The 57431-nt window shown below is 33.1% G+C and overlaps 8 protein-coding genes and 1 long non-coding RNA gene across 23 annotated transcripts in view; 3 read left to right on the top strand and 6 right to left on the bottom strand.

Moving 5' to 3' along the window:
* The first annotated feature begins 4866 nt into the window (after positions 1-4866).
* LOC102668481 (uncharacterized) lies at positions 4867-5687 on the top strand. Its single transcript, XM_006591920.4, has 2 exons — positions 4867-5025; positions 5150-5687. Exons 1-2 carry the CDS (start codon positions 4965-4967, stop codon positions 5518-5520), a joined length of 432 nt encoding a protein of 143 aa, XP_006591983.1. The 5' UTR covers positions 4867-4964; the 3' UTR covers positions 5521-5687.
* Positions 5688-6974: 1287 nt separating this feature from the next.
* Positions 6975-10377, bottom strand: LOC100790587 (peptidyl-prolyl cis-trans isomerase FKBP42). The gene is made up of 8 exons (XM_003539756.5): positions 10262-10377; positions 10087-10127; positions 9790-9975; positions 9092-9181; positions 8766-8950; positions 8576-8698; positions 8300-8452; positions 6975-7580 (listed from the first exon to the last, which is right to left on the bottom strand). The coding sequence occupies exons 2-8, from the start codon at positions 10124-10126 to the stop codon at positions 7245-7247; spliced, it is 1113 nt and encodes a 370-aa protein (XP_003539804.1). The 5' UTR covers position 10127; positions 10262-10377; the 3' UTR covers positions 6975-7244.
* Positions 10378-12117: 1740 nt separating this feature from the next.
* Positions 12118-22221, bottom strand: LOC100816475 (protein SEMI-ROLLED LEAF 2). Its single transcript, XM_003540539.5, has 19 exons — positions 21742-22221; positions 21561-21635; positions 21152-21267; positions 20794-20908; positions 20533-20661; positions 20329-20376; positions 19836-19957; positions 19550-19746; positions 19158-19450; positions 18862-19011; positions 18241-18750; positions 17988-18134; positions 16208-16283; positions 14908-15035; positions 14521-14721; positions 14307-14444; positions 14083-14214; positions 12788-13024; positions 12118-12560 (listed from the first exon to the last, which is right to left on the bottom strand). The coding sequence occupies exons 1-19, from the start codon at positions 21874-21876 to the stop codon at positions 12396-12398; spliced, it is 3114 nt and encodes a 1037-aa protein (XP_003540587.1). The 5' UTR covers positions 21877-22221; the 3' UTR covers positions 12118-12395.
* Positions 22222-23648: 1427 nt separating this feature from the next.
* LOC121173179 (uncharacterized) lies at positions 23649-24481 on the bottom strand. The gene is made up of 2 exons (XR_005887523.1): positions 24363-24481; positions 23649-24252 (listed from the first exon to the last, which is right to left on the bottom strand). It is a non-coding gene; the product is annotated as an uncharacterized lncRNA (long non-coding RNA).
* LOC100815945 (cation/H(+) antiporter 28) lies at positions 24085-27649 on the top strand. The gene is made up of 4 exons (XM_003540538.5): positions 24085-24243; positions 24338-25333; positions 25916-26515; positions 26644-27649. The coding sequence occupies exons 1-4, from the start codon at positions 24085-24087 to the stop codon at positions 27250-27252; spliced, it is 2364 nt and encodes a 787-aa protein (XP_003540586.1). The 3' UTR covers positions 27253-27649.
* A 246-nt stretch (positions 27650-27895) lies between these two features.
* LOC100784219 (DNA-directed RNA polymerase II subunit RPB11-like) lies at positions 27896-30207 on the bottom strand. 2 transcript variants are annotated; one of them, NM_001253195.2, is made up of 5 exons: positions 30067-30147; positions 29884-29973; positions 29720-29798; positions 28861-28956; positions 27900-28132 (listed from the first exon to the last, which is right to left on the bottom strand). In NM_001253195.2, exons 1-5 carry the CDS (start codon positions 30117-30119, stop codon positions 28100-28102), a joined length of 351 nt encoding a protein of 116 aa, NP_001240124.1. In that variant the 5' UTR covers positions 30120-30147; the 3' UTR covers positions 27900-28099. The 2 variants fall into 2 exon arrangements, with proteins under 2 accessions (XP_040863008.1, NP_001240124.1); XM_041007074.1 differs by having other exon boundaries at positions 27896-28132; positions 29720-29973; positions 30067-30207.
* A 1137-nt stretch (positions 30208-31344) lies between these two features.
* LOC100815407 (uncharacterized) lies at positions 31345-38350 on the bottom strand. Of its 2 annotated transcripts, XM_006591919.4 has the most exons (13): positions 38089-38350; positions 37637-37958; positions 37058-37232; positions 36928-36977; positions 36002-36094; positions 35834-35922; positions 35204-35282; positions 34642-34724; positions 34041-34119; positions 33197-33920; positions 32775-32861; positions 32082-32664; positions 31345-31891 (listed from the first exon to the last, which is right to left on the bottom strand). In XM_006591919.4, exons 1-13 carry the CDS (start codon positions 38118-38120, stop codon positions 31750-31752), a joined length of 2538 nt encoding a protein of 845 aa, XP_006591982.1. In that variant the 5' UTR covers positions 38121-38350; the 3' UTR covers positions 31345-31749. The 2 variants fall into 2 exon arrangements, with proteins under 2 accessions (XP_006591982.1, XP_014619879.1); XM_014764393.3 differs by lacking the exon at positions 38089-38350 and having other exon boundaries at positions 37637-38085.
* Positions 38351-40353: 2003 nt separating this feature from the next.
* LOC100814877 (chromatin modification-related protein eaf-1) lies at positions 40354-51852 on the bottom strand. 13 transcript variants are annotated; one of them, XM_006591914.4, is made up of 10 exons: positions 51662-51852; positions 51474-51542; positions 50717-50929; positions 50410-50625; positions 47124-50333; positions 46739-46923; positions 46468-46613; positions 46331-46384; positions 44226-44309; positions 40354-40696 (listed from the first exon to the last, which is right to left on the bottom strand). In XM_006591914.4, exons 1-7 carry the CDS (start codon positions 51728-51730, stop codon positions 46532-46534), a joined length of 4044 nt encoding a protein of 1347 aa, XP_006591977.1. In that variant the 5' UTR covers positions 51731-51852; the 3' UTR covers positions 40354-40696; positions 44226-44309; positions 46331-46384; positions 46468-46531. The 13 variants fall into 13 exon arrangements, with proteins under 13 accessions (XP_006591977.1, XP_040863237.1, XP_040863234.1 ...); XM_041007303.1 differs by having other exon boundaries at positions 40354-40515; XM_041007300.1 differs by having other exon boundaries at positions 40354-40515; positions 40601-40696; positions 44226-46384; positions 51662-51851.
* A 5305-nt stretch (positions 51853-57157) lies between these two features.
* Positions 57158-57431, top strand: part of LOC102667353 (uncharacterized) — a 3804-nt gene continuing 3530 nt past the window's right edge. Inside the window, exon 1 of the mRNA XM_006591913.4 lies at positions 57158-57431. This exon is cut by the window's right edge and continues 28 nt beyond it. Coding sequence (XP_006591976.1) covers positions 57291-57431 — 141 coding nt within the window. The 5' untranslated portion in view covers positions 57158-57290.

Here is a 57431-nt window from a genome sequence, read left to right as displayed (position 1 = left end):
AATAATATGAGGAGTTGGTGCGTCTGAGTTGTTATTGGATCTGGATATTCTACAAGGGATTAATTTTTCATCACTTGGATAATTAGGGTTTGATTTTTTTTTAGAAAAAAGTGTTTATATTTAGTATTTAACTGTCTCTCTCAGATATGATTATATAAAAAAAATATATGAGGAAAAAAAAGTTATACACTATCACACTAATTTGTGTATACTAAGTTCCTTTTTTCTATAAAAAAAAAAGAGAGTTCTTTTTTTTTTTTGTTAACAACAGTTTACTCGGTGAAAACTTCTCCAGTGAATTATTTAAGATGAACGTGTCAAACATGTTACGGTTTAAATGATTTCATACTTAAAATCACAGTTATTTTAACGAAAGAATTGTTCCAAAAGACATTGCCAGAATAAATTAACATTATATTCCAAATTTGCTCGACGCTTTTAAATTTATATGCAAAAAAAGTATAATATGGGATGCTGGCTCTTCAGTAAATTGGAAGTTGCAATTAAACAACTTGGTAAAAGTTGCAAATTTTGGTTTTGTTAACCATAATTGTGTTTCAAAAGCTAACAATTAAGTTGGTGTTTAATAACTTTTCATTTATCAATGAAGTCAAACATAGAAATTAGTTAGGTAGCTATGGTAATGAACCTTGTGTTGAACACTCCACCACAATTTGAAAGTCACGCAGAAATTATTATTATTATAACTCAGTACTAATCCAACTATATTGATTACTTGAAACGCATTTCAAGAGCATTAAGACAATGGTTGGAACTAGATTAAAAGACCTAAACTCCTAAGTCGTAATGCTGCAATTAAACATGATTCTAAATAAGGATGGTAATTTTCCTGTTATATGAAGATTCTTGTAGGGGTTACCTTATTTTGGAGTCTTAAGTTTAGAAACGATTTTTTTAATCCTTTGAAGGAAATAGAATGGGAATTATTATTATTATTGTTTTCAGTAGATTTGAAGATAGAAAGGGGGATCCAGATCATACTTCTTATTCTCTCAAGTCTTTTTATACGTTGAAAATGACAAACCATTCTTAATAATAAATATATAAATGTGTTATTATATTTTCATGTAAATGACAGACCATTCACAGTATAACTTTAATATGGGTAAATGAGTCTTGAATTTGTTAAATGCCTTTATATTTTTTTTATTTATAATTATTTGGTCTTGTCGAAGATTAAGGGATAAAGATTCAAAAAACTTACCTCGAGTTAGGGATAGGAGAGAAGGGAAGTACTCCTTACCTCCCAATTTATACACATGCATATCATCCCTACGTCTATTTTGAAAAAAAAAAAAAAATATGTGTTTTCTAATTAAGATAATCCTATTTTAGATGAATATGATCACCATTGACAGAAAGTTGTCTTTAAATATTTAACTTAATTACATATACAATTTAAACATGAAACTTCTTATTAAACTAAAAAAATCATACATCAAATTAATTCATATGATTAATGATATATCTTTTCTTTTATGGTCGTTGTTCATTGATCATGAAAATAAATCATTTCATGTTAAATTTTGATATGACTTTGTTATTTTTGAGGGTATTATCAATTTGGTCTTTGAAATATTATTTTTAAAATAATAAAATTATGTAAATAATCTTCAAAGTGTTAGATATTGATTAATTTAGTTCATGAGATAATTAATTTTACTATCATTTAGGAAATAATTTAAAAGATTTTCAATACTTATATGTTATATCCTATATATCTTATATAAGGAAATATTGAATCACTCTAACAATAACTTTAAAAGACTTAATTACTCTTCAGTGTATTATACAGTGAACAAAGTTCTCACGTGATTTTGTAAGTTGTAACTTTTTTTTATTCCTCTTGATACTTTTTATTTTTATTTTGTCCCAAGATATTTTTTATATTAAAATGTGTAATAAATAATTTTATATAGTACTATCTCTTACTTTTAAGCAAATTAAATTGAACTTATATTTAACTAGTAACGCTATCAAAGTGGGAGAATATTGAACTTAATTAAATTATGTAAATTAACATTAGCGAATAATTAAATATCATTTAAATAATTATTTACCAATGCACTTTTTTCACTAAGTAGTTTTACACACAATTAGATAGTAGGCAATCTACTTTTCATAGAACAATCCTATTTCTCTTATCAATTGAAACAATGTGGACCTAGAGATGAATTTAGGACGCATTTTTAATCTCTCCTTTTATTGATAATTATTGTTCTATAATTTTGTATAGATGTGTAGATGTAGACTTGAACACGAGTTAATAGTTGAAAGTTTATTTACTGTAAAATAATTTTATATTATTATTTAATTTTATATTATTAATTATTTTAAGATAATTATTTTAAAAATTAATAAATTTATTATATATAATAAATTATGATTGAATAATTATGTAAAATTTTTTATAATAACAACGTGTAGTTATTATTTTCTTTGAATATTTTTCACATTGTTTTAAATATATCATAACAAACATTTGTGTTTATCTTATTAAAGAAAAAAATTTAAAATAAATAAAATAATTATTTATTTCAATTTAAATTTAAATTTCCTTTTTCTCCTTAATTTGTTTTATCTGAATACATGTATATAAGCATCGAATGTGAGATGAGATCATCCTAACCTTTTTTCATGTGGGGAAGGGAATCTTCAAAAACTGGAGACTATTAATTTTCAACGCAGTGACGCATTTCGTTGTATGCAGACTGCAACTTGTCGTCCTGTAGTGTGTTCTTATAAACTGAATCTCCATCTCCTACAATTAACAACAAAATATTACTATTCTTTTAATAATTATTAGCAGGGAAACACAGGGCAATCCCTGTCTAATTGTTCTTTTATGTTTTTTAAATACAAAAATTAGTGAGTAATTTGTGAAAATAATTATAAAAAGAAACAGTAACTTAAAAATATAATTATCTATATTATTATTAAAAAAAATGATATTTTAGTGTATTTTTTTATCATTTTGTTCTTAAAACTATCTTTTTTATTTTTTTATTCCTATAATTACTCTCTTCAATTAATCCACACCCCACTCACATCCAAAAAAAAACTATCCAATATTATTTTGATTTTATTATTTTATTATTTTTCAAAAAAATTAAAAACCTAATAAGAATAAAATGAATATAAAAATATACACACTAAAATACAAGGAATGCTGAATGTATTTGATTAAATTATTCATTTATCTTATAATAGTATTTTTTATTGTTTCTAATAAAACCTTATAAATAAATACATAACATATAAATTGCTTAAAGCTTTGAGTAACTTAAAATAAGGTAAATTTAATAAAATAGTAGTAGTAAGTAAAAGTTAGGCATGGATATGCATATTACTTAAATGGAATGATAGCGTGAAGGTGGCATCATTTGACTCTGTACATGCTTTTGACGTCACGTGATATGCTTTTGCTTTTCAAGTTGACGCTAATTTGACCATCTTTTATTCTCTGCGCACCGCTTCACATTTTATACGCTGACACTTAGGGGTGCCAAAATGAATTGCTATATATCAGTTTAAAGTGTCCCACTATTTTATTTTTCTTCAATTCACAGGTTGCTCTATTCATCTATTAAAATTAAAATAATAAATTATAAATATATATTAATTAATTTTATCTTTTATAAATAATAACGGCTTATTATAAAAAATTAAATATATTATCTTAAATTTTGAATAATAATTTATTTAAATAAAAAATAAATTAATTGAAAATTAATAGATATACTATAAAATATTAAAATAAATATTAAATTTTTTTAATAAAAAATGATTGATGAATTTATCTGTCTTGCTTTCCTCTTACTTATGATAACTTATGACGGATTCAATCCATTTTATCTCTCTACTTATATTTACCTACTCAATCAAAAATCAAAATTATTTATGATCAAATTGAGTGATAAATTAATAAAATATAAGTAACATGAGTTTAAATTATTATACACAAAACCATGAGGCAGCACTTGAAATAATTAGTGTGAAATTGTTTTAATTTAATCAAAAGTTTAATCATTCAATTTAACCCTTTGAGTTAACCTCATTAAGTATCCATTTTTTTTATGTAAAACTTTTAATAGCCATGAAATTCTCTTAACAGAAATAAACCAGCTCAATACCCTATCTTAATTTAACACACAAATCATTGAGTTTATTCGGGTCTAAGAACGGGTTAAGGTCTAAAAATAACCCAGTCCAGTCCGTTATTTGTTCATCACTAACTTTACTGGCCATTATATTTGCAGTGCATTTTATTTGTCTTTAATTGAAAAAATTGAGTCTATTATAAAAAATAATAATCTATTAACTTCTTTTGTTTATATTGTCCGGACTTGTGACAAAATTATTATTTTTTTCTAAATTTACGGGACAAGTGTAAGTGATAATATTACATATATATACTCATATGTTTAGCCTGACAATAAAAAATTGTTCTCAATTCAAATAAATATTAAGTTGAAATAATTTTATATAGCTTTTGAGTTAGATTAATTTTTTATTAAGTGTGACTGCTAACTTAAAAAATAAAGTATTCAAATATAAAATTCTTTTCTTTAAAATTATTTTTAACCAAAATTAATTTATTTTCAAATTAATTTTTACGAACATTCACTCAAATAATATATATTATTTTGAAGAACTTGCATTAAAATTGGTTTAACACCGAATCACGAGTTTTTCTTTTAGTCATAAAAATTAAAGACAAATATTTGCAATAATTCAAATACTATATTCAATCAATCCACAAAGTTAGATTCCGTTAGTCACTGAATTACGAGTTATATATGAGTAAAAAGATAGAAATTTTACAACTAAAATATAATTCTTTTTCTCTCCTTGTTGTTCCTCCTCCACACAATGCATGGGTCTACAGACTATGGCCCCTTATCCATTTGGCTGTGTTGAAGCAAAATATCTAAGTCTAATTAATGTGCATAATATTCTTCTTTGTTAGCGTGAAGAAAGAGACTACCAGTTATCGAGTGACAGGTTTATCTTCTTCTGCTTGGTAGCTTCAATTCCATCTACCTGCTTAGTGTTATTTATATTCCACACTGTCATCAATCAGTAAACAAAGTTAAATCTGATCCTTCATTCCCTTCTTCCATGGCAGCTCTCACTGTTGGCCACTGTTGCTGTAGCAAAAGGGTACCTTCATCTCATCATGAATTCACTAACAGAAGCAGATCACCCAGGATTTTTATTCTATCATCTTGCCATGGTAGAACACCAGATCCCAAAGAAAAGAAAGATGATCATAAGATGGGAGAAGGAAAGCTGAGCTTGTTGAAATGGAAAATGTTAAACGACATTGAGAAGGTAGGGAAGAGGGTGAAGCAGAATTTGAGTCCACAGCAAAAGCAAAAGGGTGATTGGAAAGACTTGTTGCTGATGAGTATATCGTTTGCAGTTTATGTGTACATATCCCAGATGCTAGTTTGTGCCTATTTTGCTTGGACCTCTATGCCCAAACCCATCTGGTAGCTAAGCTAGTTAATTACTTGTCATCTTCACTTGCCTTTCATTTGTAGAAAAAGATCATCATTATGATTATAAGAGAAGAATAAGATGTGTGTATTGGTCATGTATACTATACACGAGTGACAGTAATATGTATTCGTCAATGGTAATAGATGATGGCTGTTTTATTATTTTTACTTTGGTTATGATGTGATTATCTCTGTGATAAATTAATAGCCCTCTTCGTGATTCTCTATATGTGTTAGTTGGGAAAGAATCGTGATGACCGTGAGAGACTGCCTGTGAGTTTGTCCGTTCAACATGGAAAGGGCTGTGATGTGACGAAGAGAAAAAAAAAATGGCGTGAGAATGTTTTGTGAAAATAGAATTATTCAGGGCTTTAATAGATGTTTTTTCTAGGGATCAAAATTTGCTACAATTCTTTTTGAATTGCATGAATCGAAACCCTTAAAATAGGAGTATACTGTATTGAAATGTTAAGAGAAAAATTAATAAAAAAAATAATAGCCGATAGGTTAAGAATTGTAAACGGTGCAATTATTTATGAGCTCCAGAGGATCCATATCCTTTTTCTAGGTACTTGGAGGCTTGAGCTTGAAGTAGATTAAGATTGTGGATGCACACAAGAAAAGAATCACATTTATCTATTATGTTGGAGCAGTAGAACTAGTCTTTAAATAAATAATGTTAATTTTACTTTTTTACATTATTACACTATTGCATTGTAGGAGACATGGTTTCAATAAAACTAACGCAATTGTACACTTATAGGCAGCAAAGATTACTGTTAGACTGAATTTTCTTTCAAAGCTTTCCAATTAATGAAGTGTAAATTTTAAATAGAACAGAAAGTGATCCTTAAAAAATTAGTTGTCATTTACACGATGTCTCCGACAAATACGGCTGTTTTTTTATCTATTAAGAAACGGAGTCCTTGCACACTTTCCCTCATTAGTTGTCAGTGGATCATTCCTATGCTTGTCGCTTTGAATCTCTGCTTCTCTTGGCTGTTATACAATTTTCAACTAGGTTTATTGGTGACGAAATCAATGAAAGAGGGAATTATCTTTTATTTTTCCTTTTTCGTTTGGAAATTCAACGCAAGGCTTGTTACATGGCTATGAGTGTTAAATATGATCCAGATACATATCCATCTTGATCCTGTGCTTCATGAGAGAAAAAATATTCTCAACTAATTCAAAATTTAATCTGATAAAAAATTATTTTCACAAAGATCAAATTCAAATATTGTTCGACCAATTCAATCTTAACTTAATACATTAACCACATATGTCCCATCACTTAGTAAGTTCTTTAGGTATGAATAGAATACAAATAAGTTGTTAATTTTGAAATATCCATGCATTAGATCTACCCGATCATGAATTAATTCAAATTTCAAAGGCACACTACAAATCTTTTTGAAAATAACTATCTGATTTCAGCAACACTGATCATTTCCCATTTCAATTACTAGAGATTAAATTAAAGAACAAGTTCCTTCTAGACAAACTACCAAACTCTATTTGAAAGCAACATAAGCGATTGATAGCATTGTCAAAGATGACTCCTAAGAGAGAAATCAGCACTGCTTTTTCAACGTTTGATTGTTCCACAAGCAAAGCAAAATAGTAGAAGTATGATTATTTCCTCAGTAGCACAAGACGTGGCCTTTCGTAGGATGCACGTAAATAATTGTCAACTCAACTCAGCAATGGTCTTCTTGTTTAGTCAGATTTATGCCTTTGACGCTTGAAGAGCGTGACAAGGCCATAGAATACTGAAAGCAACCACTGCCAAATAAGTATGAGCCAATTTCTTGGCTTAGGAACTGGTTGAGGCCTTGGTCCAAATATTCCTTTATATATCTCTTTCTGCTTTTGGTAAACAGCCTTGTCATGTTCAGCAAGCAATCTCAATTCTTTAGCAATTGCTTTGTCTTGAGGGGCATATTTACTTGCCTTTAGAAAATCTTCCCTGGCAGTATCCGTTTGCCCAAGTGCTGCTCTAGCCTTACCTCGCCTAAATAATGCCTTCACATTGTTCTCATCCTCACCCAGTACCTGCAAGTTCCATCATAAAGTTAAACACAAGTGGATCACCAATGACTTGACTTTCATGGTTGTACTATAATGTGGAAAAGATTATTTCAATATCAGCCAGAAAATCATAGTTTCACATTGCATCATAAATTCACAATACAATTTAGTTAAAATGCTAAGATATTTGGCTTAATTTGTTTTCTAGATGAGATAACCCGTCCTATCCTATTGCATAACAAATATACTAAATGTGGTGCCCACAGTTACATGCTAAATTGGCAGCAAAAACAACTCCTTGTTGACAGTGGCTACGTATTTTCTTTGGCTGACAAAATATAACAAGACATTTAAAGTAGTGAATAGTGACAAAGTCCACATCTTCTGTCTAGACATGATCTGATTGGGTAATAAATCAAGCAAATAAACAAAAACTAGTGTGAAGTTTTCCTTCAATAAGATTAAAGGGAACCCTTATGACAAAAAAGCGTTAGCTGTCTTCAATGTCTCAGAGAGAATATTATGTTATGGCCTCACTAATGTCCGATGCTAAAGCAGCATATTATTAGAATATAATTGTAAGTTATAATTATATTCCATTCACAACCCAAAACTAAAGGAACTTGCAGAAAAGATAATTTTAACACTATTTAAAGGAACCTCAATAAGAGGTATAGCTACAAAAATTAAAACAAACAGAAAGCCTTTTATGCTGAATTGATCAGTTAAAGTCTGATACTCACAATGCTGCATTGTCCTATGGCTTCTTCGTAGCGGTTCAGCTTAATCAAACAGGCTGCCATGTTAAGATGGCATGGATTCTTTACTGCCAGAGCCATATCTCTATACTTCCCAAACAACTGGAACATGAAGTCATCTCCCATATATGCAATGGCCTGACAAGAACCAAGACAATCACAAATTTGTCAAATAACCCAAAATAAAAAGAGAAGATATTTCCATGGATTAAGAACAGCGAAGAATTATTAAGAAGAGCACAAGAAACATAAGTGTGTAACCATTTCATACTGTTGCATAGCCTCCTCTAGTTTTTCTTCCTGATACAAAGCATTTCCATCCATCTTTCTCCGGTCTGCTGCACCAATTCTTTCCTCCACAGTCATATCACTGCGAGCTTTCCCCTGTGAAATCAGGTGCTATAAGCATCTAACCAAGTCCACAGCCATCCATAATTTAATGGCAACTTACTTCTTTTGTTTCATCAAAGCCAATGAGCTCAACTTCATAAACTAAATCTGCCTTGGGTGGAACATTTGGAAAAGAGAAGCTTCCTTCCTCTCCATATCCTAATTCCCAGCCCACACGCACCAACGCACGCTCCCCAGCTTTCATGCTTGCCACACCAATGCCCAACCCAGTCATTTCTTTCTTTTCTGTTTACGAGAAATACATCAAAATCAAATAAACACTAACAAGCCTGGTAGAGCAGTTCACATGGTAGAAAGATATCCCACAAGTCCTCTTGATTAATGTCCAAAGAAACTCGATACTTTAAACTTCCATCAGGGACGTACCTTTTCCTAAGACCATCTCAATTGGCCGTTGCTCCTGCCATGTGTCTTCAAACTTGTGTTGTGATTTCTCAGCCCACGCCCTGTAATGGACTACAACCATATACACCCAGCAATCATGATTTTGATCCAACAAGAAAAAGAAAAGGCTACGCATGAAAGGGCCACTAAGAATAGTACAGTAGTAGATATTAGGAACTACTTCCAGATATAATTTTGGTCCTCCCAGCTTTTATCCCCACTCAGCCTCAACAAAGGATTTTTTTCTTATGTTGAAAAAACATTAGATGTCCAAACATTTTACATTTTCACATCAAACCATTCTCATATATTGCTTAAATTATAGCTTAAGTTGCTATACCTTACTAGACACAATAAAAGCCTTTCCAAGGAAAAAGAAAATACTGACATCACATAATTTGATAGTACTTTAGCATGTCTCAAATTCCCCTCCATTACAGCAATACTCAAATCTGGGGCTGTCTGACTTACCCCTCGAATTTATGGTGAAAGCACAAGTAGTTTAACAGGGATAGGTTCAATTGTGTTCAAATATTTTTTTTATACACACAATTGCAGCTTAAATTATGTAAGAGCGTTTTACAAGTAGGAAACATGCAACAAAACATCGTGGCATCATTGGATTTCACACTAAATTGCAAACATGACAGAGTGAGACTAAGATTGAGTGTGGTACTTACAGAAGCAAGTTGAATATTTGGAAGGTTTCTGGCCATGACCTTCCTTAATGATTTGTTTGCTGACCTTCTCATGAAGGACCTCAACTTCAGAATCAACTTTTGGGGGGTTACTACTGAATTCTGGTGCCGGTTCCCCCTTAACAAATGCTGAACTTTCAGTAATCACTTCATTTTCCTCTTCTTGACCTGCAACAATTAACAGTGCCACACACAAAAAAAAAAAAAGGTTTAAGCAAGCATATACTAAGGTGAAAGAAAGACCATTTTGTCTAACCCATAGAAGTGCATGCAAATTACCGAGCGATGATTGGGTTTGAGACTCTTGAACTTCCTCCATTCTGCAAAATTTTTGTTGCGTACACAATTTGAGGAGAGTGAGAAAAAACTAATTAGATTAGTATAGATTTTAAGAAGAACCAAACAGCAAGGGAGATGAAAATTGTGGAAGTGGAAAACGGTGAAACTCTCTTACGTTGACTGGATGGATCAGCTTTTGTTCGTATCGTGTGTCACTTGATCGGAGAAGATTCTAGAGAGAGAAAGAAAGGAAGAACATGACGGCTAAAATAGTGAAGCTGAAATTACAAAGTCAGTTTTTTATTTTATTTATTAACGTTGGTTACTTTAATTATTGAGCACTTGACTTTCCACAGAGTCCCCAAATATAACGAGATTAATTCTTAATTTGAGATTTAATCAAATTTAAATTCATTATTTTTCTCAAAAAAGTATATTTTATAAGGATTCAACTTATGTTTTTCTCATAAACTTAGTGTGTAGTAATCATTATTTTAGCAACAGGAATTATGTAAAATAAATATTACTAGTAATTTTTATATAATAACAAGCATTATAATTTGTAGTGTACAAGATGAATATTTATTTATATAATTGAAATTTATAAAAAAATAAAAATTAAATATATAAATTATATTATAATTAAAGTGTATGATAAACATTTTGAAATATATAAAGTAAAATTTAAATTTATAATGAATTAATTAAATTATAATATAATATTTTTAAATTAAAGTAAATGGAAAATTAAAAAAGTCAAGTATGATATGTAAAATAAAGATAAAATTAAGAAAAAGAGTAGTTTGGGATGATTAAGAAATATTTTTTTTATTAATTGCAAGAATAATATGTAAATACACAATCAAATTACACAAGAAAAGATATTGATAATGTTTATTTGAGAATAAAAAATGAAAGCCAAGGTATGCATGTTAATATATAATTTATAATCTAGTAACAGCAAATTTCAAAAAGTTTTTTTAAAGAAAAAAGTGATAAAGAAATATTTATTTCGATAAAATAAACTAATTTAAATAGTATGGATAAAAGTTTAAATTGCTAAATTATGCAGTCTTTTGCTGTTAGTTATACGTATAAAATGTCTATTCTTGAACATCCTCTTAATGGGGATTTGAAACTGTGTGCATTGGAAGTATCCTATTTCCTTGTTTTTTTTTTTCTGAAGGTGAAAATTTGAATAAAATAAAGAGAAATAGGATGAGTATCGAATTTGAAGTTGAAATTCAACTTTAGAATTATAATTAAGTTTCTTAATTTATAATATAAGGTACAGATCAGAATTTAATTCTTTATAAAAATTTAGTAAACAATATTTTTGAAACCACTAAAAGTTTATATGATACACTAATGTTTACATTAGACCATTCTAAATTCATATATAAAACAAATAAAAAGGGCAGACTGTATTTCAAACTCAAGCTAAAAAAATTACTTCAGTTACTCAAATGTGATATATTTTGCTCATATCTGAGACATATATATGTAAAAATACAGCATGTTTTTGCAAGTTCTTATCAACAGAGGATTTAGAACATATATATATATATTTTTAAAATTCTTATTGTGGTAACACGACAGTTTTTAAAGATAGCTATAAACAGAAGAAAATGCTTTGCCTTTCTTTTACATGAGTAGTATGTATGACTCACTATGATTCAAGTTCCCAACAACATGGATCCCTAGTGCTGAATTTCAATATTTTAATGAATTGTACCATCCCGTTTGTGTATGCTAGTTCTGCATGCTCTAACACTAAACCATGACATCCTGTCAACACTTCCTTTCAGGAGCAAAACTAATTCTGATTCATGAAATGATCAAGTTCAAGTTCATAGCAATCCTTCCCTGTGGTTTGATTTGATCAATTTGCAGATTGGAATCTCCCGCCTAAAAGAATTGTCTTTACAAAATTCTCACACCCCAATAATGGAATCGGAAATTAAAAAAGGTGAAGGAAGGAAAGAAAAAAAGAAAAATGAAAAAATGTGACGTACACCTTTGCATGACCTATGCACATAAAAACAGCTCTAAAATTTTGCAAGGACGCCAATAAAAGATACGCCTCCTTGCTGGAAGCAAATCAATGAAGAAATATAATTCAGTGAACAAGGCTGATCGATAATTGTTGCCCCTAAAAAACACACTGATCCAACCATAAATATTGTTGTGAAATCATGGTCAAGAAAGCAGCTAGTGCAACTTTTCCGAGCATCTTCTATATCAACTAATGTAAGGAGAGTTTTATCAAGAAACTCAACTATGAGAATCACCATCTTTTCTACCATGAATCAACATCCGGCTGCTTTCAAGAAATTATCATACGGGCGTGATGCTGGCAGTTGAAAGAAGGCAGCCTGATGCTGGTATGCTGTTGCACAAAGCCTTGGAGAAGTGTCAGGCAATGTGTGGTATGAATTCGAGTCGAAGTTTGAATCCAAAAACGGATTTCCACTCTGCAATTCAAATGGCATGGGAATAAGATGTTTTTTTGGTTATAGGGAACAAGTTAACTCAAACTTTATAAACATGATGGCATCCAATAAGTGGGTGAGTGGTAAGTAGAATTTAATAATTGAAAACTCCCTTAAAAAAAAGCAGCTCAAGTGCCCCATAGATGAAAGTATCTCAGAGTGACCAGTGTTTATTAGAAATTTCAAAATTTCATGTAGTAAAGAAGTACCGAAGGTAAAGTCTGTTGAACACTGGAATTTGAGGACTCGTCCTTTTGCTGGTTGTATTCAGGAGCAGGAATCCTAAATGAAAAATATCCCTGCATTGGATGGGTACCCATGAAAGTGGACATCTTCTGCTGCTTTCCCATGAGGAGGGCCTCACAATGGAGAGCCATTTCCTTGTAAGGCATGTCAAACGGTGTTGAAATAGAAATCCGTCCTACTTGATGTGTTGTCTCCGAAACCTGCAGATGAATTATCATTTTTTATAATAAGTATAAATAGTAGATGCAATGTCTGTGTAAAGTCTTTTACAATGACATTCTATCACAAATTGTCATATATGATAAGTTTGTTAATTTTTATAATACTACTTTAAAAGTTATACCAAGAAAAATTTCTAACTAGTAAACCATATAAAAAACTTTTATTCAGTACATGCCTATTAAACTCTAATAATAAAATTCATTAACTTTGATTTTTTGAGAAATAAAATTTAAATAGTAAAACCAGGTAGTACCATTTACATAAGAATTAGATGAGAAAAATGAACAAAGAAATGCACAAGTGTTCTTTTTTCAACCTCGGGATTAATTCTACTGCTAACAATCAAAACAGATACGAAGAATAAAATTCACCCACAATCTAACTATGAACAAATTGGTCATTTAATGTGGAACTGGAGAGTCTCCAGAAATAATACCCAGCTAAAACTCATGGGCATGGAAATGGACACAGTACAGTCAGGAACACTAACACTGCAATATTTTAAGTGCCGTCCTAAAACTGAAAAATGAATTTCAACATATCTTTTCCAATTTAGTTGAGCACAGTTCAGGAATATTATACTTTATCTTACGCAAAAGTCATCTTCATGACTCTCCAAAAGTGTTGAGATTGAGAACCAAGTCAACCCAATTGCTTAAGTTACTTATCAGGAGCAGATTTCAAGTTGTTAATGTATCTAATGTGTTCCTTATGCAAGAGCCATTTAGACTTGAAGTATTGGCAAGGCATAGGGCCACACTCAAGTCTCTTGCTAAAATCATAATTAATATTTTATTAGGAGAATAGAGGATTCGGTATTATGTCAAGAGCTAAATCAACCTCAAAACATAATTTGTTAGATGGAGGACCAAGAATACTCTAACAAGTACGGCGTTATGTGTGTGTTGGATTATTCTATGTTCAAAACAACATTAATCAAAATCGAAGAGTTTTTGAAAAAAAAGTCATATTTTCCTATAATTTAATTCAAACTAAACATGTTATAAGTGTGTACATGTTAATGACAAGAACTTACTGAACCCAAAATGTCATCAACACTCAGCAGGCTTAGATTTTGTGAAGGCTGTTGCTGTGGATCAGAATTAGCTTGGCTCTCCAAACCACAAGGTGGAATGTCATCGTCAATAGTAAATAATGAGATATCAACCTGCATTATTTCATGGGAGTAAGCTATGAAGGTTAAAATAAAATGAAAATACATTTTTTTCAGAAAAGCAAGATCAGAGCTGCGCAAGTTACCATATCAGGAAGTTTATCTTCTTTTAGTCCAGACTGGTACATATTTCCTGTTGTCTCAGCAGATAACTGGGCTCCCAAAGGACAGGCATCATCAGGTGAAAAATCATTCAGAAGCTGTTCTCTTAAGATGGATGATTCCTACATAGAAAGGACTCAAAGTTAGTTCATTCATTCTGATAAGCTGGTGTAGCATCACATGATATCTAGCCATTACATTAGATGATTTTCCCAGACTCTGCACTATCATGGTAGCAAATGATTCTTTAGACTGGTTCTCAGTTAACCTTATTGCTGAAAGTGCCTTTAAAGCATCTTCATCATCCTCTTTTGATCCATAAACTTTACTTGGCTGCCTATCTGTATCAATAACCGCTTGTAACTTGCTATCATTAACCAGTTGCAGGAATGGATCAACCTAAAAGCACAAAAAATTCTACGAGATAAAATGAATGGCAATTTATCACAACAAATACCAAGAGGAAATAGATAGCACAGTTGAGTAAATAATCAATGTATTAGCAAGCAATAACAGAAAGTGGGGAAAGTATGGAAAATAGAACAACTTAAATGAAAAACTTTGTATGGAACAAGATATACATACTGTTCTATCTGTCAATGTCGTTTTAGCAATAGAAATTAGAGAGAGGATGTTGTAGGCCTTGGATGCGAAGATAATCATGGATGTTGCCAGTGTAAAGAGAGATCTGCGGCGTGATGGTTGCAGTTTTACTGGAAAAATAACAGTTTTTCAAAACTAGGCACCTTAACAACACTTTGCAACTTTAAACCATTTTGTCTAAAAGCAACATAGAAGAAACAAGAATAAAATAATCAAACATGAATTGTATGCAATAAATATAATTCATGCTATAACCTCTCAAGTTCTGTTTGGTTGAGTATGCAAGAAATGATCTCATTAATCCGATATATCATGGAAAATCCAGACTGACGTACTTCCACATGAAGCATATTACATCACTAGCCACATTAGAATTTGCCCATGCCATATATTGACCACTAGATATTAATTACAATCACAAAAAAATACAAATGCTTATTTCTAATTTTAGCTGTTCAATCATTTTAAGTCAGGGATGAGGATATTGCATATGAATTCCGATAAAAGTTTATGGCTTCTGCCCAGTAAATTCAAAATACTTATCACCATCACATTACGATTCTAGCCATAAAACTATTCTAGTCAGTTACATGTTTAGAGCGAGAGAGAAATGAAGTAAGCCCTAGATAATCATTAATTCAAAAAGAAAGTTCTCTTTTGATTAGGGGGCAATGAAATGGAAAATTGTTGGAAGAAACTCTGTTCCCCTATTAATTAACCTTAACCTCATATTTGATCAGAAAAGTAAGTGCAGACTGACATACTTTTAGTTACTCATAAAGCCTCCTTTAACTTAAAGGTTTAATTAAAATGATAATATTTAAACACCTGTGAGAAACATATTGAGAGTTTCTACCATTGGTTCAATTAGGAAAAGTCAGAGATGAGTTTAATTAGCATGTGAGTTTTATATTACTGAGAGTACATTTGGTATATTCGGAATCAATCTAGAATGGAACCATAAAACAAGCGTTAATTCCTTCATACATGCAAGGGATGACCATTCCCACCTCACAAGGGTGGAAAGGGGTAATCCCTGTCTTTGCAGAATAAACGATTGAAATGGAATTGTTCTTCCATGTCTTCTCTACAATCTTGAGTACCAAACACTCTTTTAGAAGGGAAGATTGCGAAAGAAATCATGTGGTTTTAAAGATAAGTTGGTAAGATATCCATCCATAGCATACATTGCTTGTATTGAGCCTCTCGTTCTTAGGAAAGACAAGAATATGCAAACATAGTAACATACACACATTAAATAATATAGGAATCAAGGCTCTACCATTTTCATTGAGAGAAATGCTCCTTAAGGAAAAAGCCAACTGAAAACTTTGAGTTAGAGCTTCGTGAGAGGAATTCTGCAGGCGATAAAACTTCCAAGATATGAGGATAAAATAAAAGCTACACTTAAAAGATAACTTGTTCGCTAAAAAGTTCAAAGAATATTCAACTACAGACTTGATTGTGAAGCATTGATAAAACATATGAACATTATTAGAGGTGCATAAGTACTTCCATGGCCAATACCAAAACTCAATAGAATATTAATAGAATTATAATTAAACTTTGAAAAATTAAGTGAAGTTCTGAAAATCATATATAAATTACTTCATCAAATAATTCTCTATCTGAGATGGCTAGTCATTAATCATAAAAAGGGACCACTCAGAAAATTTACTATCTAATCAATTTAAACTTCCAAATCAAGGATGTTGCGCTGGACCACACTGCTATTTTATCACACAATGTTGGTAATGATTAACCACCACACCGAAAAGAAATGGAGTAATATACACCAGGGATGTCGAGGTAACACTAGTGAGTAGGATATATAATTAACAAAAGCAGTTCAAGTACAGTACTCATAGTTTACTGGTGAATGTTTGCACAATGCAGTACACAAAAATTTCTATATATATTTTTATTATCCAAAAGATTTTATAACTTTACTAGAATTTTTTATATTTCAATATTGATTATAATTACATTTTAATTAGTCACTTAACCTTTTCCAATCAAACTTCTAAAATTGTATTTTTGATATAACTAATAGACAAATAGTTATATTTATCAGTTTTGTTATGAAGTAGGTTAATCAATGAAGTAAATATAATTTTACAAACCATGTTTTTCTTCTTTCTTTTTTATAATAGGCTGGTTCATTTTTTTTTGCATTGATCATAAACATTTTTATCATGTAATCCCTAAATTATCAAGGTAATATAGAAATTCCTGCTGGAATTAAAATATGTAACTGCAATTTTGATCATTGATATAGCCTTCATGTTAATACAAGCATGTGAAAGTCATGAGTTTGAATCTAATCTTGGAATAATGTATGAGGTGTTTTTTTTCTATAAATTTTTAGGATGACAATAACAAGAAAACAATTGGAAGAAATTTTTTATAAATAATTAGACACTAGAATTTGAAAAAAGTATTTATAGTTATTTTCATCACTGTACCAACTAAAAGAAAACTAACCTATAAATCAAGAAAAGATAAATTCAAGTGAAAGATATTGTACACAGAAGAATAAACCCGTAAGTGTAAAGCAAGATCATTATGAAGATATTGTCAATATATTATTCTAATATGAGGAGAAACTAACATAAAAAGACGGTTAAGTATATCACCATTAAAGGCTCAAATAGGTGAATGTATCACTCTCAAATAAAGTTTAATAATGAAAATTGCATTAGCCTAAAAAAAGTCAATTGAGAAGCTTTTTTGTTAACAAATAATTGTCCAACTGAGAAAGGGAGATTTTTTTAAATAATTGAAAGAGATAGTGCATGAAGTTGCCGCTTTTTATGTCTGCAGTTGTCAGTCTGCCACTTGTTTAAGTTGAGTATATTAGATTTTCTCATCATTTATAGGAAGCAAAGAATGTGTCAAAAACATGTCACATGTTAGCTTCAGCTTCGTTTGTCATTAACTCACCACAATTTGGTTTGAACAAGATATATAAAATGCCAAACAAAAACACTGATTAAGCAAAGTGACTTGATATCAACAATTTGTTTCTAATATATTTATAGATATTAAAATGAGCATGTTACCTTACTCCGAGCAACTAGCAAGACAAGGCTGTAGGTATGAGCAATTGCTTCAAAATTTTCAGATGTGTTTAGAGGATAGATAGACTGGGCCCAGATTGATGATAGCAAAAGGTTAATCTGATGACTACTCAGCCTAATGGGTAATACCTGTGACATAGTAGTCATAAGAAGACTGGTAGCATCTGGTGGTGTTTGATTGATGTGTTCTTTCATTATTACATAAATGTAAAAATGACAAAGTACTAGTATATACCTGTTGTTTATTTGAAGTATTTGTAGTATTTTCTTCCACGGTTGTGGGTATTTGTGGCTTCTTTGCACTAGTAGCACGGCTGTAACTAGACTTCAATCTATTCATCATAGAAGAATTATGAACCTTTGAGTTCTTGTTATCTGTAGATTCAGCACTGATCATAGCAGATTTTCTTGTACTAGTAGTACGACTATAAGTTGACTTCAATCTGTTCAAAATGGAGTTATCATTAACATTTCCATCTGTATGACTATCTTCTGACAAGGAATTTTGCTTTCTCTCCAATTTCTCAAAGAGTGCAGATGAAGAAGAAAACACAGAGACATTTCGTGAGAGCATTCTTTGAATACCAGCTGCCTTTGTCATGGGGGTTCCTGAAGAGGAAGGTTGTGGACAAACTGAAGATGGCACAAGAACAACAGAAAATATGCGGTGTGCACCCACCCTGGTTTCATGGTCTGCATGGACCATTGCCAGGAGTAACTGATGAAATAATGCCTCAGGGAATGCCTATAGAGTAGAGTTCGAAATTTGCAGACAAACAGAAAAGAACAAAGAAAAGTTAGAAAGAAGCAAGGAAATATTACATCATAGCCAAGCAAGTAATTTAACTAATCTTGCCTTGTTCTGATATGACAAATTTGGTATTGAAGCAACTATTTGAGCAGTTCTATAGACTGCAGCAATCAAGGTTCTGGCCATAACAGTAATATTAGACATGTTTTCCAACAACACAGCCATGGTATCAATAACAGGACCTGCATCTGCAATCTGCAAAATATTATAGCCAGTAAGCACAAAAGAATATTAGATCACTTAAAATTAAACATCCAAATATGCATACAGATCTATATGTTTATCTGATTTGTTACACTATTAACTAAAATCATCTTCGGTAGTGGGGAATTTGTTGTCACCTTAATTGTTAATTGTACAAGGCATTCATCTACTTCTATTTGGTATTTTTGGTTCCATTGTATTATTTCAGACCCTAAATTTGAATCATCAAGAGAGCAGTGTATGCTTTTTCGCAGGTGCCTCATCATATCACTCAATGCACCAATTATAGCCACAGATTGTTGAGACCTTGTTTGTTGAGCAAGATGGGTAATAACACCAACAATGTCAAGCTGCATTTTAGGATTCTTTAAGACATTCTTGTGATCAAGGTGCTTGACTAAAATGGATAGTAACAAATGTGTATTATGTCCTGTAAATTAAAGCAAACCAAATTATAAATTGTTCAAATAGGGAGGGGTGGGAGACTTTGATAGAAAGCTAATGTTACAGCACTCAAGAAAATAATTACCAGAATTTTCGATTATAGACTGCATGTTAAGCAGAACAGAAAGAGCAAGGCCATGTTCTGGAGACCAGCGATTGGTATCATCAAAATAGCGGAACAAGGATTCCAGAACACGTCGTACTGTTGTTCCCTCCTTGGCTAACTTTGCCATATTTTGTATGCAAACCCGTGACCAAAATCCAGGGTTCGTGGCATTATCCCTGTGGAGGAGAAGAAAAACAAGTTAACAGTGATTATAACTGATGAGCAACTAAAAAACATATGCAATTATGAGAAGAAGGGAAGTTACACAGGCACGTTAACTTCTCCTCTGTCATTCACTACCACTCTCCAAGAATAAAGCCTCATTGCATTCTCATTTTGAGAATCTTGTTTGACATCCCCGTAGTTTTCCAAAACAACTGAAACAACCTGAGTTAACAACAGATGCATAAATCTGTCAAATACAAGTATATAGAAGAGTAAGACAAATGATCCCATGGAACTATTATTATAAGGGGTACAGATGCTAGTAAATGAGAAAGTCAAATCCATATGACAAATGATTATAGTCAATAGAGGTGTTTTTCAATCTCAATCAGTAAGTAATATGTTAAACAATCAAAGCTGTCATAATTAAGTTAATCATGGCAGACACTAGAGCAATTAGTAACATTTATTGAACACCTAGCTTCGGGTCAAAGAAAGTGCACTGATTTAAGAACTACAATCAATCATTATTTTCTCTGCCTAGGTAAGGGAAAATGCCTTACATTGTCAAAATAAATATATTACTAACTTACATTGTCGAATTCAGCTGAGATATGAGTGAATTCACCCATGAACCAAACCTGTAAAAGACAAAAACAATCTAATCAATTTCACTTCAGCACTACATCGTCCTCTTCTTTGATAACTTCATCATATTTGGTGTGTTGAAAAATGGATCAGCATTCAAAAGATCACAGAACAGTAGACAGCATATGCCCATGTAAGATTCTAATTACCATGGATGAAAGGACTTGAAGGCCAGCAGCCCGCAAAAGTTGTACTTTGGCATCATCTCCCATTTCTTGAGCTAGATTGCAAAGTTTTAAAATGAACCCATCTAAATTGAACATATAAGTACCATCCCTCTGCACAAATAAGAGCATACTAAACACTTAAAGCTTCCACACGAAAAAACTAGCATTGTTGTATGTATGTATGTAAACAAAGAATGAACTAGCAGCAAACTCATAAATTGCAAACCTACCAAAATCCCCCACCTGATTGTTCACAAAGTCAAACAGAGTTTGGCAACCTAAAATCTGCACTTCGTCCTGCCGTGGTTGATCAAGAAGAATCTGTATGATGCTAAGCAAGCTACTTGCAAACAAAGGCCTGGCATAAGAAAGGGGAAATCAGCTTGTGTCACAGTATAATAGTGAGAAGCAAAACTTTATGCAGATGCTTTTGCTAAGATACATGATACAATAAGTAGATGCAAAGAACATGGCATCATTTATTTGAAGGCCTCTTAACTATTATACCGACAGTGGTGCATTGGTGAGTGTGAAAGTTGATGCCACTGAAATTAATCAATTCTAAATTGGTGAATTTGAATGTGAGAAAAAAGAAGCTCACATTTGGTCTTTACAAGAAATCAACAACTTCCTATAAATACAGATAACAACTTTGACAGATTGGTAGTTTTCAGTTCTCAACTCCCTGTAACACCTTTGCTCCAGATAGCTCGTTATCTGAAACAAATGAAGGCATACTATAATATTTATTTATTTATTTATAAGTATAAAAATATATAATTAGAGGATTTTTTTTGTCACAATAGTATTGGTGCGGAATATCCACTGGCTTTGCTGATGATTAATCTTCACCGGGAAATCTAACTGACCACCTTTAGTGGGGTCTTCCCTCCCAATCATGTTTTTTTCATCCACAAGACTCGAATCTGAGAACTTGCTTGAAGGGAGCGAACCCAAGACAACTGTGACCAATGACTTGTTGGTAAAGTTAGAGGAAAATGGATACATGCCTTAGGGACGCGGAGAGGATTCTTGGAGGCATATTCGCATAACTTACTGATCATACGCTCATTTGGTTCTTCATCCTGCAATTGCCAATTACAGGAAGAAAAAAACATCAATAATTCATCAGTAATTAATTTATACTCAATTAATCAGAAATCACAAATCCAATTGAAATAGAAATGTGACCGGTGTGCGAGGGAAAATATCGGCGAGCAATTTCTTGTAACGCTTAATTGGATGTCTGGATCGCTCTCGCAACGCAGGGCAGAAACAGCAGAGGCTTCCGCAAACCGGCCATATGTTTCGTGAAATCACGCTCATCTTCCTCTTCTTCTTCTTCTTTCAATTCCAAACAAACTATTACTTAATAATAATAAGAATGTAATTGAAGAGATAACACATGAAATTGGAAATGGAGAGAAAGAAGAAGAAGAGAGAGGATTGGAGGATCCAATCAGAGAGAGAGAGATGGGAATGAGAATGAAACTGTTATTCCGAGGGCACCGCGGAATAGAAGGCTCTCCGCCTCTAAGGTAAGGTGGATGGATAGATCCTCTCTCTCTCTCTCTCTTTCTGCGTGTGTTTTGGTTTTCTTTTTTCCCAATCATGGGAAGAGTACATTCCTGTCTGTATTTATAGTGTTCCCTTTCTCATTCAGAGACAGCCTCACACTTTAACACTCTCCCGCCAAGTAACCTTTTCCGTCATGCAATTATTACCTCTTTCAAACTTTGAATTTCAATTCTTAACTTAATCATTATTACTTTTAATTTATTAAGAAACAAATCAAGTGATATATGATTATTTCAACTTAATTAACTAGAGGAGTTGACTTTAAGTTCAAAGGCAGATGTGACTCCCTCTTTTCTAAGAGACTATTTCAATTCATTCATACATCCTCTTAAAAAAAGTAGTTCATTTAAAATTATCCTTAATTGTTTTTAAACTAATCATCTATTTTTTTCACTCAATTATTTCTCATCCAGTTAATATTGATAAGTAAATTCTCCAATCTTGATAAACACAAAGAAAAAGTTGCTTTCGTTAATTATTTAGATGTGTGGATTCTCTAATCTTCATAATGGAAAAAAAGATGTTTTCATTAATTTATAGCTTTTATTAATTTTTTGTTAAAACATTGTTAATTTAACAATACTTTAAAATAATAATTAATGCTTCTAAAAATTAAAAAATATCTTATAAAAAGACAAACAACTTTCTAGAAATAATCTTATAAAAATGATAGAGGAACCATAAATTATAAAAGTTTTTATACTATCTTTTAAGCAAAAGGGGACACTAAGTTGATGCCAAATGTTTGTTATAATTTCAACTAGGTTGACACTAAAGGAAGCACAAGGCTAGGGAGTTATACTGTTAATTAATTAATTGATTTTTATATAATCAAAATAATTATTAAAAAAGTTAATAACTTTATCATATGATAGTTTATGGTAAGATGACAATTCATATCACACATATATTATTTAGATAAATTTTTCATACATGATAATTTACTGAATTTATAATGATCAACTTAAAAATCATATTTAACAATTGTTTGAGAGTATATAACAAAAATATCTTAAGCGGATAAAAATCATGAACTAAAATGACATATAGTTATTGAAGTTAGAGATCCAAATTATAGAACCTTAACGCCGAAAACCAAAATAACTAATAGTTGTTAGTTTCAAAAACTAAAATTTCATTCCTATTTTCAGGGATAAAATAATTTATTGTTAAAATTTAGGAATCAATTTAATTGTTTCATTTATTAATGGATAATTCGTAAGTGTCTTTATAAACATTTTTCTTGCCTATTTTTTCGTATAAAAAAATCATATCATTCCCATTTGATTGGAATTAGAGTGCATAAACATAATGGCATTATTTGGATAGCTTCTTTTTTATTTTATTTCCAAATATGAGATGTCAATAGGTTGGTTTTTTCAATCTTTACAAAATGCAAGAAAAGAGGCTATGCTTTTATTTTTTCTATATAAAAATTTACACACTCGGACGGAGTGGGAATGCAATCGGAGCTAACGCTTGTTGCAAGAGTACCAAAAAAGTTATTTTAGAAGAACTACTAAAATTGGAACACCTTTGGTTGGTGGTATTGCATGAGCTTTCATTGAATTTTAATATCTTTGCATTTACATATAATATGTGCTTATAGATATACAAATAATTAGATATGGAGATTTAATAGAACATTTGTGATTTAACCATGTTTTCCGGTTTATTACCATCCTCGTTCAGTGTCTACATATGTCTTATACTTGGGAGAGATTTCCTCCATTGTCTCCTGAAAGTAAGCCATGAATCAGGACCACACGCTTCTCCCAAAGACTTTTGCCAAAAATTGGCGACAATTGATTATCGTAAACAAAACAAAAATGAGAAGGAAAAATTGCGTGCTTGGAGATGAGATTGTACATGGTAAGTTGGAGAAAAAGAAAACCAAGATAATAGATATACACAAACATTAACATAGATATCTAATCAAGCCAAGCCTCGATCGACATGGCAATAGCGATAACGCAATGTTCAGAAAAGCTAGGCTACCTTATACTTCAATTAGGCAAAAATTTCCTTGTGTTCATGGCCATGGTGGTTGCATGCAATGGTGCACATTTCCTACTAAAGCCTTATTCACAACCTCGCGTTGCTTCTGACATAATGGTAAGCTCTCTGGTGATGCAGAAAGAACGAAAGAAAAGTACTGATGATGAAAAATGAAGTTTCTGATATATACTAGTTGCGTTATGTTATGCAGGTAGGACTAATTATGGGGAACATACCTTTTTTACGTGAACTATATGAAGAATTCAACAAGACCTTTGGATTTATCATTGATTTTGGCATGATGTGTTACATGTTTGCTTTGGGTATAGAGATGGATCCTTACATGCTCTTCAAGAGACCAACAAAGGATGCTCAAGTTGCTTATGCAGCAATATTGTGCACTTTCATCATATGCTGTTCCATGACACCACTCTTCCGTTACTTCACACACCAACATGGATTAGCATTCACCCTCTCCCTCTCTGCTCTTGTCTCCAGCACGGCGTCTCCCGTTCTCACGCGTCTAATAACCAGCCTCAAAATAGGAAAATCAGACATTGGAAGCCTTGTCATAGGTGCCGGGATGCACTCGGATTTCCTCTGCTCATTGCTTCTTTCAGTTGGCTACATTTTCATGCCATCGGATGCTTATTGCATTGGCACTAAAAAAGACAAGACTCTGCTGACCATCATCACAGTGAGCATTGTAATTGTAGCACAGACGATGTTCACAGCGGTGGTTTCGCCAGTATTTATGGCATGGGTGAACAATGAAAACCCTGAAGGGAAACCCATGAAAGGATCACACCTGATACTGTCAATTGCCTTCGTGGTAATGATTTGTGCCTCCTCAACTCTATACGACTATAGTCCGGTTCTAAGTGCGTTTATGACAGGGATATGTTTACCCAGGGAGGGTAGAGTTTCCAAATGGGTTGTCAGCAAAATCAACTCTCTCTTGACAACCATCTTCTTTCCCGTCTTCTTCTTGTGGATGGGGTATGTGGCTGATATCACCAAATTCGACCCTGGAGACCCTACAACGTGGCTAAGAGTGATTTTACCCATTGCCATAGTGGTCGTGGGTAAAGTTGTTGGCACACTTGTTGCTGGGGCACTGCTTGGCTTTCACTGGCCAGAATCAATTGCAATCGGATTGCTCCTTATCACCAAGGGCCATTTTCAAATCTACATGGCTATCAAAGGGGCAAGTATTATCCTCATTTTCTCTCTATCTTCACCAATTACTTGCATCGCATCGCCTTTTCCCTTTGGCCTTTATCTTCATGCATGTGTATGTCAATTCAAGTTTCTAGCACTAGCTAGTGTGGTGAGGTAAGTGGTAACTTTTTTGATAGATGTTCACGTTTCCACTTCCTACTCCAAGGGATATTGAGTCATGAGCTAAAACCAATTATGCAAATACAGCAGCAGTTGAATCTTGTACTAATACTACTATACATGCAGCACCATGCATGCACTGCGCATTAGTACTAATTGTTAGGAAAATGCTAACCTAGGACACTGGTTAAGAAATCAAAAGTGGAAAGTTTTTTGATAGGAAATGTAACAGTACACTCTCTCCCTTATTTCCAATGTAATCTTCAACAAAAACTTTTTATTTATTGATTCATTAACCAGCGCCCTTGACCCTAATTGTTGAACGAAAGATGCATGCAGCAGAAAGATGTAACCTTTTTTTTTTTCATAATTATAACAGAAAATCATGTGAAGCAATGAATGAATCATCAATCTCATGGTTTTGTTTGTCCTTCTCTTGTATTACCAGCTGAGTTGTGGCACCGCCACTACTTCCTCCTCCGGCATTATTTCGGTAATTACAATATTTTTAACATTGGTGCATGCCCCCATAGTCGTGGCACAAATCATCAAACGTGCCAGGAAAAGGGCACCTACTCACAGCAACGCCCTCCAATTACTGGACCCATTAAGTGAGCTAAGGATATTCTTGTGCCTTCACGGACTTGATAATGTTCCTGCTTCCATCAACTTCATGGAGATCTCAAGGGGGTCAGCAGACTCTGGTATTCTGGTATATGTTGCAGAAATTATTGAATTAACTGATCAAATAGCAGCAACAATGGAGAGTGGTGAAGGAGTGCATACAACAACTATAAAAGACAAGGAAGTGACAGAGATAAGAGAACAAGTAACCAGCTCCTTTCAAGCCTATGTAGATAGAGATGGCGATGGGATTACATTCAAAAGATCACTGGCAGTGTCAACAATCACTAACATGGCAAAGAATATCTGCGTCTTAGCAGAGGACTTGATGATTGCCCTCATCATACTTCCATTCCACAGGAAACAGCGTCAGGATGGAAAACTGGATGGTGGCAATCCAGGCTTCAGATACGTGAACCGGAAGGTAATCTCGGGGAAATAAATTACAACTACAACTTGAACCTATGTTTGTATGATCTCTTATTCAATATAATGTTTCTAATAGCTAAATCAGCTTGTAACTTCTCCACTAAAAGATATTTTGTTGAACAGTTATTGAAGAGTGCTCCTTGTTCCGTGGGGATTCTAGTGAACAGAGGTTTCGGATCCATCGAGAAAATATCAAGGTTTGAGGCATTGCTTAAAGTGGCAGTAATATTCATTGGTGGAAAAGATGATAGAGAAGCACTTGCCTATGTGGGTCGTGTAGCATGGCATCCGGGAGTAAAAGTGATAGTAATAAGATTCCTGGTAGATACCAATGAAGAATCTTCAAGACTGGCAGCGCATAGGGTAACCCTTACAGAGCAAGAGGAGGAGATGGGGTTGGATGATGAATGCTTTGCACAGTTCTATGAAAGGTATATAGTTGGAGGTCGCATATCCTATATGGAGAAGCATCTTGCAAATGCATCTGAGACCTTCTCTACTCTGAGATCATTTGAAGGACAATACTCACTGGTCATTGTAGGAAGAGAAGGTGGAGCAAACTCTATATTGACAAAGGGGATGAATGACTGGCAACAGTGCCCAGAACTGGGACCAATAGGGGATGTTCTTTCAGGACCAGACTTCTCAACGTCAGTATCTGTGTTAATAATCCAACAACACAAACTTAGGGGAGAATTAGATGGACTTGACGAGGAATTCTCTATCATGTAGATGTCAATGGATAGGTAGTGTAGAGATAGATACAAACTGTAGCAAAGAAACTGAAAATTGCTAGAACCACCTGTGAAAATTGTAAAGATAAATGTACAGTTTGTTAGATTTAATCAGATTGTTACAATCAATAAAACGCGCATTCAGCAATCATTTCTCCAAGGGTGCGCCGAAGTGCATTGGTACCTTGCGTCCTCAGAGAAGTGTCTTAAACCATTTTTAAGAGAAAACAAATTTGACAAGTCACCCTCAACAGAAACATGTCTCCTTACACTGGTCAATTACTGGAATAATCCTAAAATATACTAATTGCTTCTAAACACGTTAATTATTTAAATATACTGCAACAAGAGAAAGAGAACAATTATCCACTAGAACTAGACAACGCTTATCGTGCTGATTTCAAGGATGCATATAATATTCACCACAGAATAAGACCTCCCCTTATTCAGAGCAATTCCGTTAGAATTCACTAATAATTACACCCACAACAACGGAAGCCTACTCTCTAAACCATTTTACTAAATCCAAAGGTCCAAACCATATAACTGATTACTCATGTCACCAGACACGCCCTCAACAGAGTATATTTGGCACAGTAAATAATTCTACAATAAAGCCGTTAAGATCCATGAGACAGATATTTACTAATAGTTGCTAATATTAATGCATTTTTGCTAACTTCGTAATTGTTCACAATTATTAAAATTCCTCCAACACACCCATATTTAACAAATTTCCCAAAACACTCAAAAGCATCCTATTTAAATTCCATTTAGCAGAAGGGATTTGCTATCTCAATATCTGCCAGGGCTTGTAACGCAACACCGTCCATCTTGGCCGTATATCAATAGTCCCTAGAAAACTTCAACATCTCTGCCTGCAATAAAAAATTTGAATATGTTACCAACCGTAACTTAAGAAAAAAGGAAATAAGAATACTGAATAAAATCCATATAGAATCATTTTTCACAAGTACTGGGGTTTCAAAAAATTATATCCAATATTCCAGTCTGGAAATGATGTGCACTATATGAAGCAGCTAGTATTTCACCCGGTAAACTGATAAAAGCCACTAAGAGACAATTATTTAGTACGCATATTTCAAAACAACCATATAAAAGCTAGAGAGTCTTTGGTAATTATTTGATAGTCAAGAGGTTCATTCCCAAATGAAGCAAAATCTATTTCTGAATTTCATGTGTGGCATAGATGTCCTTAATTGGACACATGCATATTTCTAAATGCCTTTAGGAAAAATATAGTGAGTACCATAGAAGAGTAGAAACAATCAAAGGGGAAAGCAAACTTCTAATGTAAATGCTGAACCTCATTCAATCTCCAATTTCTCCACAAGTACAAAAAAGCATTAGAGACACCAAAGAATCAAAATGATATCAGTCCTATTTCAAAAATCTACAACTACTTTCTTGGTTAGGGAAGAAAATTGAAATCAGACCCATATGACAAGCATCATAATGTGGTACTAATCGCTGATACTCAATTCAATATTTGACAAATTTTGCAAACTAGGAGAGTAAACAGGTAACAATGATGTCATAGAATTTAGATATTTTGCACAAAGAAGAACAAAAAGACACATTTTACCTCAAAGGCACTCTTCAAATGATCAAGTTCCCTGTCCAGATCATTAACAGACTGGTTATATGCCTGCATTGGCGAAGACTGACTAGTGGTGTGTATCTGCAAAAAATAACAGATAATACTTATGAACTCTTGATTCACATACAGAACAAAAAAATTTATGTACTCCCCAGTTCCTATAAGAAAAGAAAACTAAAAAAGACTTCAAAAAGTACATAAACACGTGCGCATGCAAGCGCACACAGACACAAGTGTGAAGTCAATATCCACGTATCAAAAGATTAAAATGAAGCCAGATTGAGGCAATCCAAATAGGTCTAAAACTAAGCAGCAAAGACACATTTAAATAAAAATCATGGCAGGTCATAACTGTACCAGATAAGTATCTGTGTTGAACACTGCATAGACACTTTAAATATTTTTAATTGCATGCTCATAATTTTTTTGCCTTAACTTCTAAACTTTTAACCATAATTGATTCAAATGCTCAAAATAACTCATGCTCATTTTTAAAATATAAATCCTCTCTTGTGATTCAAATTTTCATTTTAGTTCTATACATTTATTATAGCCATGTTGTGTAGTATGATTTTTAAAATTTGCGGTGTCTCCATGTTCATACCCAGTGTCATATCTGTGCTTCCTAAGTTTAAAACCGAAACCAACACCAATTCAGTTTATTTGCATGAGAGATCTATCTAATCCTAAGACAAAGATGCAATCCACATTTATTCCAAATAAAAGTAGGATTTGGGTCTTATTCTTTAACCCTAACTAACTATATGGTCGAAATAGCTTAGAACTAAAACCTGAACTATTCCATGAAATTGAAAGAAGGTAGTAATAAGGAAAAGACGCTAACCCTGACAATAATTTTGTATTGAAGAGGATGAGGAAGCTTGTATCCGGCAAACAAGACATTGGGGTCTCTGTGCAGCTGCCTGAAGAACATAAAAAACAAAGAAAAGTTAGGGTTTCGAGGTGACACTGGGAAGTGAGAGCAAGGAGGAAGGAGAACGGGGGTACATGCGGAGGATGTTGCCGATAGTGTGCTCCTCTCTCTCGATGGTGAAGGACGCCGCATTGATGATCTTCGTGTCCCTCTCATAAGAAACCCTTCGGAAATTGAAAGGAAAAGAGAGAATGAGAAAGTGAAAAAATGGAAGAAAGAGAAGAGAAGAATTGAAGATTGAGAGAATAGATAGTTACTTTTTGGTGCCTTCAGGGACGACGAAACGCTCGTAACGATCTGGGGCATTCATCGCTTCGCCCTCTCACTACTCACTACTCTGTCTCTCCAAATGAAATGGAAATGTTACTGCACACACCTATTATCATGTCCCCGGGCCCAAAATTAACTATCCTCTTAATATTAATATTGAGATAGCTCACTTAAATTAAAATTATTACAATACCAAACAAAATTAAAAATCTAAATTTTAAAATCTAAAAAAACACACATAAAATTTGTTTACCGAGTTAGTGGAATTTAATTTGATTAAATTATAATTTTAGCTTCGATAATTTATAATCTACAGTTTTGGTCCTTCTTGTACACAACAAAGATATTAGAATTTTAAAATTAATATATTAAATTTAAATTTAATCAACAAGCAAAAGATTCACAATCATTATCACATTATTATGAAAATTACAAATATATAAATTAAATGAAAGATTATAACGATGTAATAGGAGAAAAAATATTCAATTTTTAAATTTCAAGTAAGCAAATATAATGAGAAATCTTTATAATATTAAGATATTAAGTTTTTTGTAAAGCATAATTAGGCCTCAAATTTTGTTAAAGCAAATTTTATTTTTTAGTATGAGAATAATAAGATATTTCTTACAAAATTACGCGGAAACGATGGTTATATATATTTTTTTATATGTATCTATCTAGAGTGATCAGAGAGATAAAAAGAGAAAAGAAAATATAAAAGTTGTAATAAGAGATGTGATATAAAAAACAGAATTTATGAAAACAAAAATATATCAAATTATTTATCATATTCCCTCCATCTTATAACATTTTTCATCCTAGATTTTTTTATATAGATTAAGAAAAGTTAATAAATAAATAAAATAATAATAATTTTACAAAATTAATTTTATTATAATTAATTTTTTATAAAATTTTATAAAAGATATAAGTGAAAAAAAAATAATTAATATTATATTAAAAGTTAAAATAAAGATTATTTTGAAACTTATTTTTTTTATACGAAAATTATTATGAGACATGAAGAGTAAAATTGATTCTACTATATAATATCATGATGAAACTAAGAAAAAGTAAAAATAACTATTTACCACTTCACATTTACCGCAAAAAAATTAAAGAATATATTCCATACCCACTATTATTAACACATGTCCGTGCTTTGTTCCGCCTTGATACCCAAGCACCTATTTCTATGTGTTGAATCTTGGTGGTGGGTGCAAGTGCAAGAAGAAGTAAACCATATAACAATATGACAATAATTTCATCTTGCAAGACAAATATCTCAAATCATGAAACCTGGAATTCACAAATCTACTAGCAATATTAATCATACAGCTAACACCTTGGCCTTTACTACTCTATTCTACAGAAATGGTGAACCTATACATCACAGGTAGAATCTACTTTGAAATCAGATACATGTAGAAAAGGAACAAAAATCTAACTCGAGATCAAGAACCTGCCGCCCAGAAAAAGGACCGAGGTAAATGGTTAGTTCTTTCAACTGAAATTTGCTCCAATCGAGAATGCTTCACCCAAAAATCAGCGGCAATGTGAGCAGCTACGAATATAAATTCAGCAAGAGGCCTCAAAGATGAAAATCTTCGAAGTCAATTAAGAAAAATCTCCACATTAAATGATCACTAAGGGCGGACAAGTTTAGTTCATGTCTTTGATCTCTTCTGCTTTTGAGGAACAAAACGGACCCCCTGTTTCCTGAGTTCCACGGTCTTCACTTTCCCATCGTCTAATGCAACATATAACTTTGAAGTGCCTTCAACTACGTCAGTAACCAGTCCTTTGTGCCTGGACAAAAATGGGGAGGTCAAAAAGCATACAAGTTTGGGGAAGAACACATAATTATGAAAGAAACTTTATTTTATAAAAAAATGAATATGAACGGTGCATCACCCCCTCTTGTGTGCCATATTAGTATATACTCGGCTTTTTCCCAACACTTGAACAAAGTTAGCAAAAAGACATAGAAGGCACTAACCAAGAATTGTCAGATGTCTGATGAACTTCAACTCTCTTTCCAATTGCATCATTGCCCAATTTCATCAATATCCAGTTTGCATCCATTATCCCATCCATTGCACTGTCTTGATGTGATTGACTTACACCTTCAGACTCATTAAAAGATGCTTTCTCCTTAAAAGGTGAAGGTCTCTTCCTTTTTGACCTCTGGCCCTTGATTGTCATCTTCTCTTCCTCCTGATGAGGAGAATTTTGACTTTCAATGCTGGGTTTCTTGAATTTAAATCTTAGTAAAGGTTTGGAATCTTTTGGCAAAGAATGTGAAGGTGTACGATTATTATTGTCATCTGTCTCATATGCATCAGAGCTGCCTTCTGACTGCCTCCCCAAATATGTCCTTTCACCTCTTGATGTAGCTTTTATTCCAACCTGATTAATCATTCCATCAATACTATGTTTTATCCGCCCATCAGACATATTGCCTCTACCAGAGGTCAGGTTGAATTCAGAAATGTCTGGCTTAACTTTTCCAAGCTTAATCAAATTCCCTTCTCTTCCCGAAACCCTGAAAAATTTTGATTGCCCAGAATCAACTTTGATTCCTGAAAATCACATGAACATAGGTCAGTCTTTATTCAAGGCAACTTATATAAACATCAGATATTTCTTCAACTGTTACTCCTTATAACAGAAAGCAATAACCAAAATTTACCTTTACCGTCAATATGCCTAGCTGTGTCATCTTGTCTATCTAATGCAAACTTGTCTCCCTTCCTCCATTGGCTTCTATCTTCATTTCCTGAAAGAAAATTTGAACTGGAAAAATCACAAAAAAAATAAAAAAGGAAAGAAGCAAAACCGAATAAAGCAATCAAACCATTCAAGAACATATGCATACACACAAAAAGCAGATAAAAATTATACAATTACTATAATTTCTGTTGCACACTAGTAATTATTTGGCAGGATAATTAAATGTTTTCTCCCGGATAATGTGTAAACTGTGCCACTGATCTCATGGGGAGAAAGAAATAATGTTGGCTGAAAAATCAGCCCCATACCACTTTTACACAATTATAATTTCTCAAGCAAATATACGGCAACAAGGGAAACAAAATAAAGAAAGATGTATACCATTAACAGTCACCGGATCTTGATCTTTTTGGCAGCTTGATGAATCAGACCGTGGGGAACTAGCCACGTTAATTTTCCGCGCTCCCAAATTTATAACCAACTTCTTCCCTTTCACATTCTGAGTCTTAAGACTGTGTTTTCCACTTTCCTCTTCACTATCTGGAATATGTGCCTTGTTGCTTTTAATTCGAACTACTCTGGGTTTCCTCTCTTCATCACTGACCATCACCTCATCAACAAACTTTTGTTTCAAAATCCCTGGCTGATTAATAGGAAAAGATGCTTCAGTTTGACTCAAGCTTCCAGTAGCAGGAGATGAGTATACATCTGGACCTTCATTTCTCTGGGATTGTATATCATCATTCTTATCATCATCTAAGCTATGCAAAGATTTAATATCACTATGTCCTTCACAACTATTGTGTGTGTCAATTTTACTAGTCATAAATGACTGAGAGTTTTTTTTCTTAGCAGTCTTTTTGCTTGAAGTTTTCTTCTTTGGTGAGTCATTGGCCAAATTTTTTAGAGAGAACTTAAAGGAACGGGCAGATTCACTCTTTAGTTTTAAAGGCCCACTATCCTCATCATCTGAAAATGGTGATATAGAAAATATTTCTTCTTGAGTTGGCAAACCAGCTGCAGCCCTCAAGCTAGAAATCAAATCTCTCTCAGCAATATTCCTTCTCCTCCAAATCTCTTGGGCAGCATCTTCAGGATTCTTGACCTAGAGCGTACAGATACATATAAGGTGGATGCAGAGATTAAGATCTAGGTTTAATCATTTCAAAGAGTTTTTCCATGGGAGACAAAAAGTAATTATATATTGAAGGCATACACTGCATACCTGATAACATTCCCCACGACACGTAGGACATTTATACTGCAAATTCCCATCCACTTGAAACTGGTGATATTTTTCTTCACTGCAAAACATTTATTCCACAGAATTAATGTCATTCCCAAAAACAGGCAGGGTCCCATGAAGCCGTGATTTATAAAATCAACAAGCACAGTCATTCAAACAAAAATAATGAATAAAAATTTAATAAAAATACTAGAAACGGAAAAATATTCAGCAAAACTAATCTGCAAAAAATTAACATCATCTATATCTCAAAAGGAGATTGAGTGCAATTTACTGTATTAAAGTGTTAATTTCAATTTAAGTGCATATTGCACAGGTAAACTATAAAAATACCTTCCATTCCAGCCTGCATATTTCAATTGTGCATATTCCACAATTAAAACCCAACTACTAATCCACCGGGCATTAAAGAACTAAGACCAAGAAGTAAACAGCAAAGCGTAATCAATGTTTACAATGTAATAGAACAATAGAATGTTCCTCAACATATATATTCCAGAATTTCACATGGAAACAGTCAATAAGATACAGTGAAAGATTGAAAGCAGTCCATCTTCACAAATATGAGGGGTAAACTAACCTGATATTATCACACTGGCAATGTACCCAGAGCTGGCAAGTATCACAACAAACCATAGGTGTTGATTCTGAATCTCTGTAAACCTACAAAATAAGTCGAAAACATACAGTGAACATTAAGGATTCCTGTTCAGCACACATTGTTTATTTTTATATATAACCTGGTATTCAGGGGGCAAAAAGAGATAAGCAAGAGAAACCAAAATGAAATTAACTTGTATCCATATAAGTAAAGCATAATATTTGAGATGGGACTGGATGGATATGGGACTTTAGAGAAACCTATATCACACCTCTAGACGATATTTGGAAAACCAACACACACACACACACACACACGCATGAGTGCACACCTTAGTGCCATTCAATTAAGGTTCATGGTTCAAAAGATCATAAATGAAATAAGAATGCTGAAGATAAGTTCCTTGTAAAATTAATATACACACACAAAGAAAGAAAGAAATTCCCTTTAAGATTGTTCTAGGTACATGCCTCAACGATGGTAGGGTTGTATTGTATTCTGGAAACTATTCAAGAATGGAAGATTAGGAAGAGATGCTAACCTTCAAACAAACAGGACAGTAGTTCCCTTTCGTAAACAATCTTCCACATGCATCGCAGTTGGTATATGCCATAAACCACCTACAATTTTTAAGGGGGAAAAAAATGGAAAAGTAAGTACATCCCTCAATTAAAATATGCTGCATCTGCAAGGTAAGGGAGGAATTAACTGCCACAGTGCCATGTAAAAAATAGAAACAACAAAAGCTTTAAACTACTTTAAGTAGCTAGTAGCCTATTAGACTTACACATGTCAAACATTTAAAAAAGAAAATCCAGTCACGTACTACAAACATGGAGAAGATAAAGTATTTAAAAGTTATGAATTAAAAATAAAAACAAAGCACTAATTATCATTTCCAAAACTCATTGAGCAACTAGCAATTGTTGATGATATACAGCTAACAGATAAAATAAAGGTAATTAAAAAAATTCAACAAAAGATTTTTCCTTTGTTTCTACCAGGAAGATGGGTTTGACCATAAAACTAACTTAGCTTTCCTCTTGCAACATTCCTATGGGCATCGACACAGTCATAATAGATGGGCTATACCATAATAAATCATGGAAACAATGTTAAGAATACCAACACCAGACATCAAAGCAAAAGCTAAATTATTCAGAATTCATACCTCACACTTAGTCCATTTCCAGGTACATTGGATCCACAACTGTGACATCTTGCGTGTTTTGTGCACAAATACGGCCCATTACAAACACTCTGCATTATATATAATAATAAATAAAATGGTGCATATAAAATCAATATTAAGCTCACTAGTAAGTGATACAGACTCTACCTTGTGCGGAGGTTGAAGACAATAACAATGGTAAGCACCATCGCACCTTTTGCAAAACATGAACTTACTTGGATCACCAGTCCTTCTGCAAGCCTGGATGAAGCAAATAAAGCATGAGACTACCAGAACTCCAATTAAATATTATGCAAGTATCAGCAACTTTTCTACAAAGACATTTAATTTATCAATGCCAATGGAACTTCAAGATGAAGAACATGAGAAGTAGCTATTCTAAACACTTCACATGGAAATAAGCTGGCTTTTAGGGATATTTAGAGGGTGTGGGGTAGAAGGGGCTAAGTAACCCTCCACAAGCCATTAAAACCAACTGAGTATCCGATCATACACAAAGCAGGCTATTATCAAGTTAATAGTTACGTGTTGAAAAGCATGCCTGAATCATATGGACACATAATGACATAATCTCCAGAATCAACTCAATTTCCAGATAAAAATATACATAGGAAACTAAATAAAGGCAGGCATACCAAAGACTATGATTGTACCTGGTATAAAATGACTTTCTTGTAATTTATAAAAAAAAAAGATACACAAATAGAAACTTTCCCATTCTGTACAAATGTCCTATTTCATTCAATTAAACATGCAAGTCTTAGACTCAACCTAGTACCGCCCGAAAAAAAAATATCAAGTTTCAAGTCACGCAACATTTTCAGAAGTATAGGACATGCAAACCACATAATCAAGCAAATACCATGAAACATCCCTAGAGTTAAAGCACTGCTGCTTTCATTCTAGTGAGGGCAATACAAAGATACTTTTGCAAAATAGATGAGCTAGATTGAGAGCAAGACCAATTATGAAGCCAGCAACCATTTTCGCATGAGGATTTAGAAAGAAGAGAGCCTTCTCCCAAACAATACATGAAAAAGTAAAGCCCATTAGCATCGCACACCACTCATTACCTCACAAATCCGGCAAAGAGGACAGGTCCATGAACTCCAATGAAACAAATCTGCCAAAAAGGGACACATAACATTAGGACATACAGCACTTAGACCACATTAGCACATACAAACAAATACACCTTCTTACCTCTATTTCGACCCCAACTTCTCAAGCAGTTCCTATGGTACTTCTTGCCACAACTTTTGCACGATAGCATCTTCTGAGCTTTCTCACTTCCTTCATTTTCTCCACACTTGCAAATTCGACAATAGCTCCTATTGGCTTGACCCTGCTCCTCTCCAGTAAGATTTCCCGGAGTATTCTGCTTAAACAAGCCAGTACCATTACATCACATTCATTAAGAAAGACACAACATTAAAAGACAAAAAATCCACACAATAAAAATCACTTAAAATACACCCAACGTAGCACTACATAGACAAAACAACACCAATAATAATAATCAAAGCTCAATATCATGTTGATGCCAAAAACAATAACAATCCCTACAGTGACTGACTCCCCCAGCTTGGCTTTCAAGCCACGCATTCAACATCAAAATTTCATCAGTAGTGAGCTAAAACCACAATTAAGATGAAAACAGCATGGAATTAATCAATAACGCAAAGTGAAAACGCACAATTCAATGAAATTAGGATTCCATAACAGACACACACAGAGGACCAACGCCAAACACTCTTAGTCAAAAGAGAAGAGAAGGCTCACCACAACATCGCCGGACTCGAAGCGGCGAGCGTACTCCTCGGCGGCGATCATGGCGGCGGCGCCCTTGCGCTGGAGGGCGATGCGCTTGGCCTTCATGGAGGCGGACTCATCGAGCGCGTCAGGGCCAAGAGGAACAGCGTCGGACGGAGGCGGAAGCGGCGGCAGGACCTTGGGGACGAGGACCTGAACGGTGGCGTCGTCCCTGCGCGTGTCGGCGAGGAAGTCGCGGAGAGCTGAAACGTCGTGAACGAAGGCATTGGGAGCGTCGGGAGAAGCGTGGAGCGCGCGCGGAAACCCTAGCGTGCAGAAACAGATTCGGCGACTGCAAACAAAACGCAAACGAAAGGGGAAGAAGAAGAAAGTGAAGCGCTCATTTGATATCATGTAATGTAATTGAAAAGAAGAGGGGAAAGAAATAAAAAGAGAGAGAGAGAGAGAGAGAAAGCAATTACCATGTAATTGGACAAGCTACGTGAAATGCCATTTTGTGTTGTAGATTTAGATTTCAATTTTTTCGTGTTTAGGGGATCGCTCCCCCCCGCCCTCCCAAAACTAAAATTACTTCTCCTTTTTTTTTAAATAAATAATAATGGAGAATTGGGAAATTTAAAAGGAAAAAATATAAAAGAAATAATAAAAGGGGGGTAGTAGTAGGATTGAGAGGGGAGTGCTGTAACTAGGCGTCGCTTGCTGAGAAGAGGAAGGAGGAAATCGAAATCGAAATCGAAAGAAAGAGATGCCATGCCTTTGCGCCGACCGGGCCTCTGCTATTGGACCTAATCTAATACTCACAGACTATTACTATTTGCACAACCATTTTTGTTATTCACACTATCCACATGGGTGCCTTTTACCCAAATTGCCCCTTGAGCGGAAGTGTTTTCATTGTTCAGTGAGAACCAAAATAAAAATAATAAATACAATTCTGTTGTACCATTGTAAAACGGAGTCAATATTTTCTTTCTTGTATAAAGACTTATACCAGTTAAAGCTCAATAAATTTATTTATTGGCTCATCATATTCTTTTCACAGCATTGTTTCATCATATATTAATAGCCTAAATTACTCTTTTAGTTTCTCTATTCTTTTTAAAACTTGTTTAATTAGCTTTTTTATTAAAATTAAAATGTTAAATGTTACTTTTTAATTCGCAAGACATATGCGATGTGACTTTTTTGTCTGATTTCTACAGAAAACAAACCCTAAGTGTCACTTTGCATATATTTTGACAATTATAAAACTACTTATAATCTTAATAATAAAAGAGCCAAAATGAACAAATTTAAAAAATAGAGCAATAAAATGAGTAATTTAATTCATAATTTTATTTTTTCTAAGATGTAAGTACTTCAAAATATATAATATATATAGTATTTTTTAATAATAAGAGAATTTGCGAGTCATTTAAAATATAGATAAATTATTTGGAGAGAAAAAAGTTGACAGAAAAATTATTCAAATGATATAATATTATTTTATAATAGAATTATAAATTATAATATAAAAATGAGTTTACCTTTTTTGTTTTGGAAAATTTTAAAATAATAGAAAATTAGTTTGTTAGTAAATTGCAAATATTCAATTAGATTTAATGTTTTTCCACTTTTAAAAAAAACTAATTAAAAAATTAATTAAAGTGCACAAATTTCTTGAACTGGATAATCAATTAAAAGAAAACAAATTTAAAAAATATTGTAAAAAAATGCATGACTATGTCTTCAAATGGATGACATAGTCATGTATTTTTTTTAACAATTTTTAAATTAATAATTTGTTTTCTTTTAATAACTATTCAATTAAAGAAAACATTTCTCTTTAATTAATTTCATTAACTATTACTTTTTTTCTAAATTGGAACAACATTAAATATATTATTGTTATCATATTTGTGTCCTAAAAAAAATAAAGGAATGAGTCAAACTTTGATATCAAATAATATACAATAAGCTATACACATTATTTAACCAATTGATATAGATCCTATGGTATAGTTGCTAAGATTTAAATCTTAATATTGTCATTGTACATGTAAAAAAATATGTTTACATGTTCTCATCTAACTAAGCTGCTAATTAATATAATTTGTCTATAATTATTATAATAATGTCATTTCACTACTTTGGATGTACTTCCAATTTAGTGATTACAAAAAACTATAAAAGGTCAACCATAATTAGTTTGAACGTACGTCTGATCACAAAGCCTTTTAAAAGATGAAATTATAAAAAAAAAATCAAAGTTTTTACAATAACCATTTTAGATGCACTTCCAATTTGATTATTTGAAAGTCATTAAAAGCTAATGATATTCACTTTAAATGCACTCCTGATTTGATTATCATGAAAGCTTTTTAATTAAAAATTAAAATATAATAAGAAGTCTTTTCGCAATAGCCACTATGGATGTAATTATAATTTGGTTATTGTGAAGGCCCTAATTTTTCTTTAAACATCATTACCTAATCGTATATTATTATTATTATTGTTGTTGTTATTAGATAAATCTGTTAACTTTTATTATAATCGCTTAAAAGGTAGGTCATGCTCGGAAAATTTTCTAATAAAAAATTTAACACTAATAAAACAAAAAAATTAAGTTAATAAAAACTACAACTTTATGTTCCTGTGAATTTGATTTAATTAACTAATATTATTCACGAAGAAGAAGAAGAAGAACTTGCATATCCAATTTCAATCGCTCTTGCGTGGAAGCTTGATTTTATCAAGTTGTATACAATTTTTTTTATTCAGGTTATTAAATATAAGTCCTGATAGCAAATCCACAATGAACAGTAATGTAAAGCTATTTTAAAGAGTTGATTGCTTGAAGTTTCCCACGCAACCGTGAAAATGAAACAGTCACGACTTGAATTCATTTCCTAAAACAATGAGTAAAAGATTATAAGACATTCATAGATAAACACTGACGGAATGGAGTTTTAAATGGCCAACTGGAGCTAGTACCACCACGTCTTTGGACTAAAGAAATGTGTACCACCTTCTCTTGGGCTTATGTCTGCTTCTGAATCCATAACCTGATTAATTGTGAGTTTGCTATTTCTGCACCCAAAAAAAGGGGTGACACTTGATTCTTTCGAGTGCAAGAAGAAACACTCTTAACTATGTCTAAATTGTTTTTTCCTATCCCATTCTAACGACTTTAGTGCATAACCAACAGGAAAACAGGAAATTAGATCTTCTATTGCTGTCGATTACCAATTTAACAATACACTGGGGCACGTTCAGAAAACTACACTACTTTCAAAATAGACATGTCAGTACCGAACATCTAATCCAAAAAAATAAAATCCCATTGTAACGAAGAGCCAAGGTTCACGGGTATAGAAATTCTTAAGAAACAGGGAAAAAATGTTCAAACACTTAAATTTTTTTTATTACATGAATTTTTTTTATTTCTACTTGAAATCGGGATAACATTTTAAGAATGTTCTATCAACGACTTATGTCACAAATCTATGTCATGAAAACGGAATGGTCTCAAATAGTAATAATTCTCAGCATTTAATCTCTCATCTTCTGGGTACACTAATGGAGGCTTAATTTTCTTACTACAATTTATTTTAGGTAAAAAAACAAAAAAACTTCAGGCTGTATTGAAAATATTTTGTAGGGTGCTTAATACGATCTTCTCAATTGGCTCCTAATTATACTAGTGTTTTTTTTATAGTTATCAGAGTAGGTTTACACCTATGCCGAAAATGGTTTGGGTTGGGGAAGGGGACTAGGCCTATTGGGGGATTACAAACAAAACACATACCATACTCAATCAACAATAAATAAAAACAGTTTTAAAGAAGCAACAAATGCAAGAGATTCGAGATGGATGAATGGTACGAGATTGATTAATCATCTTAAATTTATGGATAATTTAGCTTTTTATTAGAATTTTTTAAGTTTGTTTTTTTGAATTATTTTATAAAATTACTAAAATTGATTTTATTTCCCCCAAAAAATTATCTAATATTATAGTAGGGCTTTTCTTACACTGTCCAAACTAGCTTAAACATAATTAATTATCCCCTTTCAATCACTTTGAACTAATTGATTTATTTTATTTAATTTTTTGAAAAAAAAAACCATCTCCTATTTATTACTACATGCACTCTTTCAAATCTCTTTGTTCCCACTAAAATAAATCATAATTTTCTGTAAAATTCATGTTAAGCATGTTTTGCATAGTAGCAGGAAATAATAGGGTAACGTAGTTTTCTGTTTTTTCTTTTGGTGTCATACAACAATAGAAAATTATATACTATTATTACATTGTGTTGCTAAATATTTCATGGATATGAATCTCTATACAGTTTAGAAAAAGAAAATTAAATGCATAAGATTTTCATTCTCATCTTAATGTGAGAGTTTGCTGATTTAAAATATTTAATTTATTTTATTTGAAATTTTAATCATTTAAAAAAATATTAAATATTTTTTCATATTTTAGTATAATAAATTTTTGTTAAACGATTTTACTTTTATTATTTTAATATTTCTTTTGAAATGTTCACATTGCAAATAGAAATAAACTTATCAATATTCTATTATGAAATGATAAATTATTTATTAGTATTGCATCTAAAGTTAAGACCCTAACATCAATAATTATTGATTTGATTCAATTATGTAACTTTCACTCTAACCTTTGAGTCAGCAAATCAAAATTTTAACTTTATAGTAGTCGTCAATATGATATAACATTAATAGAAAATTAGTAACTTTTATATTTTTATATAAAAGATAATTAGATTCAATGTGTTTTAATATACTACTATTATTATCTTTTATATATTTATTAAATAGAAATAGAAAAAACTAATAAAATAAGAAACAATATAGCTAATACGAAATAATACTACTCTCAATAATAATATAGCTAATACAACAACAATAATAATATTATACAATGTTAATTATATTAAATGGGAATGCTTGACTTATGATACGATTATGTTAGTCAATTCAAATCTTCAATTATATGATATAATTAAAATTAATATATTTAAAATCATTAAAAATATTATTTTAAAATAATTAACAACGATATCTATTTAATAAAAATTGTACTATTTCAACAAGTTTAAAATAAATTTTAATTTGATAATAAATGTTTTTAAAGATTAATGCATAATAACATTATATACACAATAAATAAACTTAACAGTCAAATTTAATAATTATATTGTATTCTATATTCATATTTATTATTTTTAGATTCTTTTTAAAGTTATATTTTTCATATAGGAAAATGAACTTCAAAACGAAAAATAAATGTTTGATTATGTTTTTTTTCCCTTTATATTAATTATATAAATGAGAAATTATATAAGTGTGAAACTACTCACTCTTTGTTATGATTTTTTTTACAGAATGATTGTTATGATTATGCCCTACAAAATTAGACTCGTATCTTTAATGATTTGAGTTAGGTTAATTATTTTCTATTTTTGCTTATTTAAATGTTGATAAATATGAAATATATAGTTTATAAGAAAATATTTCATAAGTTAATTTAATAAACTATAACATTTGATATACTTTATTTTATAAATATATCCTCAAAAATTGAGGATAGTATGCTACAACCTACAAGATGGATAGTAATCTTTTTTTTCACACAAAGTAAAATGTTTAGGATAGAAGGAAAATTGCATGGAAGTTTACCACCCATAAGATGACTTCCATATCGTACTAAAGACAAAAACATAAAGGTAATTATTTATGGTAAGTACACAATCTAGAATGTTTTAGTAATTTATCATGGTGATTATGAATTCATTTTGACTCAGATAGAATGCATTAATCACCCAATAATTGCATTTTTTGCCAAAAATACCTTATACTATATTTAATCCTTGGCCTCCCGAAGAAAAAGAAAAACTGGTAAGGTCAAATACACTGCTGAGTAAACCATTGTGCAATTCAACAAATGCTCAACTTCGAAAAAGACAAGAAAAACATGATCCCATCCCCTCTTTCCCTATCTCACTCCAATGGGTACACGTTGCAACCACATAATGTGTTTCTAAAACGCTCACTTAATTTTTTCCTAAGTATTTAATTCTTAACCAAAGTTTTTTATTCTCATTGCAAGCTTACTAGGTTTCCTGCCATCTATCTCTATTTTGAGGAGGTACATGCAACTAATAGATAGAGGCATTACCATTATTGTAATCAGCAATTTTGAAACATCATTTTAATATCTCATTAGAGACCAACTAAAGAAGAGTTCTCTTATTTATAGAGGGTTGGGTTGGGAGTATTGCTCCTATATAAAGTTCACTATGCCCACCAGGCCACCACTGCATATCGCTCACCCTCTCAAAATGAGTGCACCACGGGTTTATTCATCCTAACCCTACATTCCTACTGGATCATAAATTTTAGTATCTGTTGTGAAAATTTAAAAAAAAAAAAAATACTATGACATATTCTACCACTGAAGGAAAACGATAAATAACAAAAGATATATTATTCATTCGATAGATAACTTCAAACAATCAGCCTAAGGGGCAAACTGTTTTTATGTTAAGAAGGGATCTGTTAACATAAATTAAGATTGGAAATCACGAACCTGAGAAAAACACAATGACAGGGTAGAGATTGAAGCCCAGAATCACCAATCAAGAAGTCTATCTCACCGCTTCAATGAGCGTTCCTAACATTGTGTGATACAAAGATGATAATCTTTAACTAGGAAGAAGCGATTCTAGGAAATAATACAAAAAAAGAAAAATCCAACAACCTCTAAATTAGAAGAATTTTAAATTATTGTCACTATCACCACTACATACTATCTGAATAATTCAAATATAGACTACAGGTTACTTAATCAAAGTCAGTAAACCATAGTGGAATATTCTTAGATATATACTAAACAAAATGAATACATCCTTTCCATCTGTATGGGCAATGGGGTACGAAGTTTTTATATACTAAACAAAATGAATACATCCTTTCCATCTGTATCATTTATAAAAGGTTACCATAAACCTAGAGTAACCCTAGTCTACGTTCCCTAGGTCTCACAAAATCAACAAAGGATTTAGACTTACAAGCTACAATATTCAACTATGTTTACAGTCAATTATGTTCCCTTTTTCTATTTTTTCCTTTAAAATCTGTCTACCATGTGCTTTGTTAACAATTTTTGCATGCAAGATCCCATCCCCCAAGCCAAATATACGGTAGGTTGTCAGAAGACAACATAAACATTGTTTATGACATGGATTAATGATACAAATGTTGTTATGCTTTTATAGCAATTTTGGTACACCAATTCTATCATTGTTCATAAATTCTTATTTTCATGTAAAATTTTCCATTTCATAGGTCAGCATAATATACCCTTGATATTTTCAAAGGTTGTATCCCCGTATTGTATGATTCAGGAAATTTATACTTGAAAATCTATATATTGAAATTTATACATAAAAAATTATTTTTAAATCAAAGGTTTAAATCACCTAGTTACCAGTTAGGAAATACATCATGCTTTACCAGTCAATCCAGCAGTCAAACCAGTCAAGACAACAGTCTTCTGTCAGCTAGGAATAACACCTTAAGTGCACTTTAGAGACATCATTGAACCGAATAAGTAATTACTTATGGCCCTTGGGATGTGTGTAGAGGAAATATAATTTTGTAGACATGGATTATTCCTATTTTTCTAAATCTAAAAGCTCAATGTAAATTGACTCTTAAACTATAATAAAAAAAATAATTAAAAGAAAAACTAATTAAAGTATAGTGGGTAAGTGGTACGGCCTTGTGGTTAATTTGTAATGATCATTTTGTTCCCTTTTTAGCTACAGTATAAACAAAATGGGGCTTTTAGGAAAATATGCAAGAGACAAAGGGGAGATCTCCTTCCTATAAGATATAAAAGCACAGAATATTGGAAACTCCTGTGTTTATCAAGAAATAATAACCAAGACAAAACTGGACTAGGATATCTGATTACCATCAATGCACAGTCGTCAATAGGAGGCTTCTATGATAAGTAAAAAGAAGGGCTATTGATAGGGCGCTATAGCACCATAGTGGCAGTTGGCTGCCACAGAGCAGCTGTTGTAGGGTGTTTTCATGGTCAAGGCTGTCGTGGCCAAATGCAGGCCATTTGTTTGCTATAGTACCATGGGGAGAGGGGGTAAAAATGAGACTTTACTCTCTTGGATAAGACCTACAAGAAAAAGAAAAGAACCATATTCTCCCTCACAATTCACCTTCATTGGAGACCACTGCTTCTCTGGCCATTTTCCGGCGACTGCAAAGGTGCAGCCTTCTTTCCTCTGTTCTCTGGACATTTTCAGTCTCTGTTATTGTTTCCTTCACTTCTGTCATTATTTACTTGTGTGTTTTGCCTAGGAACTTTTTATTGATGATTATGAATATTCATAGATTTTGAATATTTTTTTAGCATTACATATTTAACTATGTGTATAATAGAGATAGATTATATATCCTTATAAAATGATTAAAACAGCAGCCATCCTACTATAGAGATTTTGAGGTTGGCCACTATCCAGGATTAATAACTACGAACAAAAGATTGTCATCCATAAAAATTGTACTTAAAAATAACATGTAAACAACATAAGAAAAATAAATGATAGAAACTGTTAACAAATAACCGAGGTTGAGACATGGATTTCAAATTCAAAAGCCAACAAACTTAACTGCCACAGTACTCCAGTTCCGAAAAAACATCTCCATTAATATGAAGGCAGCAACCTGAAATAACATGAGTAGCATAAATAACTTTGCAAGCAGGAAAATGACAACAAAATGGTAAGTATTGCTAAATGCAATAATACCATAGTAACATCTTTTGATGACAACTGTATGAGAGCATATCAGATTACAGCAAACCACAATTACTCAATGCTTATTTCCACGACCCTCAATACCAGTATTGTGTGTCTTGTTTCCCTCATCCATTGAGGGTTCTTCACTGGGTATTCTACAAAACAAAAGAAATGTCCATTATGAAGTAATAGAGGGTTTTATCTTCCAGATGGCAGTTTAATTCTTTTCCAGATGTATGAGATAGCATTAATGACAGCAACAAACAAGAAAATAGCCTACAATTTCTGTTTCTTTGCATTTTGTTTGATTGTTTTAACTATATCCATGGCCATCTTCTGGTGCTCCTTTGTTTGTGAATGCAAGTCCAAACCTTCTACTGTTTCACAGTCAACTTTACATATCCGGCACCAACCCATGCTAGAAGCCTTCTTTCTCCTCAAATTATCAAACGACCTGATATCTCCCTGAAAAAACATGATAGAACATAAATTATTAAAAAAAATGAACTAACCCTGGAATATTGCAGTCAATTTACAAAGAAGAAAAATACTATATTCCCCCCAAAACATCCACATTCCATCTACTCAACTTCAATTTTTTAACTCTTACCTGTATGATGATAATAGCATATAAAAAATGTTTAAAAGAGTGATCAAAACTTAACTGTTAAAAATCCAGCATCATTAGGAAATCCAGTAAGTGAAAAGCTGCTTCTGAACCCAGGCTCACCAAGTTGCGGATGACCTGGTCGGCCACCTTTGCTGAAAGATTCAAAACTACGAAAACCATCAAGTTCAACTGCTCTCATATGACCAGGGTGGGCACCAAAACCAATAGGCTCCCCATGCTGCAAATGTCTGGGGAAGTTATGTGGACCCAAATGTTCACCCCTCCGAAAATGGCCAGCAAATTCATCTTGACCAACAAAATCACCACTCCTTGGATATTCACCCATTCGAAAGTTACCAAAACCATCAAAATCATCTCTACGCAAATGGCTGGGCAAATGAGGAAACCGACTATCACGGAATTCACCAAAACGACGTGCAACTCTGTCATCAAAATCATCTATACCTGACTTACCAACAAGACTGCCAGAGTGCAGCCCCAATCTCCGGGAGGACATCTCAGCATATTCACTAACAGGACTTCTTGGAGCTATACCATCCATATGATGTCTCGCATATCCAGGACCTGGTCCAAAATAACCAGGATGAAGAGCAGAACCTGATTTCTTAATGACATCATCATGAATACCAACTGGTCTCTTTCCAGCTTCATGAGTGCCTAATGAATAATTTCCAAATTTAGAAACTGGCTCGGAATTCAAAGGCAGCCTAGAGAATTTCTTAAGATCATCATCAAACTCTCTTCTCTCAATATTTTGTTGATTTAGAGCATGCAAAGGTTTGAACCTTTCATCCTGCAAACCAAAACCTTCAGGAGCATGTGGTGGTAAGTTGGCAGTCATTCGACCATGCATATCTCCAGGAAGTGGGGCACCAAGTTGAGGCCCTCCAAGACGAGACAAATTAGATGCTCCAGCATGGAAAGGAGGCCCATGTACTTGGTTAAATGGTGGTGGGGGTCCAAGAGACTGAGGTTGCAAGCTTCGCCCTGGATTATTAAACTGAATGCCAGAATCTTGTGGTTGCTTAAGCATGGTTGGTGGAAAATTCTCGGTTAAGAGCTGTCCTGAATGAAGAGCAGGGGCAGTTCCATGATTCCTAATAAGGGTTGAAGAGTGCACTGAAGAGAGTGGCTGATTTGGAACTGTTGGATGTGGCAATTGCGATGCTAACATTGCAGAAGATCTCTGCTGGACAGAAGGAGGGCCATAATTAATTATTGGTTGCTGATGCTTACTCTGATCAGTGAAAGCGGCTGAGTGAGACAGCTTAGCAAAACCGCCATTGCTTTGAGAGACAGATGGTTCAGGATTGTCATCATTATGCAATTTATCAGTTTCTGACAAAGGGAGTTTCGTCTCTATCTTTGGCAGATGTCCATCTTGAAATTCATTGCCTTGGACAGAATGCTCATTACTATCATTTTGAACCCCAGGCGTTGCACCACTTGAAGGCTTCCAATTGCTTTCAGCAGCCTCCGCCATCCCAAGATTCTTATTCACAGAATCACCATTTTCTACTGCATTGGTATTTGGGACTGAAGTCTTCAGAGAGTCTGGATCTTCACTATTTTGCTTATTTCCAACCTCTGTTGGTTGCAAATCTGCTTCAACTTTTTCAGATTTCAATTCATTTGATGATCCAGACACATTGTCCAAATCTTTAAAAACTTTACCAAGTTTCCCAGAGGCAGAGTCAGTTTGTTGCTCAACAACATTACCTTGTCTTTCAATTGATTCTGGTGCCCTAGACTGCAATTCAGAAGGCAACTGTACTTGATTATTGGCCCCAACCAACAATTTCTGATTTTCAGGCAGGTAGCCAGCACCATTTTGCCCAGGTCTAACTGGAATGGTATTGGCAGATTGTGCAAATGGCTGTAGGTGTCCGGCATAATTGGGAACTAAAGGCCTTCCTGCAGTATTTCCCTGTGCCTGTGGATATGCATGCTTTGGAAATGAATGTGCTGGACCTTGTGGTTGTAAATGAGATGGCATAGGCATTTGGTGTTGTGCAAACGGCTGCTGAGGTATTTGTTGAACAGGTGGCAAAGTAGGACGTTGGTTGATTTGCCCAGGTTGTTGATTATGGGTATATAGTGACTGTTGTTGCAAAGGAGGGGTAGTTTGGCCCTGAACTGAAGAAGGCAACAAAGCTGGCTGTTGCTGGTTAGGAAACATAGCATGAGATTGATTAGGACGTGCTGTTGGAATTTGTGGAGGAAACTGATTCTGCATCTGGACAGGATGTTGGGCCTGGGGTTGATGCCCACTTTGAGGATGCATGTGCATAGTATGTTGAGGGACTCTGGGTTGCATATTTGGGTGAGGCAGAGGTTGGGGATAAGAGTGATGCCCTGTCACTGAATGCGACATTGCATTTTGCACTGGAGTCTGGACATTAGGAGTCACAGGCTGGTGAGGAGGCACGGGGAGCTGAGAGTGATGTTGAATTGGAGCATTAGGTTGCAGTTGTGCATGAACTTGAGATTGAGGAACAGGATACTTCTGAACCGGTTGTTGAATTTGTGGTTGTGAATGCTGCATTTGAGGATGAGGCTGCTGATAAGGAAGCATTTGCATCGGTTGTTGGGGTTGAGGTTGGACAGAATGTGGCTGAACTTGGGGGTAAGGATAAGGCTGAGTCTGAGACTGGGGGATGGCTTGACCATGGCCTGGTGCATGACTCATCTGACCTTGTGGCTGCACAGCAGGTTGAAGTTGCTGTGGTGGTTGTTGAACTTGCATCTGATTCTGAGATGGTGGGACCACAGGAGCCTGAATATGTGTAGGTGGATGAGACAGTCCTTGTGCCTGAGGTTGTGGTTGAAGTTGAGGCTGTGGCTGGGACTGAGGTTGAAGCTGGCCCTGGGGCTGTGATTGAGACTGAGGTTGGGGCTGACCATAGGCCTGCTGGTACTGTGGAACCACAGACTGTTGATAGGGGTAGTAATGTTGATACTGCTGTTGGTATGGATCTTGTCCAGGGTATTGCTGGTAGTATTGTTGATATTGTTGCTGCTGATACCATTGCTCTGCAGTTGGCTGCCCAGCAGTTTGGACTGGAGCTTGGGTTTGGGAAGCTGGGTTGGGTGGCTGATTTGAAACCTGCCCGGGTATAGTAGTTGTGACAGCAGTTTGAGATGCCGTTGCTGCAACTGGAGCAGCATTCTGATTCTGATCTGTAGAAGAGACAGCACTAGTAGCTGAAGGATCTTGGGTAATGGCTACTTGACCTGGCACACCCTGCCAATCAACAAACATGAGCACCAGACTGCCACAAATAGACAAAAGGAACTATTAAATTATAAATGACACATACAGGGCAATTTTGTGCATGTTCTTGTACTTGGCAATGCACTATTTGGATCCCACACCTGTTGCAAACAACAGGAGAATTGCCAAAAGCACATACAGAACAATGAGATGTGCACTCAGACAAAGTTCCTTGCCATGTGCATCCGCTCCTATGATAAAGGCAATGAACTGCGATTTTTCCAATAGTTTCAGCAAGTGCCTTATTTGACTCTGTCAGAGGCTGCAGTTAAGGCATACAAATTTATATGTGAATAGGAAAAAAATATTGCACGGGAGCATTTTGGAATGAGAAGTAGAAGTAGGAAAAGAACCTTGGAATCTGCCTCAGTGACCAAGTAGCCATCATATGGGCAAGCCCTTGTAGTGCTCACAACGTAGGTCAAACACGGCTTGCAATATAAATGAGTACATTGTGACTGCAAAGCTTCATTTGGAAATACGAGCAGCCGACAAACTGGACAGAAGTACTCTCCAGCAAGTGACTGAATGTTCACTATGCACTCATTGTCAAATCCCATGCTGACCTATAAAGCACAGCTTCAGCTCCAGACACGCATAAAAGCTAAACACAATTAATTCAATCAATTATACAGTGTTTTAAATGCAACTCATGATATGGATGCAACAAGACACAGACAAGGCAAGGGCATATGACATTAAAAAAAAGGACACTGGCACACTGCATAGTTATATATAAAGTATAAAGTTAATTTATTTTAGAGTAAGTCTAAAGTTAATTTAAAATTAACACAAAACAAAATTTCTAAATCACAATTCATGTTATGAAATGCCAACATTCATGAAACTATTATTATGCAACCAGAAACATTCAAAGCGTCCGTACATGCAGTGTTCAACACGGATACGTGGCACAGCTACAACACAATACTGCTACTATCTAGAAGTGTCCATGCTTCTTAGCTTCCACAATATTCACATATTTCAAACAATAAAGAGAAGGAAAACTAATCCAATATGTGTGATGAATCTACCGAGTTATTATGAATGCAAACGAGGTTGGCATGCAGAGAATACGGATTCAGGTGCAAAACCTAAATTATTCTGTACCTGAATTATTCTTAACGTTAACGAGTTGAGATTGGATTCGAAAACCAAAAACCCCAACCGACCTAAAACCTGCTTCGGAAACCGAAAACGCAAAAAAAAAAAAAAAAAAAAAAATTGAGAGTGAAAACTAGAAGCAAAAGGAGGTTAAGAGTAACTTGAAAATGGAAGAATCGGCAAGGGCACCGCACGGGGACAAAGATTGCGTTTCGAGCGGAACAAACAAGGTGTAGCTGTGAAATGCGAAATGCGTTGTGCATTTATTTGTGAGGTATGTGCGAATAAGGGTAGGCTAGCAGTAGAAGCACCCCCAACGACGGCGTTCCCTCCTTTTAGTTCTCTCCCATGCTCGGTATTTTTCTTATTTTTCACCCTTTGTATTTAGGTTTTTGGTTTAAAGTGAGAAAATGGGTGAATAGAAGGGGGGGATTATCTTTTTAGTTTTTAGTTTAAGAGAGTAAGGGAAAAATAAAAAGTGTATGTATGTGGGAATAAAAGATAATATAAGAGATTTATAATAAATCAAATAGCATATTTAATTAATTGAGTTCGACTTCATATGATTATTTTTTTAAACATATAAAAAATAAAAATAAAAGATCATAAAGTTAATTTTTTTTATCAATTATTTTATTAAAAATATTTAATATAGTTAAACATTTTCCTTTAACTTATATCTTATCGATATAAAATAAAATAAAAATATTTTTTATTTGGTTTTCTTTTGAAGAAAAGTATTACAAGATAATGGAAAAACCTAAAAATAAAAAATCCTACCCTCATTTAATGTGATTTTGATACTCCTTACAAATAAATGAGGGGAGGAGAATATAAAAGAAATAGCTTAAAGTTAAAATGGAAATTAGAAAGAATGATAAAAAGACTATATAAGAATACAGAGATATGGTTGAAGAGTGTCCATATCTCAATTGATGAAAATAAGCTAAGGAGAAAAAAAGAACATTGAGTGAGTCTCATTTTGGACAAAAAAGACAAAGGTATGATATCTTTTTATACAAAAACAAACACATTCTAAGTATGTATTTGGTTAAGTCATTTATTCAAGATTAGGTTAAAATATCAATCAATGCAATTTTAGACAAATATTTACATATTTAAAACAACTTTAAGTATGTTTGTATTTGATTAAAATATTTATTTAATTTTATTATTATTTTTCTTTTTGAATAAAATCATTAAAGCATAAATCATTTTAATTAATTTTTCAAAATTAGTAGTCAGAAACAATTCTACAAATGCTTTCTCAAACAAGCATGGATTTATATCACATATCATTCTTTATTTAGGAGTATCTATATCATTTTACAGACATTATTAGACCTTTATTTCAAAGTAGTATATCATTCTTTATTTAAGAGTATCTATATCATCTTATAGACATTATTAGAGCTTTGTTTCAAAGTATTGTTGTTTTTCTTTTTTGTTTTCTTGTTTTAACTTTAGAATACTTATTTTTGGTAACCATATAAGAACAAAGAAGTAGAGAAAAACAAAGAAGTTAGTGCAAGAAAAATCTATTTTCGGAGCTCTAACCAATTCATTTCTCTTTCATTTTCTTTTATTTCATCCTACTTTTATATTTGTAAGTCTCTCATGACAATCAGAAGTTAAAACCACTCATTGCTGAAAACTCTGCAAACCAAATTTTCTTTGATGTAATGATTCTAAATTATCTATTAATATGATGTTGATATTATTGTTCATCTTTGTGTTCATTCACATGTCTTTGATTTGATCATCCATTTTCATTAACTGTTTTATGATTTAGGCATTGAGAAATATTTATATGTTAAGAATTGGGGAAGAACATCTGGGTAATCCATATCTAGGGATAAAATGATATTGTTTAGCTTATACATACATATTTGCTCGTAATGCATATTATTTAATATAATTTTTAAGGGATTAGGAGCAATATTAGGTGATTTAGGCTCTTTCACTTGAAGGATCATGATTAGAGTATGTTAGAAGTTTCGAGTAATAATCATATTCATGTTAAAAAAAAAAGAAAAATCTATTAAGATTACATCAAGAGTAGTTATGGCAAGTGTAGCCCCCAACACGTTCCTTAACTCATCACAACACCATTTCACAATATTCGAGTGTTTGTTTTCTTAACCTTTCATGTTCTTTACTTTGTAGTAAATTCACTTAGTTGTATTTGTTGTTAATCAATGAACAATACTTGATTTGAGTCACTAATTGCTTAATCATTAGATATATATAACCTAGTACAAACATAGTCCCTCTGGAATTCAATATTTGGTCTTACCATTTTAATATTACTTGGACAATTTGGTATGCTTGGCAATAAGTCAATAAGAGTTCCAATATTAACAATATTTAAAGCCAAACTAAACAATTCTAAAAATTTTGATTGATTCTAATCAGTTCGGTTCGATTTTGACTCAAATACATAAATGACCCAACCTAAACTGTTCGGATCGGTTTGGATCAGTTCAGGTTCACGAGTGACCCGTTCTCGTGAACACCCTTACTTTTCTTTGCTTTTTCTCCCTCCTATTCCCTCTCCTGACACCTCAAACAAGTCTTTTAGGCCACCATTTCCACTTTTATTTCTCTTTTTACCCTTTAAATTTTCACAACCATAACACTCTTCGTCGTCTTGCAGGGCCTCCCTTTCTCCAACCTCTTCCTCTTCTTTAGACTTCTTCACTAGTAAACCCCCATCAGCAACATAAATCAAAACTAAATTTAAATCCATGAGTGAAAAACAATTACTTAGATTCATCTAAACAGGTGAAAAGTAGTGACAAGATAAAGCATATTATGATTTTGCAAACTAACATTGTTCAAATTGAGAATTGTTACATCGTTGTTAAAGTGAATGGACCAATCTACAAGTGCTTGTGTTTTTTCTTCCAAAAAAGCCCCTACGATAAATGAAGGTTAAAATGAAAAGCAATTGTAAAACATTCATTTACAAGATGCAGATAACGTCCATTGAGAATTGAAATCATGAACACACACATGATAAAAAAATTACATAAGCTTACTTAATGGTTGTGGGTTCTAAATACGAGAAAAAAGTGAAGAAAACAGGGGGAAAAGTGATGTAGTCACCGGTAATGATCTTTGATGGTGATGCACAATGGAGAGTGCCAAAGACGTTGTCGGAGGCCGTGGGAGAGGGATGAAGATCACAAAGAAAAGGAAAATGAGAGAAGTTTAAAAACTCATTCAAAAAGTTGAAAAATGAAATAAAGTGAAGTTGTATGTTGGACAGCTTACAAAACTATTGTTGACTCATTGGCAAGTGCACCAAATCGTCACAAGTAGTAAAGTACTCGGAAGTCCGAGTGTCGAATCCACAGGAACTTTGTTTGTACTTAGATTAATGCAAATCCAATTTAAAAGCAAGAGATAAGAATTTAAAATAAAAGATAAAGAAAGATAGAAGATAAAGTAAAGAAAAGATAAGATATTTAAAGATAAACTTAGAAGAGAAAAGAAAAGATAAGATAAAAGAATTAAAGATAAAATTAAAAGATAAAGAAAAAGATAAAAGATAAAAAAAAAATAAAAGATTTAGATAAAAGATAAATTCAAAATAAAATAGTGTTAGGAACTGACTTGCCTTGTCTGCCTAGAATGTATGAGTTTATGATTTTTTTCTTTACCAATTCATGTGATTCTACCCTACCCACATCTATTCATTACTTGCCCCTGATGCCTCACGATGACAAGCCTATTCTACCTATCTATCTCCCAAATGCCTTTGCAAAGACTCAATAGATAAAATGCATGAAGTTCTAATTCTAGATGTTTGCTTTGACGCATGGGCATAATGCAATCACTCTATGCCTAGCAATGATTTTATTATGATACCTTTTCTTCTTGTTTTATTAGAAGTTATCCTCTCCCGAGCGTCTAACCCCTAAAACTAATGCATGCATATCTTCTTTAAATCTTATTTAGAAGTTACCCTCTCCCGAGCATCTAACCCCTAACAGACTATAAAGAGATGAGTATGCAAGGTAAAAACAGAAAAGAAAATAGGAAAGAAAAACCTGGTATTGCATTGATAAATAGTGAAGAGTACATCATACATCACATGGGCTTCTAGGCCTGCCAGATCCTAACTAAGGGTTTGGCCACTCATGGCCATTGAGGGCTTTACAAGTAGAAGAGGGGTGAAAGAAAGAAAGGGAGTAAATGAAACCCCTAGGAGAGGGGGTTCTGTCGTGGTATCCTCTGTCCCTTGGACTGACTCTCTATTTATAGTTGCTGAAGTGGGCTTTGGGCCTTCGTAGGCGCGCTCAGCGTGACACCCCCTCGCTCAGCGCGTGATCGCGCGCTAAGCGCGCGTGTTGTAGGCTTAGCGCGCGCTTCTGTTGGATCATGGGCTTAGCGCGTGACGCACGCTCAGCGCGCGTCTTGGGCTGGGCCTGCTTCAGATTTTCTTCTTTTCTTCAATTTTTCTGGCCTTTTTGCTTGTGACACCTCCAGTTTTTATATCTGCAGCCAAAATTCAACAAAACATCAATTTTTTAATATTTAAGCGCAAATAACTGCTAAATAATTATTTTTAAAGACAATTTTGCCTTATTTTCTATTATCAAAATACAATTATTTAGCAGTTATCAACTATTCATTGTAATAGCGATTCCTGGTCATACCCTTGGAGTACTTGATGGTGAAGGTGCCCCCTAACGCCTCTATCACTATAGATGAAGTGAAGTTCTTAAAGGTTATGACCTTTATTCCTCAACATTGGTGACACTTCTCCTTTTAAGCTAGGTTATGGTTTCTAGGTCCACTGTCATTAATGATGTGTTACCCTACTCACTCACCACTTCTTGTTGGTTGTGATATTTGAAGGAAATGGGGTTATGATATGATAGGTTGCGAGATTTAAGAAGGGGGGGTTAAGTTTTATTTGTTTTTTATTAAAAAAAATATTAGTTGTTAAAATGTTAGTTTTGTTAGAAGAAATAATCAAAATCGTGATCCTGTCATCATTTCTTTATTCCTTAACCTTCCAACCCATCTTATCTCTTTTGGATTTGGGATTATTGGATGATGAAAATTGAAGAAGGTAAGTTTTGTTTGATATAAAATGCCAGTTACATTTTTTAATATCTTTAATTGATTTTTGTAATTTTAAGAATGATAAAAAATGATTTAAATTTTGAAATGAATAATAATATTTTTTAATAATCAAAATATCTTTTAAATTTTTAACTGTCACAATCCTAACACATGAATAAAAAACAAAATATTTATTATATGAAGGACCAAACAAAAAAAAATAGATATCATTTTTATCAAAAACCAAAAACATATTTATACCAAAATAAATTTAATAAACACATATTACTAATTTAAAAATTTATATATTGTGAAACAATATAAAAAAGTATATTTAATTTATTATAATTTTTAATATTGATATAATTATTATAAAAATTAATAAATTTAACACCATAAATGTAATAGGATCATTTTATTAAAAAAAAGTAATAGTATTATTTTTTATAAAAATGTCATAGTTACATTCATAAAAAAAAATATTCATCAAGGAAAAAGATTGAGCAAATGTGTACAAATATATACGATATTGATTAAAAGTAAAAGGATCCAAATAATATATCTCAGATATTATGTAACGAAATAAGAAAGGGAGGAGTAGGAGAAGATACGGGCTAAAAGTAAATATAAAAATAAAAATCAGAAAGAAACTTGTGATTTTGTAATTTGTTGGTAGGTTGCTTGATTTCTCCGCTTACGACTCTTGCAGCCTCTGGGATTCATCTTCTTCTTCTTGCTGTGGGAGTGATGGGTACGGAGACAGTTTGGAATTCCCAAAGCAACTGGAACACTGTTTGGGGTTCAATCCGCGACTGCATCACCTTCCAATCCGATGATGATGATGATTCTGAATCCACCCCCACTCCTTTCCTTCTTCACTCCCCTTCT

Source organism: Glycine max, chromosome 12 (genome assembly GCF_000004515.6).
Source record: "Glycine max cultivar Williams 82 chromosome 12, Glycine_max_v4.0, whole genome shotgun sequence".
Taxonomy (NCBI): Eukaryota; Viridiplantae; Streptophyta; class Magnoliopsida; order Fabales; family Fabaceae; genus Glycine; species Glycine max.
Note: the sequence above shows the minus strand (reverse complement) of the source record. Positions and strands in the feature narration are given on the sequence as shown.

What these genes read in the sequence shown, in the direction of transcription:
- LOC102668481 (XM_006591920.4), top strand. Translation starts at nt 4,965, where the DNA reads ATGTGCATAATATTCTTCTTTGTTAGCGTGAAGAAAGAGACTACCAGT. An exon ending in TACCAGTTATCGAGTGACAG is followed by an intron (nt 5,026 to 5,149) that starts GTTTATCTTCTT and finishes CTTCCATGGCAG; the next exon opens with CTCTCACTGTTGGCCACTGT.
- LOC100790587 (XM_003539756.5), bottom strand. Translation starts at nt 10,126, where the DNA reads ATGGAGGAAGTTCAAGAGTCTCAAACCCAATCATCGCTCG. An exon ending in GCTTTGATGAAACAAAAGAA is followed by an intron (nt 8,699 to 8,765) that starts GTAAGTTGCCAT and finishes CTGATTTCACAG; the next exon opens with GGGAAAGCTCGCAGTGATAT. An exon ending in CTATGCAACAGTATGAAATG is followed by an intron (nt 8,453 to 8,575) that starts GTTACACACTTA and finishes GGTTCTTGTCAG; the next exon opens with GCCATTGCATATATGGGAGA.
- LOC100816475 (XM_003540539.5), bottom strand. Translation starts at nt 21,876, where the DNA reads ATGAGCGTGATTTCACGAAACATATGGCCGGTTTGCGGAAGCCTCTGC. An exon ending in GGAGAAGTTAACGTGCCTGT is followed by an intron (nt 19,747 to 19,835) that starts GTAACTTCCCTT and finishes TCTCCTCCACAG; the next exon opens with GGATAATGCCACGAACCCTG. An exon ending in CATTTCTCTCAATGAAAATG is followed by an intron (nt 15,036 to 16,207) that starts GTAGAGCCTTGA and finishes TTATTTTTCCAG; the next exon opens with TAAAACTGCAACCATCACGC.
- LOC100815945 (XM_003540538.5), top strand. Translation starts at nt 24,085, where the DNA reads ATGGCAATAGCGATAACGCAATGTTCAGAAAAGCTAGGCTACCTTATA. An exon ending in GCGTTGCTTCTGACATAATG is followed by an intron (nt 24,244 to 24,337) that starts GTAAGCTCTCTG and finishes TATGTTATGCAG; the next exon opens with GTAGGACTAATTATGGGGAA. An exon ending in TCAGATACGTGAACCGGAAG is followed by an intron (nt 26,516 to 26,643) that starts GTAATCTCGGGG and finishes TTTGTTGAACAG; the next exon opens with TTATTGAAGAGTGCTCCTTG.
- LOC100784219 (XM_041007074.1), bottom strand. Translation starts at nt 30,115, where the DNA reads ATGCCCCAGATCGTTACGAGCGTTTCGTCGTCCCTGAAGGCACCAAAA. An exon ending in GTCCCTGAAGGCACCAAAAA is followed by an intron (nt 29,974 to 30,066) that starts GTAACTATCTAT and finishes CAATTTCCGAAG; the next exon opens with GGTTTCTTATGAGAGGGACA. An exon ending in ATTTGAAGAGTGCCTTTGAG is followed by an intron (nt 28,133 to 28,860) that starts GTAAAATGTGTC and finishes TTTTTATTGCAG; the next exon opens with GCAGAGATGTTGAAGTTTTC.
- LOC100815407 (XM_014764393.3), bottom strand. Translation starts at nt 38,020, where the DNA reads ATGATATCAAATGAGCGCTTCACTTTCTTCTTCTTCCCCTTTCGTTTG. An exon ending in CTCTTTGCCGGATTTGTGAG is followed by an intron (nt 36,095 to 36,927) that starts GTAATGAGTGGT and finishes TGCTTCATCCAG; the next exon opens with GCTTGCAGAAGGACTGGTGA. An exon ending in ACTGTCCTGTTTGTTTGAAG is followed by an intron (nt 34,725 to 35,203) that starts GTTAGCATCTCT and finishes CTTATTTTGTAG; the next exon opens with GTTTACAGAGATTCAGAATC.
- LOC100814877 (XM_006591914.4), bottom strand. Translation starts at nt 51,730, where the DNA reads ATGCACAACGCATTTCGCATTTCACAGCTACACCTTGTTTGTTCCGCT. An exon ending in TAACGTTAAGAATAATTCAG is followed by an intron (nt 50,930 to 51,473) that starts GTACAGAATAAT and finishes TGTGCTTTATAG; the next exon opens with GTCAGCATGGGATTTGACAA. An exon ending in AATGCAAAGAAACAGAAATT is followed by an intron (nt 46,614 to 46,738) that starts GTAGGCTATTTT and finishes TTTGTTTTGTAG; the next exon opens with AATACCCAGTGAAGAACCCT.